The sequence below is a fragment of the Myodes glareolus genome, chromosome 14 (genome assembly GCF_982192425.1).
Source record: "Myodes glareolus chromosome 14, mMyoGla1.1, whole genome shotgun sequence".
In the NCBI taxonomy this organism is placed as follows: Eukaryota; Metazoa; Chordata; class Mammalia; order Rodentia; family Cricetidae; genus Myodes; species Myodes glareolus.
This window is the reverse complement of record NC_142039.1, coordinates 3,841,236-3,913,324: the sequence shown is the minus strand read 5'-3', so window position 1 is coordinate 3,913,324 and position 72,089 is coordinate 3,841,236. Positions and strand designations below refer to the sequence as shown.

Here is a 72,089-nt window from a genome sequence, read left to right as displayed (position 1 = left end):
GTTTTGGCAGAACATAGGACAAAGTTAAGTTTAGGAAAAAGATTAGGACCAGGGAATTGAGAGGGATGTATCTGACCTGTTTAAGGTGGGTCCTTTAATTCAGCTCCCTGGAACTCACAAGAATTTTTTGAGTTGGTGAAAACTTAAGTTTTAGACAGCAGCATATCTATATCAGAATGACTGTGACAGATATTTTTGCATAACGAAAAGTATCTTTAAGACTATGAAAGGCAGCGTGAGAGAGAATTTTGTTAACTTGTAGCTTATTGAAATATGTTTGGTGAGACTGTCCTTTTAAATGACAAAACCTCTCAGCTGTCTAACTGCATCAGAGATCTTGGAGAAGGACAAAACTTTGCTTGAGTTATTGATTAAAAAAATGACAGAGAACTTACTTGGTTGGTACCTAGAGCTACTCCTCAGGATCCTCCATGGTTGCTGAGGGTCATTTTTTTTTCTTTTGCTGTTTAGCTCAGGGCCTGCCAAGCTCCAGAAGATCCTGTGGGCTAAGAGTAGGCAGACAAGCCTGCCTTGACCTGAGCAGCTAGGCTGTTGATTCTGGTGATTCTGTTCACTGTCTGGAGATCTTCAGTTTAGATGAAAGGCAGTTTTTCCCAGTGGTCAGTGCTTGGAAGTTGAAATGAACTACAGATGGATGTTGTTTTGTGCCCATTTGTCTTCTGTCTTGTTTAGAGGAAATAGAGTGCTGCTGCTAGGAGCCAACCTGTCTCTTTTTGTATGAAGAGCTTTTTAATAATTAAATATTTAAATGCCATATTACCCAGATCCCTGAGCAGTTGAGGGCTGTTTACCTGGTATAGATAAGTTATGTCTACAACATAGACTCTGCCTGGAGAGCTGGTCCCGAGCTTCACTGTACTGGATCTCAACTTAACAGCGAAGATTTATACTTGTAAAAGATAGAAAGAAGAAAAACACTGCTTGCAACAGAAGGTTAATGGCATAACTGACAATTCCAGATAACAGCTTAATATATTTTAAAACATGGTTGGATTAAATATAAAATATATTTGTAAGAGACTTAAAAGTACATACAAGTTTAAAACATGAGACTTATTGCTTTGTTAGTCTGGAATGAGATATAATGGTCAGACAATTGTAGCATTTAACAGTAAACATAGGTGTATTTAAGTTACAGACCTCAGTGGGTCACTGTTCCCGTGAGGAGCCACAGTGGGTAAGAGACAGAGATGGATAGAACACCATGCAGAGTGAGGCTGGCTGTTTATTTAGTGAGTTATGAAGGGGAAAGGGAAGAGGAAAAGGAGAGAAGAGGGAAGAGCAGGGAGGGAGGCAGAGAGTAAGAGAAAGAGAATAGAGAGGGGGAAAGAGAGGAGAAGAGAAGCTACCTCTTTGGGAGAGAGATGAAAAAGAAGGGGCTCAGGCTGAACGTGGAAGGAAGATCTGCTTGCCTAGGTGGATGGGGGGGGAGGGAATAGGTGGGGCTTGTCTCTTAAAGGGACAGGACAGACCATATATAGTAGGGATTTGGAGTCCAAATTTTATTATAATGCAACTATAAATTCCTCCCAAAAAAGCTTTTTCCTTAGTCCCAGTACAGTAACCTTTGCTTGGTGGGAGGGGGGACAGGCAAGCATCAAGACAGGGATTCATGTAGTACAGGATGTAATGGTTTAGATAAAATGCTGCAGCTCCTTGAGGGGTGTAGCAGGCTGTAAAGGGCCCCTGGGTCCCACAAGGAGCTGTGGCAGGTAAGAGAGTGAGATGTCAAGCAGAGAAAGTGGGTATAGCTTATTTAGTGGGTTATGAAAGGGAAAGGGAAAAGAGAGAGAGAGATAAACACACAGAAAGAAACAGAGAGAGACAAAGGAAGGGAAGGAGGGAGAGGTGAGGAGGCCACAGCCACCTCTTTTGAAGAGAGATGGGCAGAGAGAGAGCTCACAGTCTGGAAGAGGGAGCTTCTTCCAGTCTGCTTGCCTTGGCATAAGGGGGAAGTGCGTGGGGGTTTTTCTCTTAAAGAAAACAGACCATTACATTCCTATCTCTTTTTTATAATAAAAAAGCAGAAGGTTAGGCACAACAGGTTAAAGGAATTGGGACAGAGGATTCTCAAGACTGCTTTCTGCTTGTTGTGGGCATTGTCTTGAGGGATGGAACCTGAGATTCTGGTTACATTCTGTAGTAGCTGGTCTCTTTGCTTCTGTCTGGTGTTTGTGGTATGGACATATCCAGTGTCTCTCAAACCTGTTTAAGGTATTGGCAGGACAGAGGACAAAGTTAAGTTTAGGAAAAAAGTTTTTTGTACCAGGAAATTGAGAAGGTTGTATCTGACCTGATATATCTGACCTGCATAGAATCTGCCTGGAGAGCTGGGTCCGTGCTTGACTGTGCCAACTCTCAACTTAACAGGTAAGATTTGTATTTGTAAAAGACAGAAAGAAGAAAAAACTGCTTGCAATAGAAGGTTAACAGCAGAACTGACAATAGTAGAGAACAGCTTTATATATATTTTAAAGCAGGGTTGGATTAAATATATATTATTTTTGTAAGAGGCTTAAAAGTACACACCAATTTAAAACATGAGACTTTTTGCTTTGTTAGTCTGCAATGAGATATAATGGGCAGACAATTATAACATTTAACAATAAACATAGATGTATTTAAATTACATGTATGTATATATATACACAGTGAACAGGAATTGGGCAAAATGGATGCTTTTGGTGGACCCTACCAAAGGCATGCCACTTCACAAAACACACATGTAACAGAGTCAGCACTGGGGGACCAGACAGGGAATTCCTCAGTAAAGATGGTAGGACTTAGTAACCTGACCTGGTCCTCAGTTAAGATGGTGATGGTCACATGTTGTATGGAGAAGCCACATTTTTTGAGCCATAGGAGTTTTAAATTCAGCAACAAGAGAGACCTAGAGGCATGATCTGCCCCATCACCATACCACCACGGCTTGCAGGGAGCAAAGGCTGGACCTGAAAACAGCTGACACATGGATCCAATTAATCTTGTTGGTTACTGTGGCACCAGCAGTAATGGTGGCAGGGGTAGAATAGAAGGAATGGGAGGAAGAGGAAAAGAGTGTTTTCAGACAGGTGGGGAGGGGGCTGCCTAGTGAAAGGAAAAGTAGAGCCAGCGGGACACCAGCAGAGTGCTTACATGTGGGTGGCAGGGATAATTTGAGGAAAAGCGGAGCTGGCAGGACATCAACAGGACATTTACAGACAGGTGGCTGATAGTTTGAGGGTTTATATTCCATAGCTGAAAATGTGAAAACCTGCAAAAACAGCAAATGAACATTGCAAGGCCTGAAGAAGAACGTCCTCTCTCTACAGGTGGGGTGTTAATGAAGCTGACTGGCCCTGGTCTGGGTGACTCAGAAGTGAGAGGCTAGAGGCCATCCTGGATGGGTCTCTCACAGCAGGGACCACTTACGAGTGGTCCAAAAGAAAAGAGAAAGAAAAAACACAACCGAGGGGGACTGGGTCCCAAAGTGAATGCAACACTCAGTGTGTGTAGTGTTAGCGTGGGAGGACCAATCAGGTTAATCCGGTCATGTTTTTAGCTATGGGAAGCAACCAGAGATGAATGTCAGAGAAGAGCTCAACTGTAGCCATGAAGGCTGTCGTTGGGGGCTCCCCCCCATTTCTATGAACACCAGATGATTGCTGCGAGCTAAGTGGTCAATTCCTTGGGTTTGGAGAGATGGTTGAGCTGACTGGAAGGGAAAACTCACCACTGAAGCTGCTGGTATGCATGGGGGTCAGATTTCAGGCAGATAGAATATGAGGCTATTGTGAAGAAACCTGGTTCCTGAGCCCAGGGTTCCACATGTCCTCAGTGGTCCACTCGCAGGTGGGAGGGAACATGGAGAGAGCCTGGCTGAGTCACAGAGCACCAATGTAGTGGTTTAGATAAATACCCAAAAGTGGTATTGCTAGGTCTTGGGGAAGGTTGTTTCCTAATTTTCTGAGAAATCATCACACTGACATCCAAAGAAGCTGTACCTGCTTGCATTCCCACCAGCAATGCAGAAATGTTCCCTTTACTCCACAACCTCTCCAGCATAAGTTGTCATCAGTGTTTTGATCTTGGCCATTCTTACAGGTATAAGATGGAATCTCAAAGTTGTTTTGATTAACATTTCTCTGATGACTAAGGTTGTTGAAAATTTCCTTAAAAAGGTAAAATCTTTAAAGAGACAGAGTACAGACAATCATAGATGAGAGGAGTAATGAAAAGTCACAGAAAGATGGACTATACACAGAGAGTCTGGATTATGTATATTATTGTATTTTCTTTGAATTTTTTGACTGTCAAGGTGCTAAGTACAGAGAGACATTTCATTGTATGGGCTGCTAAGCTAAACCAATGTTTATATTTTAAAAGTATCTTGACTTCAAAATGTTGCTTTGGAGAAGAAGTCTTGCTTCTGTTTCTACAGAGGATGAGAACCTGTGGATTCATCCCAGACTGATGTGGTTTGATGGTACAAGATCCTCAAAAGATTGCTGTGAACATCTCCCAAAATACTTTGACCAACAAAAAGCAGGAAACAATTTGGAGAAAACTACGCCCAAATTTCCAAATATTGTTTATAAATGTTTGTTTACATTTAAAATGGGATCTACTGTAGAGATTTGCATTGGTATGGATCTTGGTTTGCTGATACAAATTTAAGGTCAGATTTGTTATGTGTATATTTCTGCTCTTGATTAAGAGCTTTGTGTTTATGCAGCTCATTTAAAAATGTGATGTATAATTAAGAATATAAGTTAAAAGATAATCATTTATAATACTCAAGCTCATAGTCATGTTAGTTAGGTTTTATAGATATATAGAGATATATTTCAGTTAGGTAGATAATCTTCAAACCTTTCAAAGACCTACGGAATATGGCATTTAAAATGTTTATGTTATTAACTTAAGGCTTTTCATGACAATGAGACACATCCACGCCTGGCAGCACCAGTCTACTTCAAGAATGATCGGCATTGAAGAGGCTCCTTAAGGAGTTTATTAGCCATTTGGACAAGAAACTGTTCTTATTTGGACTGCTTGATGTTTTTTCTGTATGAACTGGACATGCATGACCCACATAAAAATGACAGGTGAACTTGCCTAAAGGTGAGACAATCCTTTGGGGTTCCTGCTTCATGAAAGAGTCTGCCAGACAGTCTGCAGGACACAAAGAGAGTGACTGTCAAACTGACAATATAGACAGAACTGTCTTTGAAATTTTCTGCTTCATGGAAAAGTCTCCCAGATACTATGCACCTGTAGGCTGAAGATGGATGCTCCAATGATACGGAAGAACTTTGGGTGACTGTATGGGCAGTGAGATGTCAATTCTAGAGTTTTGGAAGTTGCTTACAATGCACTTACTGTTTACTTAGATAATATTTTATCCTTCTGGAGTCTTTGATGAAGTTGAAGAATAGATAGTTTTCCTTAGTTATGATAAAAGATAAAGTAGATATAAATATTGTAATTGTAATTCTTGCTTGATACCTGTTTTGTTATGTTTAATTTTACTATGTTAAAGTTAAAACCTTCCTTTTTATCTAAAGAAAAAAGGGGAAATGGTGTGGGAAGTTCTTTTGTATATGTGTTGCTTTTATTGGTTAATGAATAAATAAGCTGTTTTTGGCTAATGGATTAACAGAATATAGCCAAACTGGAAAACATATATAGAGAGAGTAAGAGGAGTCAGGGAGAAGCCATATAGCTGTTTTCAGAGACAGATGCCTCTGCTGGAGGCCATCAAAAACTTTGCCGATAGGCCACAACTTCATGGTGATGCACAGATTAATGGAGATGGATTAGTTTAGGATATAAGAGGTAGCTAAAAATATGCTTAGCTATTGGCCAAATAGTATTGCAAATAATATGGTTTCTGAGTGATTATTTCAAGTCTGGGCAGCTGAGAATGAATGAGTGGCTCCCCCAACAGTTGGGTTTCCAAATCTTTACACAAAAACATAGAAATCTACATTTTACTTTTGTTGTTCCTGGCAATTGTTCGATATGAATAGATAATGCTTGTATGGCTTCCTTAATTCTAGTGCTAACTGGAGTCCAGCTGTCAACAGGTTGCATAGCATAGTGGCCTTGGATGAAGGTCAAAAAGGGAACTCTGAATATAACACACATGATACTGACAATTTATAAAAAAAGAAGGAAAAAACCATGACAGGCAGACTCATCTGATTTTATTCTGTAGACAGAAGTCTATCCAAAGTGGTTGTTGGTCTTGGGAAGGGCACCTAGACAGTTTGTAACCTGTTTGTTTGCTGAGAGATGCAAATGTGTTCATTTAGTGTTCAGTGAGAAACTACCAGAAAATCGGTTCTATTTTATGTGGTGGTTTGAATGAGAAATGCCCCCTACAGACTCCAGTATTTGAACACTTTCTTCTCAGTGGGTGTCACTATTTGGGAAGGTTTAGGAGGCTGGCTTGCTGGTGGAAGAGTGCTGATGGGGGCAGGTGTTTGAAGTTTATAGCCTTGCCCTACTTCCAGATTACTCTCTCTGCTTTGTGTTTGATAATAATGATGTGATCTCTCAGCTTCTTGTTCCTGTCATCATGCCCGCCATGGCTGCCGTGCCTCCCCACCATGATGGACTTTATCCCTTTGGAGCCTTTGGCTCAATCAAACGCTTCCTTCCATATGTGCAGGAGAAAGCCCGTGTGCTGATGACTGGTATTTACTATTTTGAAATAGTGATCTTCCATGTCCTCTGTGCTAGAGAAGTACTAATAGTTAGACAACTGCGTTTATCTAATTTTCTTCTTTCTATTCCATGTGGATGTTTTCCCCAGACTAGTCTGGACCAGCAAAGGACAGACAGCATGAGCTAGCTCAAACTCGAACAGCACAGCAAATTGCTCCCACTCTGTCAGGGGTGCAGTAGCTCACTGGAAAAGGAGTGGAAGGAAGTTTTAAAAACAGTTTTAGAAAGAAAATGGAGATCTCTAGACCACTTGTTCATTGAATCCAATAAACTCCAAAGATGGACACGTATTTGTACTAATTCTAGTTCAGCAGGCCTGGAATTGGAGTAGATCAAACTTGGGAGAGGGATGCTCAGACGTAGTACCAGCAAACTTTCCACAACTCATTGTTGGAATATATCATATAGTTATAATATTGCCAAGGGCTGAGGGGCCTCCAGAAACATTCTGGTGATGGTGTAACAGGTCCCCAGAACTTGGCACAACTGACACCATGATGGACAAACCACTCAGCCTTAAAACACCTGCCAAAACAAGAGCATCCATCACATCACAGTTCTGGGTAAGCCCCTAAATGTTCTAACCTTGCTTTTAGGCTTCTGGAGTTCTACTTCTGGCTAACTGTTCTTCTTAACTGAGGTGTATCAATCCAGGATGTGATTTTTGTGCTTAGAAGCCATTGCTGAGAAAAGCTTGAGACTGCACTGGGGTCCCGGACACTCAGTGCAGTCTCCAGCTGGCTAATAAAACAGTTCCTATTGGCTTAAACCCATGTCCTCATAGTCTTCTCTGGTGGATACCCCACAACAGCCCAAGCAGAAGCTCCTGACTGAATTTATTTTAGACTCACACACAGCTCCATGGGATTTTCTGGCCTTGGTTAGCATAGCAAAGCCATTGATGCTTAGAATTGCTCTGTCCTGTCCTGAGCACACAGCTGGCCTTCCTGTCCCAGACTTCCTGTCAGAGGCCCACGTCACCGGGGGCTTATGAATGGAATGTGAGCAGTGTGCATGCCCCACTTCCAGGTCTGGTCTATAAAAATTTCACATGCATGCTCGGATACACTCATTTCCTCTCCTGTGCAGCCTGGGGGATGCATGCTGAAGGCAGCAGAGCCACCATGAGTCTGGTTTTCCTATGACTGTGTGGCTGGAGCACAGCCATCTACCTGAATGTCAGCACGCTGCTGCAGTGCCCAGCCATTGCACATCTAGGTTATTCTGGTAACACTGTCATGCTCCAGAACTAATGAAGGGTGCATGAAGGACAGGCAGGGTATTAGCAGCCCCATGAGACACAGAGTGACCCAGATACAGTTGTTTTTCCTGGTTCAACTTTGAACACACATCTGCATCGTCTCTGGCTGCCACCCAGGGCCTGGGATCATTGTTGTCTCTCTCGGTCCTCCATAGCAGCCCCAGAGCCAGGCAGCATTTGTCTAAATGCTTTCAGCGGTGCTGGATACCTGGTTATTCAAATCCAGCACAGCTGAACCAGGCTATGTCTTCCCATGTCATGCCTTCCTGAAACATTGGATTCGATTTGCAGAAGAAAGGACAATATTTTCATAATAAAATCAATATTAATGGGCAGAGTACAAAACTGGATGAATTTCAAAGCCCAGGCTTGCCACTTCAAAGAGATTCCAGCCCGCATTTGCAGTTCTGGAGGAAGGCCGCGGACTCCTGTGGGCTGCTTGCTGGCTGTGCAGAACCCTCAGCGCTCTGTTTATTCATTGCTTCTCTAAGGGTTTTAGGTCTGAATCCAGTAGATAAATGTTTTCTCCCAATACAGTGCGGACACCCAATCCAAGGCTGTGAAATACTGCTGCAGCACCGGATTATTTGTTGCTGGTCTCTCTTCTCTTTCCAAGGTCTCCCCTCCTCTGGGGGAGCGGAAAGGAGAGCAATAGAGAAGCTTGCCACCCACAGATATCAGCTTGTCGGTAGATTGTGGTAGATTTTGAATGAGTCTTGTGCATGATTCTGGTGAGGAAAGAGACCCCCTTTCTACCTATGGCCTTTAGGGCCCTTCCCACCACACAGATTTCCCTAGCCACCCACATCCCTCTCCCTCCAGGCCTTCATTCTCAAACCCCAGTGAGTCCTGTCCACATGGTCTGCCCATTGTGGATGGAACGGGAGCTTCTGCCCTGAGCAGCCTTGTGGCTTTGTGTCTAACAACCACACTGGGCATTTCCCTTCCCCCTTTAGCAGTCTATGACTTGCTGAGAGTCTTAGATTCTATTGCTGTGATAAATACCATGACCAGAAGCAACTTGGAGAAGACGGGGCTCACCTCACTGTACAGCTCACAGCCTTTCAGGAAGGAACTCGAGATAGGAATTCAGGCAGGAACTGAAGCAGAGACTGTGGGGGAACACTGCTTACTGGCTTGCTTCCCTGGCTTTTTCAGTTTTCTAATACAAGTTGGGTCTTAAGAGACCAACCGCCCATGCATGGCACCACTCAGTGGGCTGGGCCCTCCTGTGGTCAATCATTAAGAAAATGCCTTACAGACTTGTCTCTACATGGACTGATGGAGGCGTTTTCTCAGTGGAGGTTCCTCTGCCAAGGTAACTCTAGCCGTGACACACTGACAAAACAAAACCAACAATAAAACAACCAGGACACCGGGTAAAGTGGTGTGCATCTGCAGTCCTGGTATTCATGAGGAGCAGGAGGCAGGAGGATTGCAAGGCCAAGGCCAACATGGACTAAACAGTAAGACTCCCTCCCTCCCTCCCTCCCTCCCTCCCTCCCTCCCTCCCTCCCCTTCTTCCCTCTTTCCCTCCCTCATTCTCTCCCTCCTCCTCTCTCTCTCTCTCTCTCTCTCTCTCTCTCTCTCTCTCTCTCACACACACACACACACACACACACACACACACACACACACAGAGCCCATGTCTCCTACAGCTGGCAACTGGTCCAAATTGGCAAAGACTTTCAGATTTTCATATTTTCTGGGCACAGGAGCTCTGCCAGCAGTGCAGTGTGGGCTCATGACCTGTATTCCTTTGCTTTACCTGCGGTTCTGCCTCCCGAGGTCCTCCTGAGTTGTTAGCTGTGCTTTTATTCATCTCAGAGCCACAGCCTTCTGAGATTGGTGGAGTGAGGGGTAAGCCCAGGGTGAGACAAACATAGGAAATGGGGGAAGGAGCAGCACCAAGGAGAGTCATGGAGGTTGCACCTGACCTGGCATCTGCGGAGGACAGTGGGGGCTGGGGGGTCACCTGTGCCTGATATCATGGGAGTGGGGGCAGGAATCTATTAAGCTAGGTCGTGCATAGTGAGTGTTCTGCTTAGGAGAGAAAAGCTGGAGGGCAGGAGAGGGGGTCAGCAGAGAACTCAGGGGACACGGGTCTGAGAGGACAATCCCTGGGAGGATGGCAGAGTCCTGCAGGGCCAGGTCATGGGAGTCCTGGGGGCAGAGCGCCTGCATTTGCAAAGGACAGCTGCCTGATTTGGGAAGTTCTGATTTTGCATCTGTAGCTGATTTTTGTTTGCTTACTCTATGGTTCTGGGTATGAAATAAGGGTCTTGTGCATGCTAACAAGTGTTCTACCACTGAACTATATCCCAGTCCTGAAAAATACTGATGCTGAATAGGTAGAGTATATCGGAAATGACTTCTCTGCCAAGTGAACAGAGGGCCTGTTTGACTTTATCCTGACGTCAGTTCTTCTCTCGTTTCCCACTTAAGTGTGTGTGCACACAATAACAGCATCCATTTGTGCTACTGTCTGTTTCTATTTCACAAGTGGATCGTTGAACAAAACTTTTGGTTCCTATGCTCCTGGCTTTGAGTAGTACAAAATACGTATTAGAGTATTAGGAATTCACATGAAGTGGTCTCAGTGAGTTCCCTGGGGTTGTAGGGATGTGTTCAAGACTCCATGCAGAACAAAGCTGCCTGTGCTTTTCTTGGCCTTGAGCCACAGTCCTCTGGGTGCACACAATGATCTCTGTGCCAAGTCACTCACTGAGAGGTCAGGAGCAAAGTGGGAGGCAGGACCTCACCTAGTCGGTATCAGAAGAGCTAGGATCAGATTCTCCAGCGTGATTACTGGGTGGGCCCTCTCTTTGTTATGTTTCCGGGTAGGGCAAGTTCTTTGTGGCCCAACGTAGTTCTAGGAAGATGGGAGTCTGCCTCCCAAGTGCTGAGATTAAAGGAGTGTGCCACTACCACCTGGCTGGCCTAGGTTTTCAATCAACTTAAGAATGACTAAGTCAGCCATTTGGAATTCAAGGAGCTGCTTTTGGAATTACCTAAGTCCCCTTTCCATGTTAACTGTTTCTAGTGTCTTTGGGGCACAAACCGGTAATTTCTCTATGCAGCTCAGTGAAGTCAGTCACCTCATCAGGACTGCACAAGAACGATTTCAACTGCACTGCTCATTGCCAGTTCTGGGTCTGTTGACAATCAGAACTTCTAAAATGATATCTGTGCTGTGCTATGGATGAGTCCACAGATTAGAGGTTTGGGGAGCCTCTGGTTTAACATGCCCATGTCCTGTAGGACCATGAGTTTGACTGAGGGAAGAATTAGCCTCAGGTTCCCAATGGCAACCTGATCGTGGAATTATACATTGAGGTGGCCCATCAATATAGTTATACCAGTGAGCTCTTGTCGTAGGTGATGCATCCCTCACCAGAGCCTGCACCATCTTTGGTGGATATGATCTCCCCAAAGATCATATGATCAAAGGAAACCTCATTTATCTATAAAGTCTAAAAATAAGGAGCCATGTTGATGTGGGATTCTCCTCTGTATACTGTGAATATGTTTTATTACCATTGGTTAATAAAGAAGCTGCTTTGGGCCTATGGCAGCGCAGAATAGAGAAGTGCAGGAATTCCAACAGAGATAGAGAAGAAAAGAAGGTGGAGTCAGGAAGATGCCACATAGCTGCTGAAGGAGACAGATGCTGGATCAAACCTTACCAGTAGGCCAAAGGCACATGGCGATACACAGATTAGTAAAAATGGGTTAATTTAAGATGTAAGAGTTAGTTAATAAGAAGCCTGACCTAATAGGCTGAGCAGTTTTTTTAATTAATACACTTTCTGTGTGATTATTTCGGGTCTGGGCGGCTGGGGAAACTAATGAGCAGTCTCTGCCTACACCACACCATTATTAAATGTGAACATGGTCCTCTAACAAGACATTGGGAGTCAGCGTTATGACTAGAGTTTTACCACTGTGTGGCCTTACTTATGTCATGTGTGAAATCAATCTCATGAGAACTTTTTGAGTTTGGAACAAGAAATCTGAAGTGAAGCATCTAAATAAAGATTGGTTACCCAAGTGAGAAGTGAGAGGAAGGAGGGTATGACTTGCTCCTTCCGAAACAAAAATATCCAATAGGATGAGAGGGCCAGACTTTTATAATAAACATGTACTTCACTGGGTTGTAAATATATATGAAACTATATTTTTGCTTATTTTTTGCAGTGCTAGGGATTGAAGAAAGATGAAAATTCCTGGCAAGTGCTCTGCCTCTGAGACATTCCCTAGGCCATGAATGTACTTTTTTAAACTTTGAAGAACTGCCTACTTGAGGATTTTATTTTATTATTGTCATTGTCACAGTATTGGCCCAAATTATATTTTCATTCTTGAAGAGAGATTCATCCTATAACCATCTAACCATCTGCCAATCCATCCATCCATCATCCATCCATCCATCCATCCGTCATCTACCCATCCATCCATAGATCCATGCACCTATGTATCCGCACATCCATACTTCCACACATCCATATATATGTATATATACATACACATCTATCTATATTTATTATGAATGCATGCATGTACGCATCTACTACCCCACATGCATATACCTACCTCTCCATTTCTAGATCATCTGTGCTATGGTGGGCCTTATTTAGATATGAGAGTGACTTGTGCAAATGTAACTCTGGTCTTCACACAGCTGAGTCTCCAGGGAGACTGATGACAAATTTGCCAATGTAAGTTAAAAAATCACAAGGCAAGACAGGACTCCACAGCAGTTGCTACATGTCATCTAAGAACCTTCTCAGAAATGATGACTTTACTAAATTAGAAATACCTGAAAACCGAGGCCAATGAGGTGATCTGGGGAAGAAACTGTTCCAGTGTTGAGGGCCCAGCCTGTGCCAAGGGTTGGTGATAGAAAAGAACAGGACCAGAGGAGCCAAGAAACCTCTGTCAGTCGTATCAGATCAGAATTAACTAAGCAGGGCTCATAGGGGCCCATAGAGACTGAAGTGACAATCAGGGAGCCTGTATGGATCTGAGCTAAGTCATCTGCGTATATGTTATTATTGTGTAGCTGGGTATTCTTGTGGGACTCCTGATAGTAGAAGTGGGGATTATCTTTGACTCTTTTGCCTGTTCATGGGATCCTTTACATCCTACTGGGCTGCTTTATCCAACCTTGATATCAAGATATGTACCTAGTTTTAGTGTAACTTGTTAGGCTATGTTAGGTTGATAACCCTAGGAGGTCTGCTCTTTTTTGAAGGGAAATGAAGGAGGAGTGAGTCTGGAGGAGAGAAAAAACATGGTGGGGGACTTGGAGCAGGGGAGGGAAGGGAAACTGTACTTGGGATGTAATATATAAGAGAAGAATAAATAAGTAAATAAATACAAAGAAAAGGGGTAAAGGTCACAAGGATGCAAAAGGAGCCCACACGCCTGGTGTAGGGCACAGGGCTTTGATCACAGGTGGGCAACTGCGGTGTTTGAATAGGTATGGCCTCATGTTTGAATGGGCCATAGTGAGTGGCACTGTTAGGACGTGTGGTCTTGTTGGAGGAAGTGTGTCACTCTGGGGGCAGGCTTTGAGGTCTCATATGCTCAGGCTATGCTCAATGTGGCTCAGTCTCCTTCTGCTGCCTACAGGTCAAGATGTAGAATTCTCAACTCCTTCTCCAGCACCAGGTGTGCCTGCGTGCTGCCATGACCTAATGTGTTGATAATGGACTAAACCGCTAAAACTGTAAACCAACCCCAATTAAATGTTTTCCTTTATAAGAGTTGCTATGGTCATGGTGTCTCTTCACAGTAATGAAGCCTTAACTAAGGAAGCATCTGATGTAACTCTGAAGCTCTAAGCAGCCAGGCTAAAGGGAAAACAGATTCAGCCAGCTTGTGCTGTCTTTCAGCAAACACTCAGCCACGCCCCAGTATAAAAGGAGCATAAAGCCTCTTAGGCTGCACTAATCTCGCTCCCTTTCCTAGAATCATCATGCCCTCTGAGCCCTTCTGGATAAAGGACTTCCTGGATTATAGAAAAGCAATGATCTTGTCCCCAAACTCAATGACATTTATAATCAGACCACAAGAAAGGTCATTTCTTTTTTTTTTTTGTTTTTGTTTTTTTTTTGAAAGTAATTTTATTAAATTATAAAGAGTTTCCATTTACGCCCCTCCTCCCAACGCCCTCCCACTCCCCCCTCCCTCTTCTCCTCCCTCTTTGTCCCCTTTTTTGTTTTTTTTTTTTTGAAAGTAATTTTATTAAATTATAAAAAGTTTCCATTTACGCCCCTCCTCCCAACGCCCTCCCACTCCCCCCCTCCCTCTCCTCCTCCCTCTTTGTCCCCAAGGGCAGTCAGGGTCTCCTGCCCTGTGGGAAGTCCAAGTTCTGAGAAGCCACGACTGACCTTTGTGGGAAGGAATGAAGCATTAGGGTGCCCTGGCCCAGGCCTTCTGTCTCTAGGTGATTTTCTCCGGTGAACTGCCTGACTGGCATCAGCTCACCTCCACACACACTTCCTACCCATCCCAGAGCACAGACATGTGAACGCCGGCATTCCTGCCTTGAGGGGAGGGGCAGCATGTGTACAGCTCTTAACTCATCTAGTTTTGATCATGTAATTTCAAAAGATTGTTGAGCCATTTTCTTGTAATAAGTTAAAGGACAATCTGACAGAAAACTTAAAAAAGGTGAGCTTTAGTTGATACTACAAAATTACCATTATGAGAGAGGTCTTGGAGGTAACAAGTGATCAAGATAGATGAAGGAACCAAAATGGAGTGAGAGGTCACAGAAGGTCCTTTACCAATAGTCAAGGTCCCAGTGAGGAGCTGCACAACAGAGCTGGTACATGCAGAATGAAGCACAGGATCCTCCAGGTGTGTGCTCCCTGGAGCGTCTTTACTGGCTCTGCTCTACTCTCTCCCCATGGGGTGACTGACATTTGCACTCCACCCTTCAAAGCCAAGGGAAGAGAAGATTCTCGAGCTCAATCACCCTGGAAGACTTGGCCATTGTGGGAACTAGTGTGATGGTCATCCGGGTGAGCTCAGGTGGAGTCTTGTGGCACACAGGGGTGCACACCTGTCATCACAGAACGTGGGAGACGGAGGCAGGAGCGTTAGGAGTCCAAAGCTATATTCAGAAACAGCAAGTTCAGTGCCAGCCCACAATACAAGAGAGTCTGTCCCAGTTGTTTTTTCAATAACTCATTCCAACAATTCAGTAGGATCTTTTCTAAAAAGGGTTCTGAAATATTAGCATCATCATATAGCAGATAACAGTGACACACACAACACTCGGAAAGATGCAGCAGCAGGATGCTAGGAGGGAGACCAACCTGTACCACAGGATGAATGCAAGGACAGCTGAGAAACTGCTTCTTAAAGTAGAGGTGGGCAGTGTGAGACGTCTAAGTTCAAATCCCAGCCTCCCTCTTCCCCCGCCCCGTTTAAGATCCAGGCCACCTTCTTACTGTCTCTAAGCCGGAGTCCCCTGGTCTGTGAGTAAGGAAGGGACATCTTTCTCACTGAAACAGCATTAGGGTCAAGTGAGAATATGGATAATGTGACCAGAGCAGCCCTAGTTTTCAGTGCGCCCTCATCGCCGCCACCTTCTCCTGGACAGCTGCTGAAGTACAACTTCCCAAGTGTAGGTCCCTGGCAGTTTCCACACACGGGATTGTCCAGATACAGAATCCTTCATCTCAGATGAGAGTGCTCACCTTTGACACCCAGCACTAGGGAATCGGAGACAGGCCGACCTCTGTGAGTTTGAAGGTGGCTTAATTTACATATTAGTCCTAGACTAACCAGGGCCACAGAGTTGAGGCCTTGTCTCTTAATTGAAACAAAAACCCTTTATCTATGTTCTTCCCCCTCACCCGCCTGCTCCTTGGAGTAAGTTAACTGTGGTTCATTTTCAAGGAAAAATGTCAAGGTCAGACGCTGTGGATTCTGTTGGAACTGTTAGCACCCTGTGAAAGCTTTTCCCACTGAGTCCCAGGAGCTAAGTGATATTAACACGCTTACAAAGCAGTGTTGAGCTATCTTGGGAGCGACGGGAACGCAGGCCCTTTCCTGACTTGGAACTTGCCTTATGAATGGTTGAACAGTACCTGCCTAGGGTCTCGCTAAAGACAGAATAGTAATAAACCAAAGGTCAGAGCGGCAAAAGTCCAGCTTCAGGGTGCCCAGGGCTTAGACTAAGGCATCTGCCTTTGCTTCGCTCTGCAGTTGCAGCCAGGGAACCTGGACAATAAGCCTTCCCACGAAGCTGCGTTGGGAAGTGCAGGGAAGATAAGTCAGCACTGAGGAGCTGCAGCAGCCCCGGCTCACCCTGAGATTTTCTCATGACGTCTGACCCGTTCCTCCGTAACCATCTACCCTGTTCTCTCCCTAGGCGCAGTGCCCTTTTCTTCAGCTGGCTTGGTCACAGCCCTGCTGCTTTTCATTTTGCCCTGCAGCCTCCTCAAAAGTGCTGTGCTCGCGCCTTTGCAATCAGTTTCTTATGGGCGCCCGGATTTACTGCTCGATCAGGATGATCTTCCAGGCGCTGAAGGCGCTGATTGCTTCTCATGGAGTCTTCAAGCATCACCATGGCGTCCCCTTTTCTTCCTTTGTCTGGTCACTGTACTGTTTTCTTTCTTCTTGGTCCAGTTCTCCTCCTCCAAGTAGGGTTATGTAAACATAAAGGCCATTTGTCAAGAGTCTCTTTTTCTTTTTCTCTTGCTAAGTTCCCTGATCCTTGGTGGTACCATTCTCTCTCATGTCCAGATCTGAGCCAAGTCCGCGAATCTAGAGTTCATCTCTGGAGATTTGAGGCTTTATTTTCAGCTGTCCATGTGGATGTTGTTTCTAGAGTGTAAAAGGACAGCATTTGCTAAAGCCACCTACCTACCCCCTTGAGGTCAATTACAAGCTTGTCCAAGACCTAAAACTCTGCCTCCCCCTGAGGGCAGTTGGTGGTGAACCACAGTGTCTTCAGCTTTTCCGTTCAACTACTACAGTCTGCTGTCTATCTTGGACAAATCCAGCAATCTCTCGAGCACCTCCAGTGACCTCTCCTATACACCTTCTCTGGTCTCCTCTCACCTCCCCTCTTCTCTGGTCTTCTCCCCTCCCTCTGGCCTCCCCTCCCCTCCCCACTGTTTCCCTCTCCCCTCGCCAGCAAGGAATGCAACACCTCTTCTAACTGCTGTTTATTCAGGAACCTTGAACAATCTTCTGACCTCTCGCCCCGGGGAAAGCCAGCCCACAGCTTAAATAACGTCTGGGTAGCCAACCCCAGAAAGCCACGTGGGAAATGCAGATAGGTACAGAAATGCGGAAGCAAGCCAGATCCTTAGCGTTAGCCATATATGGAGTTGTTCACGACTGAGAGCACTCGCCATCGGGAAGGTGGAAGGCGGAAGCCAGCGCCATCTTTAAGGCGTGGCATTACGCAGCTCTCTACACATCTCAAATTACAATGTTTTTGTTTATATTTTGAGATGCAGGAGTCCTGTATTGCCCACCCCAGACTGGCTTTGAACTCACTATGTAATCAGAGACTGACCTTGGATTCTTGATCTTCCCACTTCCACCTTCTAAGTGCTAGGATCACAGATGTGCACCACTGTGCCCAGTGAAAATAAAGTGTTAGTTTTATTAACAACCATATTATAAAAGAACATAAGTCTTGTCACACAGTTACCATTTCTATTGCTCGTCATTGTTTTCTGAAGTTCCAGCTTTCTCTCCCTGATGGTTGTTAGTGTTGCCTGTCAATTTGACAGACTCTAGAATCACCAGGCATCTGTGGGGATTATCATGATGGTGACAACCGGCAACCCCATATTTCCTATCGGCAGGTGTAGATGGCTACTGTGCTCCCACTCAAGCAGAGGAGATCCTGGACTGGATACAGTGGAGAGGTATGTTGTGTACTGGGGGAATTCATTGCTCTCTGCTTTCCAAATGTGAATGCCGTGACCAGTTGCTTTGAGCACCTGCTACTGTGACTTCAACAGGATGGACTGTACCTCTCTTAAGTTGCTTTTGTTGTAGCAACAGCAAAGAAATTGACATGAGGTGTTCCTGTTATCCTGCATCCTGAAGAACGTTGTTTAGTTAGCATTGACTATAGCCAACATATCCTTGTGCTCTGACTTTAGCTTCTGTTTTTCTGAAACTGCCTTTATTTTGCTTTCATTTTTAAACTATAATTAAACTTAATGAAACATTTGATATTGACAAACTTTTTTAAGTATCCTGTTTTTCTTCACTCCATAACTCTATGTTGAGAACCCTGTGGTAGTTTGAATATGAATATATTTATTTGCATTCTTAGCCCCCAGTTAATGAACTGTTTGGAAAAGACTAGGAAATGTGTCACTAAGAATGAACTTTGAGTTTTAAAAACCCACACCAGGCTCAGTCTCTGTCTTTGTCGCTCTCTCTCTCTCTGCCTTATACCTCTTGGCTATTACTACAGTGCCATGCTTGTCTGCTTCCTGCCATAATGATCATGGACCAACCTAAACTGTAAGCAAGTCCCTCATTAAAAACTTTTCCTTTTTAAGAGTTGCCTTAGTCATGGTGTCTCTTTATAGCAATAAACGGTAACTGAAACAGCAGTTGGTACCAGGAAGTGGTGTATTGCTTCGACTGGCCCAAATATACTTTTTGTTAGTGAAATTTGGAAGACTTTGGATTAGACAAGGGCATAGAAGTCTTTGTGCTCACAGACATCCACTAGGGGAACCTGGAATATGTTAACCATGCAGGGTTGTTCCTTCAAGGAACTGAATGCGAAACCTGTTTTCTGCCCAGAAGGCTGGGGAGGATGTGTTTTCTAGCTTCAGACAGTCTGTATGGCCGAAGACTTTTCAACACCAGATCTTCCTCTAGATCCTTCTCTCAAATTCATTTCACTCATTCAATCTGTGGAATCTATCTTTAAGGAAAGTGTCATATATACTTTGCAAAGAATCTGGTGTAGTCACATTTGATCTGTTTACTTTGATCCTCAAACATTTAGGCATGTTTTGTTGAACATGAAGGATGGAGTTAATCATCCAAGAATATTTTCACCAGATTTTGTTGTGTTTAAATATACCTAAAATGAGCAGCTAAGGGTTAGACCCCTGAAGTTTGAGCCAACACTAGCTACTGAGTTGCATTGTTTCAGACTACCTTCTTGTCTCTCATGGCTTGTTACTCTGCTCTCTGTGAAGGTCATAGACCCTCCCCTGCTGAAAAAAGCAATTGAATACTTTGAGTGGGACTTACTGGGTTATCCTGGTAGAAATATGGAAGACAGTGCTGAGGACTGTGTGCTGTGGGGACTCAGTTTAAGAGGTTTCAGAAGGAAAATCCTTTTAGTAAGTATTCTAGACCATTTATGATATTTTGGCAAAGAATGTGGCTGTCTTTTGTACTTGTCCTAAAAATCTGCCAGAGGCTAAATTGAAGAGTTTTGTATTAATGGCATTAGCAGAGAACATTTCAAAACATTTCAAGACAGCCTCGCACTGACTGTGCCATGTAGGTATTAGTCTTATACAAATTAGTTATCACTCTTATACAAATTAGAATAAAAAAGGAGCAAGCTTGTTATATGATCTGCTGGCCTGGCCCCTGTCCCTTTAAAAGGCAAGCCCTGACCACTCCCAACTCCTCCTTCTGCCGAGGTAAGCCGACATCCTGCCTCCTCCAGCCTGTGCTCTTTCACTTCCAGTCCCTCTCCTGAAGAGGTAATCTCTCTCTCTCTCTCTCTCTCTCTCTCTCTCTCTCTCTCTCTTTCTTCCTCTCCCTCTCTCTACTCTCCTCTCTCTCCTTCCCCCTTTTCCATCCCCCTTCCTTTTCCCCTCCATAACCCACTAAATAAAACTCTATGCCCAAACTCTCTTTGCATGGCATATCTGTATTTGTCTGTTTCTCACCCACCGCGGTCTCCCACCTGCCAAGGGTACCTGCTGAGGCCCAGGGTGACCCACGGCAGCCCATTGTGGGACGGGCTGCCCCTCGTGGGACTGATCTTCCCCCTACCATTTCTGTATAAAGAATAAAAAGCTGGACATAGAAGAATATAAAATATACAGTTTGAGGAGAAAATGTATTTTTGGAGCCAAGTTCTATGCTCAAGGAGATAAAAGGCTTAGAGAAAGGCCTGATGCTAAAAGAAGTAAAGGGAGTGATGCCCTCAGAGCAAGACTGCACTTAGCTAAGCTTCCAACTTGCAAAAAAGAGTTCAAGAAAAGTTTAAGCAGTAAAGGAAACCATCAACAACAGAAAGCTCTGTAAAGATAATTCAAAGAGGGGACCAGGCTCCAGCCCCAGCAAGCAAATGTTCTCTTTAAAGAGAACTTTTAGCTTTAAAGTCAAGATATACAGAAAGCGGTTAGGGAATTGGCCTCTGCCATTGAGGAAAGCCACTGCGTTCATGCAGGTGGCAATGGTGTCCCTGCATGGAGGCCTGGAGAAACCATGACATGAATTGTGTTGGAGACCCCAAGATATTAGAGATGCCAGAACTGTGGGACACTTGCTGAGCAGAGCTGCTAACAGGATGTGGAACCAACCCAAGAAAGAGTGTATTGTAGAAAACAAAGCGGAAAGGAGGTGGAGATCTGAAGAGTGCTTTGACATCAGACATGAAGATGCAGAGTTTGGAGTTTGCCCTGCTGAGTTTTGGTCTTGCTTTGGTCCAGTATTTCCTCACTATGCTCACTTTCCCCAATTTTGGAATGGTGATGTAGATTCTGTGCCATTGGAAGTGTGTGCTCTCTTTCTGTTTTGATTTTACAGGGGATTGCAGTTAGATTGCCATGAGGCTCAGAAGAAACTTTGGATTTTGGACTTTTAAACACTGGCTGAGACTACTATAGATGCTGGGGACTTTTGAAATTGAACTAAATAGATTTTGCATTATGATATTATAAGCCTGGCAGGGGCAGGGAGTAGAATGCAGTAGTTTGAATGAAAATGGCCCCATTGGCTCATAGGAAGTGGCACTATTGGAGGTATGGCTTTGTTGGAATAGGTGTGGCTTCGTTGGAGGTAGCTTGTCACTGGGGGGTGGGCTTTAAGATCTCATGTAACGTGAAGGCGGCTTGCTAATTGCGGTTTCCGTTTTGCCCAGTTCCCCACAGCTGGCAAGCCCCAAAGAAAATCACACAGAGATCTCCATAAGTTATAAAACTGATTGACTCATTAGATCAGGCTACTTATTAGCTCTTGTAGCTTATATTAACCCATTTTTCTTATCTATATTAGCTACATGGCTTGGTAACTTTCTTAGTGGGGCAGCTCACATCTTGCTTCTTCAGTGATCTGGGCAGAACTGCAGAGGGAGCTTTCTGCTTCCCAGAATACTCCTGTTCTCTTCGCCCTGCCTCTACTTCCTGTCTGATTGACCCACCTATACTTCCTGCCTGGCCAATCAGAGTTTATTTAAAACATGATTGACAGAATACAGACAATTCTCCCGCACCAATCTCAGATGCTCAAGCCAGGTTCAGTGTGGCACTCTTTTCCTGCTGTCTGCCAATCTGGATGTAGAACTCTCAGCTACCTCTTCAGTGCCTGCCATGTCTGCCTGAGTGCAGCCTTGCTTTCCACCATTATGACAATGGACTAAACTTCAGAACCGTAAGGCAGTTTTTTTTTTTAATAAGAATTGCCATGGTCATGGTGTCTTTTCACAGCAATAGAAACCCTAAGACAATGGGTAAAGGTATCTGCTGTCAGACCTGATAACCTGAGTTTAATCCTTCTAGCCCACATCAAGGAAGAAGAACACCAACTCCTCAAGTTGTCCCGTGGCCTCCACATGCACACACACACATGCACACATGGAATGGAGAAACTGAAAGCTGTTTAAAATGTAAGTATTGTTTCTATGTGAAAAACTGTAACATACAGAAATAAGTAAACTTATCAAAACGTTAATCATGCTTATGAATATAACCATTTAATAGCACTTAATATCAAAAGCATGAGTGGATGGAGACATGGTCCGTTCTTTTATATGGGAAGTTTTCATATGAAAAACCTATGAGTCATTCTAAGTTACTTTAAGGCAATTTCGATGGGCTTCCAGTTTTCTTAGAGCTAAATATAACATTACATGACTTATGTAGAAAAGCAAAGATTTAAAAGTCAGTGAACAAAAATGGAGCTTGAAATTAGATTGTGGATATCCGGAAATTCAAGACATCATACTAGCGGTGACCCACAACAGCTCAGAAAAGGTAGCGTGTTTGATAACCAGTGATGGCCAGATGCTCTCTGCATAGAGGAAAACAAATCTGGAATTTCATTTATAGTACATTTTAAAAAAGTCCAGACTGATTAAGATACAGAAAGTTATATAACAGAAATTCCAGAAGAAAATTTGCACTACTATTTGTATCATTTTAGGAGTAACTTCTTAGGTAGCGCTCACCTGTAATCACAACTCTCGGGGTAGACATGGGAAAACCAGGAGTTCAAGGCCAACCTCAGCTACACAGCAAGTTCCAGCTTGAACTTAGTGAGATCTTGTTTCAAAAATACAAAACAAAACACAAAATCAATAAATGAAAGAAAAAATCTATACTACACTAGAAATATATATATATAAATTTATGTATTTGTGTGTATATATTTGTATGTATGCCTATGTATGCAAGTGTGTATGTATACACATATTTACCTGAACAAAAATTTAAACTGTTCAGCAAAAGATACTAACTAGAATCTAATCATGAATAATACACAGAAACACAAATGTAATGCATACAAATGTCAATCCTTTGTGTATACAGAGAAATTTTGTTCATAGGACAAGAAAAGAAAAGAAATCCCACGGGAAAATAAGACAAAGGACAGTGGCAGAGGTGGCTATGCATTCTCATGCCACCTTCAGAGAGTGCTTATCCAACCAGGAATCACCTAGTGTGACCATGTCACTCCCAGAGCTGGGGAGGCTATGGGGACTGTGTCGCCTTCCCACTCATCTTTCTGAAGCACAGAGAAGAGCCCAAGATGGGCAGAGCCATGCGCCCAAGTCATCTCCTGCCTACCATACATCTTCATTATACTGTGGCAAGGATGAAAAAGAAACTGCTATTATTTTACCCCAGAGAACATGAGCTTAATTTTTAAATTGAATTATATGCACCAAATACAGAAGACAAAACTACAGTTCACAGGAATGAGCAACCCTCCAGTTAATGAACTTCCTCAGCAGTCAAGAAAGCACAACAAGGGCAAACCACTGAAAAGAAGACAATCGAATTGGCAACACTTGAAGGAGCCCGAAGCATAGAGCAGCTGCGAGACCAGCACTGTGGGTCTAACTGCCCTGTCGTGCGGCTGGGGCACACACCCAGCACCAGGGTGGAAGCAGAGACTGGCCGTGCCCTCAGCTCGCGTGCAGCCCATCGTGTTGTTCTTGACGGAGTGAGTGCCTGGAAGACCAACAAGCCTCTAGATTTAAATTACAGCTTCAGACACATTGAATCGAAGTGGGGGAGTTAAACAGTATGGGTGGAATAATCAGAGAGCTCCATGGTGTCATATATTCTAGAAGGTACCGTGACTAGACATGTTAAACACTAATGTCATTAAAAGCAAAATCTTGGATAGACTTTTCATTTCCACAGGAAACAGAGAACAATAGATATAAAAATCAAATGTAGTACATTAATCTAGCTTGAATCCAGGCCAGAACAAAAGTTCTAATGGATAGTTGGGGAAATTTGAAAATGTGTTAAGTATCAGTGATCTTATAAAATACTTGACATTATTTTCGGTATGGCAGAGGTTTTGTGCCATTTAGCAGTCATGTTGAACTGTGCAGAAGTAACGGCTGCGATAGTTAGAAGTGAGCTGCCAAGCAGCATAAATTGCCTGTGCTCCTAGATAGAGAGGAAGCAAATTAATACATTTTGCCTCTCAGCTTCATGGGTGCGAACCTACCACATAATAAAAGTTCTAATGCATAAAAATAAATGTGCATAGAATTTTTTGCCTCATTGTTGTTGGGACAAATAGCAAGAAGCAGCCAGACTATCCACTGATAGAAGGTGAAGAAGTTATGGTACATCCATGACTTTGAATACTACATGTCAACTAAAACAAATGAAATTAAATTTGTTTGCATTGACCTGAGGGATAAACACATAGCATATTAAATAAGAAAGGGGTTATAGAATAATAGTGTACCCATAAACCTGCTTGTACAAGACAATATTCATAAAAATCTTATTTTCTAAGTATCTATCAACCATCTATCTACCTACCTGTCATCTATTCACATCTGTTTATCATTTATATAAATATACATATACACACACAACACACACCCACATGAGTGGCATCAGTCTATGAACAATGCTAGCCTAGAAGACTAAAAAGCAGTTAACCTGTTTCTTCACTATCTTTGCATCATTTCACCTCTTAGAATTAGGTGAACTATAATAAAATTTCTCAAAAACCTCACAAAATAAAGTTTGCTTGAGATACCCTCTCTAACGCAGCTACGGATATTGGATGATTTCCTTTAAAATGCTATTTCTCTTTTATTTTGAGATTTATTTTTAATTATCTGTGTGTATTTGTGTGTTGGTGTGTGCACATGTGTACAGGTAATCCTAGAGGTCAGAAGAAAGTGTCAGAGTTCCCAGAAGCTGGAGTTACACTCTGGTAAGAGCTGCCCAACATAGGTGCTGGGAACCAAACCTGGTCCCTCTGCGAAAGCAGCAAGCACTCTTAATTTCTGAGCCATCTCTCCATCCATAAAATACTATTTCTTTATCACTGTAATGGGACTTTGGGGGGGGCAGGTAAGTTACAGCCTGCTTGCTCTATCTCTCTTTCAGTGTTCCCCCCCCCCCAATGACTATACTGTCCAGTGCCTCTGTCTGCACCCACCCAGTTTCTTACAGTGAGCCATCCTAGGTGAGTCTTGGGAACCAAACTCAGGTTCTGCAAGGGCAGCAAGAGCCCTTACCCACTGAGTGATCTCAGCCTCCTTCATCATCGTAAAAGAAATGTATTTGGTGGAACAACATTTTCAGTAACTTGATAGCTCCTAACTCTTTGTTGGCAATCCACCTGAAGATTTTGCATGGGCCTGTTTTCTAGTTGACACCCGCTGCCTTGATGTTAAGTTACAGGGGCAGATTGCAACAGCAGTGGGATGGACGGGCACAAGCTCATCCCATCCATACCTCAAATCTCCCCCAGCGCCCGGGGCAAGGAGCAGGTACAGAACATGCTGATGGTTAACCTGGGTTAGCTAAGTGGAGCCGCCCTCCTTCAAGCGTAAAGAGGTCCCCTGTTGAGGGTGACCCAAGAAAGCACACCCCTGGGGTTGCTAATGGAATATGTCAAGGGAGGGAGAGGAGACAGCAGGCCGAGCACAGAGATTTCTTTTTAAGTCACTGAGAGCCATTGTTTCCATTACAGATCTGGAAGGCACCACTGGGCATCCTGGTGTCCTTCAGTCTGACTGTTTCCCAGGTCGAGACAGGAGTTCTTTTCCATAATGCCCAAGATGGAGAGGCCTTCACTTCTACAGAAATTGTCATTGACATAAATTTGTGTTTTCTCTGCTCAGTGGCTCAGTGGCTCAGTGGTCGCAAAGGAACCTGGAGTGGCCTGCAAGCTCTACAGCATGGCACCGCCATCTGCCGGGCTGAAGGGGCCTGACCGCCTGACCCCAATGTGCCCTGAAACAAACAAGTTAAAAGAAAATTACAGCCACGAAAGAACTCAGGTAATGCAGTGATGGAGAGCCCTGCTGTCCCTCTTATGGGACACTCCCAAGAGTGCTCAATCCTGCCCTGCTCCCCAAATTGTGCCCAGTAACCAAGGAGCTACCCCTCCATTTGGGCTGCGGATTCTGAGCCTCACATTCTGTCATTGTGCCTTCCTGGACCCTTTGGATTTCCTGTCTTTATCCCAACTTTCTCCAAGGATATCAAATCTGAATCTTTTCTTAACCCTTTCTCTAGCATGGTGGTTCTCAATCTGTGAGTCACAACCATTACAGGGGTCGAAAGACCCTTTCACAGGGGTTGCATATCAGATATCCTGCATATCAGATATTTACATTTCTATTCATAACAGTAGCAAAATTATAATTATGATGTAGAAATGAAAATAATTTTATGGTGAGGGGTCACCACAACACGAGGGCCTGTATCAAAGGGTCGCAGCATCAGGAGGGTTGAGGGCCACGGCCCTAGCACCTACGATCTGATTCATATTCAGAGATCGGAGCTGCATGGCTGTCTGGCCCGGCGGGTGGCAATAAGCCTGTCTGCCATGCACATGTTCCAGGACTTTCCCCTTCACTCGTGATTTTATCTGAATGGAATGTGCAGCCCGGATGACATATTTCAGGGCAGACAAACCTCGTTTGCAGCTTCTCAACACAGATCGGTTGTCTCAGCAACACCTCATGTTAAAATAGCATCCGGGGTGCTCTGCGCATTTGTGCAGGTATTGGCCCAGTTTACATTTCAATTAGGCTAGGCTGGTTGGATAGGGACCCCCCAGGTCTCCCCTTGTCTCCACCTCCTCGGTGCTGGGATTACTGTCTTTGGGTTTTTTTTTTTTATACATTTATTTTGTTTGTTTCATTCTGGTTTTTTTGGAGTCCGGGCACGTGTGGAGGTCAGGGGATAATTTTGAGGATTCAGTTCTCCCTTTCTGCCATGTGGGTTCTGAGGACTAAACTCACTCTGTCGGGTTTGGTGCCAGTCACCTTCACCCATTAAGTGACCTCATCTCCCTACACTCAGTTCTGTGGGGTTTTCCCTCCTGGGCTTGGAGAGCAGACTCAGGCCCTCACACTTGCACGGCCAGCACTTTACTGGCTGACCTACTTTGCTAGCCCAGAACTACCTTTAATGGCCAATGATGCTACCCACCATTTTAAATTAAACAAGAAAGGCCAAGTTGCCTCTTGGGGCTTGTCAGTCTCAGAACCATGTGGACTTGGCTTCTGCTTCATCTCCACTGTCTCCCTGCTGTCTCTGCTCCAGGTCCCTTCCCTGCTTGAGGCTGAAGAAACCTCTGAGATTCCCTTCTTAGGCTCCCTTGACAGCTGGCACTTAAAGGGGCAGGGTGGGCTGCCTTCCTGCTTTCCAATGCCAATCAGCAGCCATGGAAGAACTCCCAGCTGCCCCCTTAACTAGGCTCCCTCAGGCTACGCTGTGCTTGTATAACGATTGCTTGTATAGTGATAGCAAGTTGTGATGGAGTCCCATTGTGATGCTACAGCCAACCATGGTCTCTCCTCTTTCTTACCCCAAGAGATTTCTGTACACCTTAACGTCCCCCTTCAGTGATCTGTCTACACTCTAGGCTGAATTACTAACCACAAAATATAAGTCGTGGGCAGGCCTCCTTGTCAAAAGAACAGAAGCCCAGCAAGCTGAAGTCCCAACTCTGCACACCAGGCTCAGCCTTTAAGACCCGGGCAGTCGCAGAGCAAAGCTGCCCACATGAGATCTGCTCCACTGACAGTTCCTGGCCATCAGCAGCTGAGCATGAGCTGACTGGATCCACCGCCATCACCAACATCTGAATGGAACACCTCCTCCGGCTCCAAGACCTTTCCCACACTCCGCTGTCTGTCGAGAGCCCCAGCTATGGCCCTCCCTGCCTGCTAGGAAACCTAAGTTTCCCGAGCCTCAGCCTTCTGTTTACTCAGCTCCCCATGCCTGCTGCGCTGATTCTGGGCTTGGTGTGCCTGGCACGCTTTCTGTTTTCTTGACTAGAACATGACTCATGCCCTCCCCGCTGTCACAGCCTGTGCTTTAACAAATAGGGTTAGGTCACCCTTGATAAGCTAATTTAAAAAGCCAAAGTAACCGTGATAAGCAGAAAAGGGAGATTTATTCAGTGTGGACCTACTGGAAAGAGACAGGGAGATTCAATGACTCCCCATTCATCTTTGAGCCCTGAAGTGAAGGTGACATTTAAATAGAAAGTCAAGGTTATGCATATTTAAGCAGTCCCCAGTCAAGGCGTGGTCCTGCCCACCACTTACCTGCCATCGCCCATCTGTAAGGTGGCCTGTCAAGTGTTCAGTCTCTTTCTTGGCTGGCCCAGGCTTTAGGCTTTCTCTCCTCCCAGCACAATGTTCCTGGGGAGGAATATCCCGATTATTGGGGTCCATAGTGAGTTACACGTGTGTCTCTTCAGAATATCTTCAGCCCTGCCGAGTCTGTTTCATCAGGGTGTTAGAAATGGAGCATGTCTCAGGAAGAAATACAGTGTCGACGTGTCTGTCACTAAGTTAAAATGAATTCTAAGACCCAGATAAAATTCTGTCTTTTGTCAAGTGTGGCCTGCAAGGGCATCATAACCACTCACTATCTGTGCCGGCTTGCAGCAAAGTGCTTGTGTTGGTCAAATGGGGGCTTCTGACCCACGAGAGAACTTACAAATGGAAAATGACAAGCTCTGGCCTTTCAAGCCACAACTCGGCTTATGGGTGGACTAACTCACCCCACACAGGATCTATAGATATGTAGACTCTATAGATATTCCTGATAGTGGGAGGGACAAGATGCAGCAACTTCCTTTTCACTTTGGAAATGAAATCCTGGCATTTTCTACATCTCTGGAGGCCCTGGAAACTGGTGAGGTGCTGTGGAGGTGGGTGTCTCAGAGAGGGCTCTGGGTATGAAGATATTTCCGCCCTAGGAGATTATTCACTCGGTGACATTTCCAGTAAGCTCTCAATACTCAGATGAATAGAGGATGTGTTCTGCTTGTGGATACAGCTGCCTCTCCACCCTCTCTGCTGCTGACTCAATGGCCCGTGTGCAATATATCCATTTCAGCAGCCCATGCCTTGCTCCGTATATGGCCTTTTCTTCACCAAGGTAAAGTGAGTTGTAGCATCATAGAATGCCAAATCTGTCGACAGCAGAGATACACACTGAGTACTAATTGTGAGGGCCACCTGCAGTCAGGGTAACTTCACTGGACCCCTTTATGGAAGGGCTGAAGTTGTTAGTCCTGTCGAAATGGACTCTAACTCTAGGTGGGAATTGCCTCTTCCCTGCAATGCCCTGGCAGCATTACTCTCCATGGATGTCTGGAACAACTTGGCCATGCTCATGAGTTCTGGTCATAGACTATTTCATAGCAAAGGGGATGCATCTGGTTCACCAGGATGCTGGAATGACCGATGAACCAGTTTTCCAGAAGCTCTGTTGTTGCTATCTAACCCTATAACTCCATCTCTGGCTTACAGAAGCACGGTGGCCTCAGGAGAAAAGTTAGAGAAAAATTCCCAGCACTCTAACATGGGGACAGAACCATGGGGACTCTGTTCCTCACCTGTTTGGAATGCCTTCATGTTTAGCAAAGATTCTTATGTCTCGAAATGGAAACAAGTTGTTACTGCTGTGTGAAATGTCAAGGAAGAATAGATTGGACATGGCGAAAGAGCTTGTTTCTTACGCACCGTTTTGAGAAAGAGCATAGAGTGCAGCCTCTCTTCTGCTCTGTGATCCTGGGACTGAGACTGGAACATTTCTCAGTCTCCATTTCCAGCTTTCTGATGTGTTAATCAAAAGTCCTAAAGGAGAATTGGACAGTGGGATACAAACCTTTTAGAAACTTCACTCCCATTCTGATTCCTCAGTGCTTCAGCACGTGCAACTCCAACTGCCACATCTCTGACGTTAGCAGGCTAATCTTTCCTCCAATGGTCAAGGGACAGTGCTGGGGGCTGCTCATTCCAGCCTGGGCTTTGATAACACCCTGCCTTCCAGGAACAGAATCTTGTGCACACATACACACTAGACAAATGTTCTACTACTGAGCACGCTCAAGCCTACACAGTTCCTCCGCTTCAATGTTTTTAATTTTTGAGTTGCTCAAGAATCTATGTTTTGTCTTTTCAGATTTCTAACACCTGTGCAAGCAGTTCCCTGTGTGATTAAACCCTCTTTGTTTGGAATGCCTCACGTGACTTTTCCACACTTTTCCAGGCAACCCAAGTTTGATTCCTAGCACTCACACCAGGTGGATCACAACCATCTGTCACTTGAGCTCCAAGGGATCTGATGCTTTCTCCTGGTCTCCATGGACACTTAAATTTGCACACGCACACACACACACACACACACACTTAAATGAAAACAAAGTTGTTTTTCTTTTCTTAAAAAACTATCCCAATCTAATCAGCAAGGACAGCAAGAAAGATGACCCTCCTATCAGTGTTCTTGAAAGGCACAGAGACGGTTTGCTGCGGGTCCTAAAAGCTGGTGTGTGTCTTTTCTTCATTTCTCCTTCCTTCTTTATTCCTTCCACCCTAACCTCCAGAATATTGTCTCATCCTTTCCAACCTGCTGACAATACACTTCTAAATTTGATAAGGGATAGAGAAAAAAATCTATAAGTTACCTGTTTTGGAATGATTAATACTTTAAAAAATATTCCTGAGGTTACCAAATTTTTCATGCAACAAAAGAGCACTGAGGTGTGGCTAGTGGATGACATGTGCACCCATAGGAAGGCTTCACTGTCCTCCTCTGACCACGGGACTGTGGGTCCCATCATAGTTTCTCAGAGTTCTGAGACGTTTATCACCTCACAGAGGGCACTACAAAAGTTAAACAAAATAAATGACTCTGGAGAGTTCTGATGTACATTATCTCTCTTTAGTAACATCAAGGACAGAGAGGCCTTCCACTGGCAACTGTGTATGTATGTGTAGACATCAAGGCATTTAACATTATTTAATATTCTAGTGAAGCTTTTTCAACTTCACATAAGTTAGGCTTATCTGGGAAGAGAGAGCCTCAGTTGAAAACAATGACTCTATTTATTGACCTGTGGGAAAGCCTCAAGGGCATTGTCTTCATTTATGTGGGGGCTCCACTCAACTTCAGCTCCTATCTTCAGGTTCCTGCTTTGTGCTTCTGCCCTGACTTCCCTGGATGATAAGCTGTAAGCCCAGGTAGAATAAGCCCTTTCCTCTTCAAGGTGCTTTGGCCATGGTGCTTTTTCACAGCAATCATAAAGCAAACTAAGACATTTAGGTATGTATCATAATGTTTTCAGTTGTAGGTAACAGACTTTCCAATTAATAATTACCCAATAATCCAGAAATTCCACTTTGAGCTATTTACCTCAGAGATCTGAAAAATATGACCATGCAAAACCTTAACATGATATTCATAATATAATTATTGATGACAACCAAATATTTAGGGACTAATGAACAAATGAGCATGGTGTAGACACATGGTGGAACATCTTTCATCTTTAAAAAGGAGTGAAGAACTGATGCATACTATAATACAAATGAACCTCAAAACTAGGAAATAAGCTAGAAAAGACCAGTGCATTCTGATTCCATTTTGAAATATGGACAATTCCATGAAGAGAGAAATGTGTGGGTTTCAGGCCAGAGTGAATAGGAGGATGTATGTTATGGCTTCAGTACAACATGTCACTCATAAGCTCATGTGTTGGAACACTTGGTTGGTCTCTAGCTGGCACACTGTGTTGGAAGGCTGTGGAACCTTTAGGGTGGAGCCTTGTGGAAGAGGTCAACTATCTGATATGGGATATCTTTCTGTATATGTGTTGTTTTTATTGGTTGATCAATAAAGCTGTTTGGCCAATGGCTTAGCAGAGTACAGTCAGGCAGGAAATCCGAACAGAAATATATAGAGAGAGTAGGCAGAGTCAAGGAGACACCATGTAGCTGCTAAAAGATGCCAGAACCTAACCAGTAGGCCAAATTCCCAACCAGTGTCGTGGTGATACACAGATTAATAGAAATGAATTAATTTAATATGTAAGAGCTAGTTAGGAATATGCCTAAGCTACAGGCCAAACTGTGTTGAAATTAATATAGTTTTGTGTGATTATTTGGGTCTGGGTGACTAGGAAGCATATGAGCAGTCTGTCTACGTATATGGCACCCAACATGGGGCATGAATCCACATAAGACTAAAAAACCTTAAGAAAGAAAAGGGCTTCTAGACCCACAAAAGTGGGAGTCAAGTACAAGTGCTGGGTAGCCACATTTTTTTTTAGATAGGCTCTGTTTGCTGGTGGTGAGCAGAGGCATGCCTCCTTTAAGAGAAGACTTCCTGACTTAGCATTAGCAACAAAAACTGTGTGGCTTCTTTAAGAAAGGGCTTCCTGGTTCATGATAGTGACACAGATGGCTCTGGCTCATTTGGAGCATGCTACAAGTTTCTTGGTGGTAGCATGGGCCAACTGCTTCCCAGAGTTGAGGGTGAGTGTGGCTCCCACCCCATAGTCCTAGAGCCGGTGGAGAACTATGTCCATGTTGTTAAAAGACTGAGAGAGGTGGAGCCACCACAACCACACTGCTTGCCATTTTAAAAATGCTCCTTTTCAGAAAAGGATTTCAGATACACAATAAGACAGATTCAGATGAAAAAGACCCCTGAATGGGTCACAATGTTGGATAAATGTACACGGGCTTTAAAGAGTGAGAGAAGACAGTCATAGATTAAAGGAGTAAAGATAATAAAATAAATCTTAAAAAGTAATAGAGTTAAAAAATAAGCCATGCGAAGATGGAAAATACACAGAGAGTCTGGATTATGCATATTATTGTGTTTTCTTTGAATTCTTGACTACAGAGAGACATTTGATTCTGGGGCCTGCGAAGCTAAACCAGCATATATATTTTACTTCAAAATTTGCATCTAAGAATATGCTATTTTGGAAAAAGATGTTCTGCTTTAGTTTCCACTAGAGATGAGAACCTGTGGATTCCTTCCAAGCTAATGTTCCCTGAAAGGTCTCTGTGAACCCTAAAAATACTTCACCTAAGAAATAACAAGAAGCAGTTTGGAGAAAATAATGCCCAAATTCCCAAAATGATTGTTTATAAATGTTTATTTTCATTTTAAAAAGGTTGGTTATAATTGATTAATGGTCACAGTCAATTTTTTTAAGAAAGAAAAGGGGGATGTTCAGATAGGCTCAATACTTTGCATTGGTCTGGACTTGGGTCTATTGATACAAATTTAAGAACAATGAACAATTTTGTTACACTGTCTATTTATTTCTGCTTTTGATTAAGGCATTGTGTTTGTGCAGCTCATTTAAAAATGTAATGTATAATTTAAAATTACAGATTAATAGTCATTTATAATAGTTAAACTTGTAGTCATGTTAGTTAGGTTTTTTTTAGATATATAGAAATATATTTCATCTAGATAAATAATCTTTAACACTTCAAAATCTACAGAATATAACATTTAAAATGTTTTAAGAACTTAGACTTTTCTCGACAGTGAAACATGTTTGCTCCTGGCAGCACCTATTACTTTAGAGAGGAAGATGGGCATCAAAAAGGTTTCTTATGGAGTTTGTTAGCCATTTGGACAAGAAACTGCTCTTGTCTGGACTGCTTGAAAGTATGCTGTATAAACTGGACATGCAAGACCCACAGAAAAATGACTGATGAACTTGCCAAAAGAAGGTGAGAGACAGTTCTTTGGGGTTTCTGTTTTGCCAGACATTCTGCAGGACACAAAAAAAGTGACTGACAAACTGCCAATATGGCAAAACAGTCTTTCAAATTTCCTGCTTCATCGAAAAGTCTGCCAGATACTATGGGCCTGTAGGCAGAAGATGGGTGCCCCAACATTACAGAAGAACTTTGGGTGACTGTCCAGGCAGCAAGATGTCTCTGTCAATTCTAGATCTTTGGAAGCTGCTTACAATGCACTTCCTGTTTACTTAGGTAATGTTATATCCTTCTGGGGTCTTTGATGGAGTTGAAGACTGGATAGTTATCATTATCGTTTTCCTTAGTTATAATAAAAGATAAATTAGATATGAAACTTTAAACTCACAATGATAGGATAGATGACAGGATATTTTCCTTAATTTGCCAAATGTAAATGGACAACTGTTTTGTATATGTAATTTTGCTATGTTAGAGTTAAAACCTTCCTTTGTAATTTTGCTATGTTAGAGTTAAAACTTTCCTTTTCATTTAGATAGAAAAGGGTAGATGATGTGTGATTGGATTCCCCTTTGTGTGCTGTGAATATGTTATCACCATTGGCTAATAAACAAGCTGCTTTGACCTATGGAGGGCAGAATAGAGGTAGGTGGGGAAAACTAAGCTGAATGCAGGGAGACTCCATGTAGCTGCCAAAGGAGAAGGACATCATATTCTTACTAGTATACCATAGATTAATAGAAATGGGTTAATTCAAGATGTAAGTGCTAGGTTGGAATATGCCTAAGCTATTGGCCAAACAGTGTTGTAATTAATATGGTTTCTGTGTGATTACTCAGGTCTGGGTGGCTGGGAAACCAATGCAGTCTCCATTTGCAGCTTTGCTGAGGTCTTACGGCTTAGCTCCCCTCCCACCACTCTCTACGCCATAGACACAGTGACCAGCTGCCATGCTCCTGCTGCTTCTGTGCTCCGTGGGCTGTACCCCTTGCTGGACCCAAAGCAAACCCTTCCTTCTTCAGGCTGCCTTGTCGGATGTTCTGTTGCAGTAATGAGAAGAGTAACTAATCCAGGCCTGTGAGCTAAAGGGTTTCTTTGCAGGTGACAGAAATGCTTAAAGTCCATTTGTGGGTATAATAGCACAATTCTGAAAACAGTCTAAAAGTTACTGCATGGCTTACTCTGAATGAGTGAATTATGGAGTAAATGATTATTTTATAATTAAGCTATTCCCCAAACCCCTTACTTGAATAATAAGAGAAATTGTTTCTGAAGTTCCAGTAAGTGTGGAATGAGTGGGTTAGCAATGGAGGAATTCAGTGGTTCAACATGTCGTCATGTGCTAGCCCATCTCCTTCAGCTTCTTCATTCTCAGCAGCTGCCCTCTTGCTTGTACCACACCAGCATCATCGTTAGAAGCCCTGAAGAGCGATAAGGGAGAGTCCTTTTTGGTCCACTTTGATTGCTGTATTGAGGCAAGGCCCAGGCTACTCCCAAAGTTATAGTCCTTGTGCTTCAGCCTCATGAGTGCTGTGCTTCCGGACATCATGTATCACCACGACCAACACCATGACCAATAAGAGATATTTTTTTTAAAACAGGGTTTCTCTGTGTAGCTCTGGCTGTCCGGGAACTGACTTTGTAGACCAGCTTGGCCTCGAACGTAGAGAGATCCACCTGCTTCTGTCTCCTGAGTGCTGGGATTAAAGGCATGTACTACCACACCCATCTTAGAGTTCCTTTTTTAAGGGCTGCCACCATCCCCAATTTAAGAAAAAAACTTTCCAGATAGTTGCCAAGCTAATCTCTTGTGTTACTGATGAATCATGGTCTTTCACAAAACATTTGGCCAACATTGACAAGGGTCTGGAACACCATAACTTGTTCAAAGATCCAGGATTAAACAAGGTATCTCAGGCAGAGAGGCAGGATACTGTAGTTGAACTCAGACTCTGTCGGAGTGACGGACACTGGCCAAGGCTTCCAGGTGGGCAGCCTCCATAGCCCCAGAGGATAAAGAGTTCTCTTAGTGGAGTCAGTCTTGATGTTGTTTACCTTATCTACTTATGCACCTACTTATTATTGAGGCTCTTGTGCTCGGTAGCCAAGCCTCTCGTGAACTTATGATCTTCCCGTGTCTACTTCTTGCATCAGGGATCACTGGAGTGCACTACCAAGCGTTTCTTTTTAATTTGCTCATCTATCTCAGGTTGAGTTTGAAATTATACTTATCTGTCCTCATTTATCTACCAACCAGACTTCCTGTCTATCTCTGTGTAGACATTGTACATATAAGTGAACATGCACACACATGTATGCATGCACACAAACACAGATTCTAGATGCTTATACTTTCAGCTTCTTTTAAAAATAATTTATTTGTTATTTTTACCTAATATACATTTGTGTGTTGCCTGCATGTACATTTGTGTGACAGTGTTGTATTTCCTAAAACTGGATTTATAGTTAGTTAGAGACTGCCATGTGGGGGCTGGGAATAGAACCCAGGTCCTCTGGAAGAGCAGCCAGTGCTCTAAATCGCTGAGCCATCTTTCCAGTTTCTTGTAACTAAGCAATATAAAACTTTTCTTTTAGATTATTTTATTTTAATTTAATTGAACTCATTTGTATTTGTTTGTTTGGGGACTTTTGAGATGAAATTATGTAGCCTGGGCTACATGACTCACTTTGTAATTAAGAATGGCCTGAACTCCTGATCTTCCCAACTGTGTTATTTGGAGATGCCATCATATCAGTTCCATTTTTAATTGCATTATTTTTAATTTTTAAATTAAATTAAATTTATTCAGTGTGTGTAAGGTGTGTGTGTGTGTGTGCGCGCACACACACACAGATGTTGGCAGAGGCTGCTAGTTTGTTTGCTGACTGCCCTGACTCAAAATAATCACACAGAAACTGTATTATTTGCAATACTGTTTGGCCAATAGCTTAAGCATATTTTTAGCTAACTGTTATATCCTAAACTAACCCATCTCCATTAATCTCCACGAGGTTGTCTGTCTCCTGTGGGTTCTATATGGTATCTCCTGTCTCCTATATGGTTCTCCCTGACTCTGCCTAATCTCTCTCTATCTCTTTCAGCCTGGCTTTACTCTGTTAAGCCATTGTTTGAAAGCAGCTTCTTTATTAACCAATGGCAATAAAACATATTCACAGCATACCTCACCTCCCACATTGCACAGGTATGCCACAGCTCACGTGTAGAGGTCCGAGGACAACTTTCAGGAGTTGGTTTCCTCCCAGGACAGGTTTCAGGGATTGGACTCAGGCTGTCAGGACTGCATGGCAAACCCTTCTCCTGCTGTGCAGTCAGCCAGCTCTGTTTCGTTTTACTTTTTATTGCAAAGATTTGCACTGGCATCAATGTGTCCATCAGTAAGACACTGAAGAGTGTTGCTGGGTGGAATGAGGACCCTGGCTGTTCCTACAACTCTGCTCTGGTGAAAGTGTCTGACAGGAATGGGCCAGCAGGCACGAGACTCTGGCGGGAGTCTTGGAGTGGGGCACACCCTTAATCTTGGCTTCACCTATGTCTCTGGTTTCCAGTGCTGCTCTTGCTTAGCAGACGTTGGCAGCTGGTACATACGAATCGCCCCGGTCACATGTGGTTGTGTTTAACGCTACAGAACTTTGAACCAACGTCAAGCTGCGCCAGTGGGGAGATCAAAGTCAATGCTCAAATGTATTTTATAAATGGTGAGCTTCGGTGAAGAAACAAAACTCATTTAAACTGAAGCCAAGGGGCGTGTTATGTTTTGACTGATACTGAAAACAAAGAAAGGAGGTTGTTTCCCCTGCGTGTTGTTTGGACTCTTTTTAAAAAGAGACTGTTTATTAAAGTCTGTACTTTCAAATAAACACAGAGAACTCTCGTGTTCTCTCTGTAAACATGTTTGAGTCCTTTGAAGCCAAGAATAATGAGTGAGATAGAAAAGACAGTTTAACTTCTGAGCTCTGTGCTGTCTTAACTGGCTCTCGCTGTCTTGAAAACTTACTCTGCAGAGAGGTGTTTGGAACTGACTCCACTAGGTGGAGAGAGAGGGGAAACACTCAGGTGGTGGCCTCTGTATTCAAACAAGCCAAGGAGTACCTTTCTTTAGAGCGCTAAGTAGCAGGAGCCACAGACTGCAGCCATCCTCCTGCTGGCAAGCACCTGCCTTCCTGGCTTCGGGCCAGTGCTGTGTTGATGCCTGTTGGACGTTTACCTCTGGGGCAGAGGAGAGGCACATGCTCACATCTAGGGCATCACCTGCCTATCATGCTCAGCATCACGCTTCCCACCACCCACCGTGGACACAGCAAAAGAGTGAGCCAGACCACCGGGCACCTGGACTCCATCTGACCCTCCAGAGCCAGCCCACCCTGCACCAGGGCTCCATCTGCCCCTCCAGAGCCGTTCCTTCCTGGGCCTGGCTGTTAACGACAGCTTCTCAGCAGTCAACATTCACAAGCAGCAGTTTCCCCTCCCTGGGAAAACTCCGTTTGCTTTTTAAAATGTGCTCTGGCCCCCTGTGGTAGAGATATGGGCTTCCATGTTCTCAGTCCCCAGCAGGCAGTGGTCCACTGGGCTATTTTGGTCACTTCCTTTGAGCAGTTCCTTCCTTGAATTGTTCTCATGGCATTGTATGATTTCCAGAGCCAACTTCCTTTCCCCTCTTGGGCAGCTGGGAAAATCAGGCTCCGGTTATGTTTTCCTTTGTTCACGGCACCTGGGTGGGCAGGGCTGGCTGAGCTGGGTCTCAGTGTCCAGCCCTCCCGGTTAGTACAGCTGCTCCTTAGCAGAATGAAGAAAACTAGATAGAGGCTGGACGGCTCTGTGGGGGAAACCTAGCTCTACAGGGGCTGCCTGGGTTTGGGGATCGCGGTGGGTACACACGAGACCAGCTCTGTCATAACCTGTAAGCCAGTACCTGTACCAATGGAGTATGGAGTTTGAAGAGATGGTTCGAGAGACAGACACTCAAGCCTTGCCATGCAAAGGGTCTGGACACTAAGCAGGTGATCTGTCAAGGCTCACGGAGGTGCCAGAAAGTACCAGGGTACAGCTCCATGTAGGTCGCCTGACACTCACAAGGTCTCTTCAGGAGTGACTCGTTAGAATTGAGAAAGCAGCCTTGGAAATAGAGCAGCTTGGCTTCTTCATGTTTGTTTGGAATAGACATCCATAGGGGCTCTTCTTGCTGAGGCAAAAGGCAAAGCAGGGAGTAGAGAGAATTTCAGTCCCCACAACCTACATAGTAGAAGGAAAGAACAGACTCCCAGAAGTTCTGTGACTTTCACGTGCATGCTTTGGAACTGGGCCTGGCCAAGCTAGAGGCGTAGAGGAGAAACAGAACCTTAGTTCCAGGGCCCCTCCAGGGTTAATGGTTTTCAGTGACAGCCAGCTTGCAAGGCTGAATTGCCTCTGCAGATTGTTATAGCTCTGCCTGCTCTTTGGGTTCCTGGCTTTCAAACCCCTCCCTCATGCTCACATTTTTATCACCCAATTCTTCCTTTTGGTACAGATAAACCAGCCAGCTAGTCAGCCTGTTGTACATCGGCCCTTGGGCTGGACTCAGAGCTCAAGCTCCTGCCTGAGGTCTCACACACCAGATTCCAGAAAGCCCGTCCCTCCTTTTGTCATGGCTCATGGTCCTAGGTGGATCACTGCTGCAGAGGGAGAACTCAGAGAGGTAATTCCTTAGACAGGCGTAGACCCAGGCTGCACATTCTCTCTGGGTTTCCTGGTTTCCCAGGGTTCTCCCTGATCCAGTTTCGCAGTGAATCCTCCTCAGGGTGGCAGCACACATCCAGCCAAGGGGAATCAGCTCCACAAATTGATCAGAGTCCATTAATAAACAAGGTGGGCAATTCCGGAAGTTGAGCACAGGACAGGACCTTGCACCTCGGGGTCTGTAGGTGATCCCACTAAGCGACCATGGCTTGAGGAAAGCGGCTCACCTCTCTGCGTCCCAGTCCCAGTTTTCTTATGTATACAATGGAGGTAATAATAGTACTTCTTACCACATCCTTTTGTTTGGAGGATGGAGTCAGTGAACATAAAGGTCGTGCTTAGAATAATGCTCGGTGCAGGGTGACCTCTAGCCAACTGTGAGCCATTTCTATTACTGTACATAACTTACTAAATCTTTCTTCTGCACTGGATGGCCAGGTCACTGAAATGAAACAACTATCCCTGCCTTGTTACTGTAGCCGTATGAATGATCCATAGGACCCACAGGACGGGCACAAGGCTCACTTAGCTCCTGTTGACCTTCAACCATAGAAATCAGAGTTGTCAAACTGTTTAAGCATCTGGATGATCTAATTATACCTCCAAAGACAAAAACTATCTTTTGGCAAAAAGATAGCACAGTATTTTAAACCCCTAAATTTTCCTATCAGCTTTGGACAATCTCAGTTTGTTCGTCAGATAATCTAATGAGAACATAGCATCTTCAACAAACTCTACTGGGATGTATGCTACAAATGAGAAAGAGAGGCTAGAGAGATGGCTCAGCAGATAAGGGCCCTGGTTCCTCTTCCAGAGGACTCTGGTTTATTTCTAGGACCCACATAGTGACCCCAAACTGTCTGCAATTCTACTTTGGAGGAATCCATGCCTTTTTCTAGTGTCTGAGGGTGCCAGGCATGCAAGTAGTGTAGGCATACATGTAAGCAAAGCACCAACACACAAATATAAACAAATACATATAAATAAAAAGCTAGTGATGCTCTTGCAGCGGCCCTGAGTTCGGTTCTCAACACCCATGTTGGGTAGCTCATAACCTCCCATAACGTCGGCTCCATGGGAATCTAATACCTTCTGCCCCTGCAGATACGGGCACTCATATACACACACCCATCATTTAAAATGAGAGATTATTGTCCATGTTTAATATGCTCTAAACAACAAAATAACAGTAAATGTTAAAACAAATGCTCTGTATGGAGATGAAGAGGGAGTGTGTGTGGCAGGTAACTGCTTAGCTTCCCTGATATATCAAGTCAGATAGGATTCTGAGGCTCTGCGGTGACCTGTCAGGGCCGACTCATTGGCTCGCAATGTCCCCTGCTTTTGCTGGACTGACTACAGACCTGTTATAGCACAGGGATCCTCAGAGCCCTGGCTCTGCACAAGGTTCACACTGTGTCTCCAGGGACAGGAAGATCTGGGTGGCATAGAGTGCCCTGTTCCCTGCACCTACAAACCAGGCTCTGCTTCCTGTATGCTCTCACCCCACAGCGCAGAGTGGATCTCCGGGAAGCTTGGCCCACACCTTACCCCCTGTCCTAGCTAGGGTTCCTATTGCTGTGATGAACCACCATGACCAACGCAACATGGGGAGAAAAGGACTTGTTTGGCCTACACCTCAACATCACTGCTCATCATCAGAGGAAGCTGGGAAAGGAACTCAAGGCAGGAACCTGGAGGCAGAAGCTGGTGCAGAGACTTTGGAGGAGTGCCGGCTACTGGCGTGCTCATCACGACTTGCTCATCCTGCTTTCTTATGGAACCCGGGACCACCAGTCAAGGAACGGCACTGCCTACAATGGGCTGCATCTCCTCCATCAGTCACTAGTGAGAAAATGCCCTCCAGGCTTGCCTACAGCCCAGTCTTACAGAGGCATCTTTTCAATCGAGGCTCCCTCTGCTCAAATGACTTCAGCTTGTGTCAAGTTGACATAGAACATATCTACCCCCAACACTCCTACTTCCCTCATTTCCCCACCCACATTGCCAAAGGAGAGAACAAGCCATCCTTCCCTGTGTTGCGGTGGGTGAGTGGCACCCTCTCAGCCATGGGCATCCTCAATCAGCCTAAGAATAACAGGAGATCCGCACTGTAACACAGCACACACTGCGCTAGCGTGTGCCTGCGCCAAGGCCTGGCTGCTTTCTGAGGGCCATCTTCTAGTCTGTGTTCTCAGTCACATCTATGTTCTGGGAAGTGGTGACAAAAGACAGGTATGTGGGTATTGCATGGTCATGGAAGAATCCTGAGGAATGGACAGCAGGGATGGGCACCCTCATGTGACACCTCACTTGTGGCAACAAGTGTCTCTGTGGTGGTGAGGACCTATGAAAAGTCACACAGAAACATGCTAGAACAGTTAGCAGGGAAATGTTCCAGACACATTGAAATGCCCATGACTGGGAGGTGTGGTACTGGTGAATAGGGTGTTACTGTGATTTGAGAATGTTCCCCCCGAGCATAAGTTAATAGTACTTGAAGGTGAGGACTTTGGGGGAAAATATGGGGCTACATGAGGTCATGAGGCCAGGTCCCATGACGTCATTGGTGGCTTCATCAGAAGAGAGGGATGTGAACAAGCGCAGCACACTTGCTCTCCCCCTATATATATGATTACCATGCATCAAGGTCTTCATCAGAAGCCAAGCAAATACTAGCATTAGTCTCCAGGACCCGGTCCCACTAATTCTGTCTGTTATAAACTACGCCGTCTCAGGTGTTTTGTTATAGTCCCAGGAATGAAGCAAACAGAGTAGGAAGCAGGGCCTATTACAAGAAATCCAAGCTTGGAAACCCAGCTGTCTAACAATGGAGGGCACTCCTCGAATAGACGTTGCAGGGGGTTTGGGGCCACTTTCTCCTGTGCTCACTCCCTGCCCTGTTCCCTAACTGCACAAAGAGTAGTGTGAGAAACACTTACTATTAGTCTTTCTGTCAAACACTGTGTGGCTTCTGCGTACCGCCAAGGATCTCAGATCCTTTTGTTTTCCCCACCCAGTGAACGGTATGCAAATGTTTTACCACTCACCCAAATCGTTCTTCACAAAGGACGGCCTGTGGTGTTCCTGGACCTTCCTGCTTTCCTTCATTTCCTTTGTGCTGATCCTTTTAGCCAATGGGGAAAGGACACAGTCTCACGTGCATTAGAATAAAACAAAGTGCACTTCCTGCCTGGGTGTGCTGGCTCTCCCACTTCTGTGAGCCACACACCCTCTGAATGATGAGCAAAGTGTTACCTCATTGAGACACTGCAGTTGGAGTGGTGGTCTCAATCCTGTGGCCCCCAAACTTATCTCTAGCACTACGAACCCCATGTGAGTCGTCAAGCAAACCGTGCAGCTGACCGAGCCCTCTTCTAAGCACCTTTCTGCTTCAAGGTGCTTCAGGGCCAAATCAGTATTTGGGGTTCTGGCTGCCACCCCATTAACACCTCCACCAAAGAAGAGGCTGGAATGCTGAGAACTGGTCTCCCTGACAGTTTGGCTTCCTGATGAAGCAGAAAACCTGAGTCTCTGCGGTGAGAGGATCTCAAGAGTAGGAAAAGAAAGGACTAAGGACTAGGTATAGAATCTCAGGCATTCGTGGGCTAGGAGAGGGAAGTGAGGTTTCCACACACACGCATGCGCACATCTCATGACCTGCAGTCCTGTGCTCACACAGCATATTTGCAAATGCACACTACTCTCTGGGAAGGGCAGGATGCACTTTTTCCTGGGGGAGGATGGAACCAAGGACGCTGTGGGATCTCCTTTTACACTCTGTCTTTGCTATGTGCTCAGGGCATATGGACAGCCCCCCCCCTCTCTTTTATTTTCTTTTAAGAATGTAGTGTGTGTGTGTGTGTGTGTGTGTGTGTGTGTGTGTGTGTGTGTGAGAGAGAGAGAGAGAGAGAGAGAGAGAGAGAGAGAGAGAGAGAGAGAAACAGCTTGCAGGACTCTGTTCTCTCTGTTCTCTCCTTTTACTGTGTGGGTCCCAGGGATCAAACTCAGCAAATGCCTTGACCTGCTGAGGTAAAGAGACACTTCCTTTTCTCTGGTCAGAACAGAGTTCTCAAAGCTTCCGTTTCTTGCTTGCTAAAGCATAGACTTAGAGAGCTTCTGTTCACTTACCATCCTCAGTGTTTGGGTGAAAGGGACTGAAGGAAAGATCACCATAGTCTTCAGGACGACGGGGAATGGGGCTTCTCTGAAGACGAGCGCTCATGGGCTACAGGGCCTGCCGACCAGGCCCCTGGTCAGAGCTGCGGCCCCTCCAGTGTTTTCTGCCTTGGCTTCCACTCCTGCTTGGCTGAGTTCTGGGTCTTGCCTCTGTAATTCAGCCCACCGCCCCAGCTCTGGGGCCAGCAAACCCACATTCTTGAGTCAGAGAGAAACCAGGCTGGTGTCAGATTCCACAGCCTTGGCTGTAGGACTGGTCTGCTTGCTCTGTTAAGGGACTCTGCTCAACTCTGGGTGAGTCAAAGCATTCCAGTTTTCCTCCCCTCTCCTCCATCCTGCCCCGCCAGAATTTCTGTCTGAATTCTTCTTCATTAATAGTGATGGGCTCCACTCCCGGAAGTTCCCCAGCGCTCATTTCAGGGGATAATGATTGTTTTTGCAGGAGGGACCCCGATGGTTTTTCCGTTTTTGTTTCCATATTATGTACTGAAATCCACACTTCATTGAAAGCAGATGGCAAAAGTGTCCTTCTATGTGCAAGGAGAGGCGCCTGGGCTGGAATGCCTCTGAGTTGTTGGCCTTCTGGACAACTGGGCACAGAGGAGGCCAGGGTCCCGGGCCCTGAAGGTGAGGGCAGGAACTGGATGTCCAGGGTGATGGAAAATAGAAATAATGAGCTAAGGTAGCTTCAAAGAAAAGGAGAGGAAAACACCAAGTCAACGGAAGAGATGAAGACTTCTCCAAGCCTCTGCTTCCCAGGTCCCAATCTTGCAGTGTCTGATTCTTGGGAAAGCAGCTTGTACAAGGGAGACAGCTGCCTGCAAAGGAGATGGTGCTGAAGCATCAGCTCCGCAGACCGGAGCTTGACCCTTCTCCTCGTCTGCCTCCGAGGACATAATGAAAAGCATATTCTCCACCGTATTTTTCCCAAGAATACAAACTCAATCACTCCATCTCCAAAAAAGGCAGAAGAGAGCTCAGTTTCCCAGGCTGCCCAGCAAGCAACTGTCCCCCCAGGGTCTGGCGTGGGAGGCAGAAACCATGCCTGACTCCCTGGACTCTCCACAGCGGCCCTGCAGTAGGAGACTATCTCATGCAGGGGTCCAGTGAGTCCACAGCCAGAACCCTCAAAATGTGGCCTGGGTTTCACGGCTGCTGCAAGCTACTATCTGTGTTCCCACAGCAGAGGCTACTATATCTGTGGATGTGCCATTGGCAAAGAACGGATGGAACTGGGACTCACCATGTGAAGCAGAATATGTCAGACTCAGAAGGGCAAATATATTCTCTCATATGCAGAATCTAGATAGAAATATATTAAATTATACACACACACATATGCCATACACATACATATGACATGAAAAGGGAAAAGCTATTTGGAATAAGGAAGGTGATGAATGAGAGGTGGGGTAAACACAAAGGGTGACAGGGTGTGTATATGAGCAGAGCACATGATATTCATGTATGAAGATGCAATGAGACCTATCCTTTTGTATAACTGATAGACAGTTACAAGGAAATAACGGAGGACTGATCCACAAAAGAGAGTCCATATCTGACACTGTCCACCTGCCTGACAGTCCATGGGGGTGGGGGCCACAGGCCCTAGAGGACACTGACATAGCTCTTACTGCCTCTAAGGAGATATATATACTTCTACCCAGAGCCAACTGCCACCTCAGCCTTAGTTGGAGAAGCTCTCCTTCAGGGAGTGTAGTGAATGTAGAGACTCACAGATGCACAAGGTGCTGAAAATAAGCAAGGGCTGAGAGCTCAGCTCAGCTCCACATTTATACCATCTCCTCCAAGACCCAGGAAATGCTGTGGAGGAGGCGCAGAAAGGGGCTCAGAACCAGAGACAGGGAGAAGGGCTATAAAATGTCATCTTCGGGATATAATACGAATGCAATCATGAACTCTCAATAACAGGCTGACTGCCCTTGGTCTGCATAAAAATAGGCTCATCAACAGCCAGACATGGATGGGGGAGGGAGCCCTGGCCTTCACTGATGAGCTGTTTCCTCCTGATGTATTCAGGGAAAGGGGGAGTCCTTGCCTTCAGTTGTGTACCCGCTGGTGACCCTCCTGGCTCCAATGGGTAGTCCCAACTTAATGGTCACACAGGTGGACCTGGTTAAACTAAATGGGCCACAAAACAAAACCAAATGTCGTGACTCTGGGGAGGATACAGGTCAGGAGGAGGGGGTTTGATAGAGGTGGGAGGGGCACAGCAGAGGGTTTGGGGTAAGTGCATCGTCTATGTGTATGGGATTGTCAGGATCTGGGGAGAGGGCACAGAGGATGATGTACTTGTGCGAGTGTGAGGACAACTGGTAAGGCACACCCTGCAATGCCAGCCTTGGGAGATCCCTGGGGCAAACTGGGTAGCTAGACTAGCCGAAGCTGCAAGCTCTGGCTCTGTCAGGAGATCCTGCCTCAATGAATGGACATCAAAGGAGACACCTGACATCACCTTCTGGTCTCCACCCCTGTATATATGCATGCATGTGTACTCACTCAAATGCAAGCATGTACTCACACATGCATGAATACTACACACATGTACATGTGATAGATAAGCAAACAAAAAATAAATAAGCCTGCAGAGATGACTCAGCAGTAAGAGAGCAAGCTGCTCTTTCAAGGGACCTCTGAGTCCAATTCCCAGCACCTATGCTGGACGACTCACAACCACCTCACCACACACACACACACACACACACACACACACACACACACACACACACAGAGACACAGACACACACACGCACACACAGACACAGACACACACACACAGACACGCACACACACAGACACACACACACAGACGCACACACACACAGACACACACACACAAATTTGTCTTGGAAGGAAATACACTTAAAGGAGCAAAAGAGTTCAAAGCGACTGCTTTGACTCAATGACATCAGCCAAGGGAGGCCATGGTGCTGTTTGCTAGTGGGAGCAGGGCAGGAGGCAGAGATGGGGTGGAGTAACCACTCTCAAGTGCTTGGTAGCTCCCAGAAGGAAAACATCAATGCTTTGGAGCTGCTGCTCCGGGCAGGTGGGCAAGGGAACTTAGGAAGAGTTTTGAGAGCCTCTGGACGGTGTTAGATGAAAAGGCCTCCAGGGCCCCCACTGCCAATGCTGCCCCGTGGCAGCGGAGAGGCCACTATGTAATCTCTAGCTCTTCAGGGCGTCTTGGAGCTCATTTCCACCCCACCATATGCTGTTAGGATTGAGTTACTAATCGAGTTTCCTCACTTCTCCTTCAGGAAATCCAATCAGCTGGCAGACACTCGGCCCTGTAGGGGGTTTGCTATGAGCGAAGATCAGACACCTGGGAATCTTGAGCTTCACAGAGACCCAGAAAGGAGGTTTCTCTGGAAGGCTAGGCTGAAGATCATATTTGGGAAGCAAACAGGGAAAGGGAGAAATGACGTGTGGGAGAAGGCTTTGTGGCAGAAATATCCCAAATCCACTGGTGCTGAAAGGCCCAGAGGCCTAATATCCCTTCCGAACCATGGTCTCCATGCCCACCTGGTCCTTTGAGGTTTCCTTCTTCTAAACGTGCCATTTGAACCTCTATATGGCTTGGTGTTTCCTGTTCTCTCCACGGAGCTCACAGGGCTTCAGAGGGTGTGGTAGAGAGTGCTGGGCATTCCAGGTACAAGCTCAGAGAGAAAGCATCACTGTCTGGCACACTGACTGCTGGGCAGGTGCTGAAGACTGCCTCCAAGGTGGCTTCCCAAAGAGTACCCTTATTCTATGCCCTCTGGCTTCCTGCTGGCCTCTGAGAGGCTGGACTGGGGGGATGGGAGATTGCAAGCCTACAAGCTTTGTTCCTGAAAGCTGGGAAGAGGCCTCTCTGATCTTGAGCTTGCAACATAGGACATGAGGACCAGAGTCCAGTGTTCTCCTTTCCCTCAGAGTGGCCTTGATTTTAAGCTCTGGAAATGAGTGATTATTTTTTTTTCTTAAAGCACAACTAAAATCATACACACCACTGACCACTTGCTGTGTTAGACTCTAGGAGTGTGTACTTGGGTGTAGTCACTATCTGGTCTAGGATTGACCCAAGTCATCCACGCTTAGGAATGACCCAAGCTGGTCACCTCCATGCATGCTCCTTGCTGTTCTGCCCCTCAGCTCCATGTGGCCCTGACTGTGCCCTGCTGAACTTCCCTGACAATCCCGGGGCTCTGTCTGTGGGAGATGCCCTGTGGGTAACAACACCTACACCCTGGGAGTGCTGCTGTACTTATGTGTAAACCTTGCATTCTGCTCTTCCGTTCATCCCGCCCAGGAAATCCTGTTTTCATGGTTGGTAGTGCCAAAGGCTCCTGGTATGCTGCCCAAACTGAATCCTGCTAGTGCTTTTGCTAGAAACCCACCTTCTTCTTGGGGAACAAACTGCGCGTTCCCTGCTAAGCAGCAGTGTGCAGTGCAAAGGCCTGGCCAGGGGCCAAGAGGCTGTGTCCACCACAGAATGTCTGTCTGAGGACCTCAAGCAGCTTGCTTAACACCCGGGGCTCAATTCCTCTATAAAGAAGGGGCTCGCCTCAGTGGCTAACGTGTTTGCTGCATGAGTCTGAAGATTCAAGTTTAATTCTCAAAACCCATGTTATGATAGAAACAAAGACCTGATTCCACAAAGTTGTCTCCTGACCTCCATGTGGGAGACAGCCTAGCTGGAGGAAGTAGGTTTCTGGGGTTGTACCTCCAAAGGAGACCTGGCCTCCTGTCCCTTCCTTTTTACCTTCTTGTCCACCATAAGGTGAGCAGCCTCTGCCTTATGTGCCCATCATCTGTCCTTTTTCCACCTCTCCACAGTTGCAGAATCCGAGGACTCAAGGACGGAGGACCAAAACTGCTGAAACGGTGTACTGAAAAGGAATACTTCCTTCCGTAAGTTGCTTTGCTCAGGAGTTTCCTCTGTGCTGCTGGTCGATTTCTTCTGCTATAGAATTTCTTCAAACTAAACCTCGTTTGAGGGCCTTAAGGTCACTGCCCCCCTTGCCCCAACACCGTGTCCAGGTATCAGACAGAAGTTTGCTCCAATTTGCTTGTAGGAAGCAGTCTTCCTCACAGAGAGGCCACAGCCTGGCTGTGGCAGGTATTTCCCTCTTTGCTTTCTCAGTAGTACATGCTTGGGCTTCCTCCACAGCTCTGGCATGCTGCTCCCAAGATGCTTCTTCTTTTATTTTTCTTTTTGTTAATTATTGAGCTCTACATTTGTCTCTGCTCCCCTCCCTACCTCTCTCCTCCCCTTCAACCCTCTCCCAAGGTCCCCATGCTCACAATTTACTCAGGAGATCTTGTCTTTTTCTACTTTCTACTTTCCATGTAGATTAGATCTATGTAAGTCTCTCTTAGGGTCCTCATTGTTGTCTAGGTTCTCTGGGATTGTGGTTTGTGGGCTGGTTTTCTTTGCTTTATGTTTAAAAGCCACTTATGTGTGAGTACATGTGACATGTGTCTTTCTGTGTCTGGGTTACCTCACTCAAAATGATGTTTTCTAGTTCCATCCATTTTCCTGCAAAATTAGAGATGTCGTTATTTTTTTCTGCTGTGTAGTAATCCACTGTGTAAATGTACCACATTTTCCTTATCCATTCTTTGGTTGAGGGCATTTAGGTTGTTTCTAGTTTTTGGCTATGACAAACAATGCTACTATGAACATATAGTAGGACATATGAGCACATGTCCTTGTGGCACGATTGAGCATCCTTTGGATATATACCCAAAAGTGGTACTGCTGGTCCTTGAGGAAGGTTGTTTCCTAATGTTTAGAGAAATCACCACGCTGACATCCAAAGGGGTTGTACCAGCTTGTATTTCCACCAGCAATGCAGAAGTGTCCCCTTTCCCCACAACCTCTCCAGCATAAGTTGTCATCAGTGTTTTTGATCTTGGCCATTCTTACAGGTGTAAGATGGAATCTCAGAGTTGTTTTGATTTGCATTTCTCTGATGACTAAGAATGTTGAACATTTGCTTAAGTGTCTTTCAGCCATTTTAGATTCCTCTGTTGAGAGTCCTCTGTTTAGGTCTATACTATATTTTTTATTGAATTATTTGTGGAGATCAGACCTCTGTCTGATGTGGTGTTGGTGAAAATCTTTGTTACATTCTGTGTCTGTGCTGCTGGGGTTATATTTAGGAAGTGATCTCCTGTGCTAATGCGTTCAAGTGCACTTCCCACTCTCACTTCTATAAGGTTCAGTGTGGCTGGCTTTATGTTGAGGTCTTTGATCCACTTGGACTTGACTTTTGTGCATAGTGATAGATATGGGTCTATTTTCACTCTTCTACATGTTGATATCCAGTTATGCCAGCACCATTTGTTAAATATGCTTTCTTTTTTCCATTTGACATTTTTTGCTTCTTTGCCAAAAATCAGGTGTTCGAAGTGTGTGGATTAATATCTGGGGCTTCTATTCGGTTCCATTGGTCCTCCTGTCTATTTTTATGCCAATACCAGGCTGTTTTCAGTACTGTAGCCCTGTAGTAGAGTTTAAAGTCAGGGATTGTGATGCCTTCAGAAGTTCTTTTATTGTGCAGGATTGTTTTGACTATCTTGCGTTTTTTGCTTTTTCATATGAAGTTGAGAACCATTCTTTCGAAGTCTGTGAAGAATTTTGCTGGGATTTTAATAGGCATTGCATTGAACTTGTAGATTGCTTTTGGTAAGATTGCCATTTTTACTATCTTAATTCTACCTACCCAAGAGCATGGGGAGATCTTTACACTTTCTTGTGTCTTCTTCAATTTCTTTCTTCAAAGATTTAACGTCCTTGTCATACAAGTCTTTCATTTGTTTTATTAGAGTTACTCCAAGATATTCTATGCTATTTGTGGCTATTGTGAAGGGTGATGTTTCTCTGATTTCTTTCTCAGTCCTTTTATCATCTGAGTACAGGAGGGTTACTGAATTTTTTTTGAGTTAATCTTGTATCCTGCTACATTACTGAAAGTGTTTATGAGTTGTAGAAGTTCCTTGATAGAATTTTTGGGGTGGCTTGTTTAAACCATCATATCATCAGCAAATAGTGAGAATTTGAATTCTTTTCTGATTTGTATCGCCTTGATCTCCTTTTGGTGACTCATTGCTCTAGCTAAGACCTCAAGAGTTACATTGAATATATATGGAGAGAGTGGACAACCTTGTCTTGCTCCTGATTCCAGTGGGATTGCTGGGATTTTTCCCTCCATTTAGTTTGTTTTTGGCTGTTGGCTTGCTGTATATTGCCTTTATCATGTTTAGGTATGTTCCTTATATCCCTGCTCTCTCCAAGACCTTTATCATGAAGGGATGTTGTATATTGTCGAGAAGCTTTTTTGACATCTAATGAGATGATCATATGGTTTTTATTTTTCAGTTTGTTTATACGGTGGATTACATTGACAGATTTTTGCGTGTTGAACCTCCCTGCATTTCTGGGATGAAGCTGACTTGGTCATGGTGGATGATGGTTCTGATGTGTTCTTGGATCTGATTTGCCAGTATTTTATTGAGTATTTTTGCATCAATGTCCATGAGTGAGAATGGTCTGTAATTCTCTTTATTAGTAATGTCCTTCTGTGGTTTGGGTATCAGGGTAATTGTAGTCTCATAAAAAGAGTTTGGCAATGTTACCTCTGTTTATATTGTGTGGAATAATTTCAGGAGTATTGGTATTAGTTCTTCTTTGAAAATCTTGTAGAAGTCTGAGCTGAAACCATCTGGGCCTGGGCTTCTTTTGGTTGGGAGACTTTTGATGACTGTTTCTATTTCTTTAGCAGTTATAGGTCTGTTTAATTTGCTTATCTGGTCTTGATTTAATTTTGGTAAGTGATATTAATCCAGAAAGTTGTCCATTTCCTTTAAGTTTTCAAATTTTATGGAGTACAGGTTTTCAAAATATAACCTGTTGATTCTCTGTATTTCCTTCATATCTGTTGTTATGTCTCCCTTTTCATTTCTGATTTTGTTATTTTGCATATTCTCTCTTTGCCTTTTGGTTAGTTTGGATAAAGGTTTGTCTATCTTGAGACAATGAGACAATGTCTCATTGATTCTTTGTATTGTTTCCTTTGTTTCTATTTGGTTGATTTCAGCTCTCAATTTGATTATTTCCTGCCATCTAGTTCTCCTGGGGGAGTTTGTTTCTTTTTGTCCTAGCATTTTCAAATGTTCTGTTACTTCACTAGTATGGATTTTTCCAGCTTCTTTATGTAGGCATTTAGTGCTATGAACTTTCCTCTTAACACTGTTTTCATTGTGTCCCATCAATTTGGGTATGTTGTGTGGTCACTTTCATTGAATTTTAGGAAGTCTTTAATTTCTCCCTTTATTTCTTCCTTGACCCATTGATGATTCAGGTGAGCATCGTTTAATTTTCATGTGTTTGTAGGCTTTCTGGAATTAATATTGTTGAATTTTAGTTAAGCCATGGTGATCTGATAAGATGTATGGGGTTATTCCAGGGGTTTTTTTGGTATCTGTTGAAGTTTGTTTTGTTATTGAGAATGTGGTCAGTTTTTGAGAAGGTTTCATGAGGTGCTGAGAAGAAGGTATATTCTTTTCTATTTGGATGGAATATTCTACAGATGACTGTTAAGTCCATTTGAGTCATAACATCTGTTAGTTCCTTTATTTCTTTGTTAATTTTTTATCTGACTGACCTATCCAGTAGTGAGAGTGGAGTGTTGAAGTCTCCCACTATTAGTGTATGGGGTTTAATGTGTGATTTAAGCTTTAGAAGTGTTTCTTTTACACATGTGAGGGGCCTTGTATTGGGGGGCGTAGATGTTCAGTATTGAGATGTCCTCTTGATGGATTATCTCTGTGACTAATATGAAATGTCTTTCTTTGTCTCTTTTGATTGATTTTAGTTTGACATCTATTTTATTAGATATTAGGATAGCTATACCCGCTTGTTTCTTAGGTCCATTTGATTGGAATATTTTTTTCCCAACCCTTTACTCTGAGACTGTGTCTGTCTTTGAGGTTGAGATGTATTTCTTGTATGTAGAAGGTTGAGATGTATTTCTTGTATGCAGAAGAAGTATTTCTTGTATGTAGAAGAAGGATGGATTCTGTTTTCGTATCCAATCTGTTAGCTTATGCCCTTTTATAGGTGAGTTGAGTTCATTTATATTAAGAAATATTAATGACCAGTGATTGCTATCTCCTGTTAATTTAGTTTTCATTGTTGGTGATGATAATTTGTGTGTTTTTCCCTTCTTTGGGATTTGCTGCTATGAGACCACCAATTGTCTGTGTTTTTGTTGATGTAGCCAACTTCCTTGGGTTAGAGTTTTCCTTCTAGTACTTTGTGTAGTGGTGGGTTTGTGGCTAGGTATTGATTAAATGTGGTTTTGTCATGAAATATCTTGTTTTGTTCTTCTATGGTGATTAAAAGTTTTGCTGGGTATAGTAGTCTGGGCTGTATCCGTGGGCTCTTAAGTTCTGCATAACCCTTGATCAGGACCTTCTGGCTTTCATGTTTCCATTGAGAAGTCAGGTGTAGTTTTGATAGGTCTGCCTTTATATGGTACTTGGCCTTTTTCCTTTGCAGCTCTTAATATTATTTATTTACTCTGTATGTTTAGTGTTTTGATTATTATATGGCAAGAGCACTTTTTTTTTGATCCAGTCTATTTGGTATTCTGCAAGGTTCTAGTATTTTCAAAGGCATGTCTTTCTTTAGGTTGGGAAAGTTTTCTTCTATGATTTTGTTAAATATATTTTCTGTGCTTTGGAGTTGAACTTCTATTTCTTCTATGCCCATTATTCTTAGGTTTGGCCTTTTCATGGTGTCTCATATTTTCTGGATATTTTGGGTTAAGCATTTGTTAGATTTAATGTTTTCTTTGACTGATGAGTCTATTTCCTCTATTGTATCTTCAGCACTTGAGATTCTCTCTTCTATCTCTTATATTCTGCTGTTCATGATTGAGTTTGTGGTTCCTGATTGTTTTCTCATGATTTCTGTTTCTATAATTCCCTCAGTTTGCATTTTCTTTATTGTCTCTATTTCAGTTTTCAAGTCCTGAATAGTATCTTTCCTATGCTTGATTTCCTTTTCTTGGTTTTCTTTAAGGTATTTGCTGGTGTCTTCCAATGTTTTGTTTGTCTTTTCCTCTATTTCTTTGAGGGAATTTCTCATTTCCTCTTTCAAACATTCTCCTGAAATTATTTTTAGGTCATTTTCTTCTGCTTCATCTATATTTGGTTGTTCAAGTCTTGTTGTTGTAGGGTCTTTAGGTTTTACTGGTGTCTTGTTGCTCTTTGTGGTGTTACATGTATTCTTACCTTTTCTATTCATCTTTTCCTCTGATAGGTGTTTTGGGGACTGTTGGTGATTCTGTTGATTAATCTTCTAGGTGCCAGTGAATCCACAGCTCAGATGGTTGCTCCTTGTGGTACAGTTAGTGTCACAGTACTAGTTACTGTTTTTTGTCACTCTGTGTTCCTGGAGGTCACTCAGCACCCCAGGGTTTTGCTCCACTCCCTTGAAGTTTGCTGTCTCAGGCCTACTCTAGCCCAGGTTGTTGGCTTTGATCTTTCTGTAAATCCTGGTTTAGATCTGCTCCTGCAGAGGTTGCTGGCTTGGAGTTGGTCCTGCAAAGGTCTCTGGCTCCAGTCTATTCCCTAGGAGATCCCAGGCTCAGGTACACCCAGACCCACAGAGAATCTGGCTCAGGCTTACTCCCTCATAGGTCCCAGGCTCACACCTTGCCCTGCAGAGATCTCTAATTCTTGCCTACTCCCTTGGAGGTCCCAGATTCATGCCCAGACCTGCAGGGGACCTGGCTCAAGCCTAATTCCTCAGCAGTCCTAGGCTCATGCCCAGACCCGCAGGGGTCCTGGCTTAGGTCTACTTCCTTGAAAGTCCCAGATTCATGTCTAGACCCTCAGCAGGTCTCTGGCTCTGGCTCACTTGCTCAGCAGTTGCTCCCCTGTACCTGTTTCTGTGGAGTTTCCTGTCTCAGGTCTGCTCTGGCCCAGGTCACTTGCTCAGTCCTGGTCCACCAAAGTCTGAAGAGGATCTGCTCCCTCTCTCGTGGAGCTTGTTTCCTCAGGCCCACTCTGGCTTAGGTAGCTGGTTCAGTCACACTCCTATGGAATTTGTTGCCTCAGGTCCACTCCAGCCAAGGTGCAGCTCATTGCTTGGGCCTAATTTGGCCTAATTACCAGCTTTTACCTGTTTCTGTAAATCCTGGTCTAGATCCACTCCTACAGAGGTTTCTGGCTTAAAGTTGGTCCTGTAAAGGTCTCTGGCTCTGGTCTACTCCCTCAGAAGTCCCAGGCTCAGGTGCACCCAGAACCACAGAGGATCTGACTCAGGCTTACTCCCTCATAGGTCCCAGACTCACGCTTGGACCCACAGAGGTTTCTGGTTCCTGCCTATTCCCTTTGATGTCCCAGACTAATGCCTGGACCCACAGAGCTCCTGGCTCAAGCCTACTCCCTCTGAGGTCCCAGACTCATGCCTGGCCCTGCAGAGATCTCTGGTTCCAAGATTCTTCTTATAGAACAAAATTTTGTGGCTACGTAGACATTTCAAGGGTTTCCAAATTCAAAACTATAAGAGGGTGGAATGTCACAATCCCCTGTGCCCCTGGAGGCACCCATTTTCCAGCTAGGCATCGTCAGTTCCTAGTGTTTCTTCCACGGATGTGTTTGTATGTGTTTAGGAGGGAGTATGTGAGTTTATGTGTTAATATGCATGTGAGTGCATGTATATAAACATGTGTATGAACACATATGCATCCATGTGTATATATGTCCCTTTTGTCTTCTCAAGTATTGTATCACACACATACTTTGCCCCTCCCCTCCACTTCCTGTCATCTCACAAACACTTTAGATTTGTGATTGACTGGTGAGTTTGCTTGTTTGAAGCTCCAGGAATGGAATACCATCTTTGTGCACGTGACGCTCAGCATGCTTCGCTCAGGTCTACCCCAGCCAGAGCTTAAGGACCATTTCATACACAGAGATTTCTCAGGCTTTGAAAATCCACAGCTGTTTGACTCTTTTTCAAATTAAGAGAATAAATTTTATGAAGCATATCATATATAACAACATAAAACATTTATGCATAATTAGAAGAAGAAAACTAGGCTAGGGAAAGCAGCAGGGAAGAGGGATGGGAAGGTCTGGCAAGTGGATACCAGGTTACAAGGAAGTGGAGTAATGGGTTCTGCGATGCTTCTGAGAGCAGAGTGGCCACAGATGACAGTGAATATTTCACAATGGATACATGTAGTGAACTAGCACAAGGCAATATAAATATGTAACCTTTAGAAGCTGGATACAAAAAAGAAGAGGTTCTGGAGGAGGAGGTGAGCAGGAAGAGCAGGAGGAGGACCTTATTTTTTTTAAATAGAGAATAAATTTAAAAATTATATATAGGGCCTGAGTCATTGGCCAAAGGGATCCCATGGAACTGCCTAAGAATCACGGGCTATTGCTGAGGTTATTGGTTGCTCTCCACAATCTGATGGTAAAGTCCTATTGCTAAAGACATTTACTTGTGTAATTGAACATGGAGAAGTTGAGCTGGTGCCTACCCAGAAGCTTCTCTCCTATTGACTATTGTTCATGGTACTGGAAAGTACTCTGTATGCTACCAGAGGAGAAAGATGATGATCAACATCAACAGGCTACAAAGCCTGTGCTCTACAGTGGCAACCTTCCTGCAAGATATGCTGGGGCAACAGTGGCCCAAATGCTGTGGGAATAACCAATCACCTTTTAAAAATGCATGAAAGCCCACTCCATGGATGAAACCCATACCAGACACTGTTAAAGTGCACATAAATCTGAAACTAAATAGGTCAGAGGCTAGAGGAAAACCTAATGATAAACTCTGCTAAAAGATCATAGAAATAAAATTGCTGTGGAAAAATGGTCTACAGTGTAAAGATTTGCCATTTGTATTGCGTTAATAAAATTCTGATTGGCCAGTAGCCAGACAGGAAGTATAAGTGGGGCAACCAGGCAGGAAGTATAGGCGGGGCAAGTAGAAGAGGAGAATTCTAGAAAGAGGAAAGGCTCAGTCTGCAGTCATCACCCAGACCAAGAGGAAGCAAGATGAGAATGCCTCACTGATAAAAAGGTACCAAGCCACATGGCCAGCAAAGACAAGAATTATGGGATAATTTAAGATATAAGAATTAGTTAATAAGAAAGCCTGAGCTAATAGGCCAACCAGTTTATAATTAAAGTAAGCCTCTGTGTGTTTCTTTGGGACAAACTGCTTTGGAACCTGGTAGGAAAGAAACCTCTGTCAACATAAAATGACTCCCAATGGTATATTGCTATACTTGTGGTTTGCTGCCTCACTCAACCCACATCAGAGAAGTTTCTTCTTATAGCTGATGGGAATCAGACAGAGACCCATCACTGGACGATGTGCAGAGAATAGGGGGATGTGGAGCACTCAGCCCTAAATGGAATTGTTCGTCGAACCTCTTCTGTCAGGGCTCAGGGATCTAAGCAGAAGAAAGGGAGGCAGAAAGACTCCAAGAGCCCGAGGTGATGAATAGCCCCAAGTAAAACGTGTCTTCCAGACACCTCAGGACTGATGCGCACATGGACTCAAAGGGACTGTGGCAGCATCACAAGACCTACACAGGCTTAAGTCAGATGGGGTTCCTGCACCTAGAGGGAGAAGCAGACTTGGACTTGGGTTCTCACCTGTAACCAAGAAGTGATTTGTGATTGAGACTTGGTGGCAAAGGGAAATCAGGGCTTTTCAGTGGGTATCACTGGATACACTGGTCACAACCCAGGCCAGGCCCCATGCATAGCAGTAACTGGCTAGCTTTTTGTTTTAGCACTTTGTGTGTGTGTGTGTGTGTGTGTGTGTGTGTGTGTGTGTGTGTATGTATGAGTGTGTATGTGTGTGTGTGTGTCTTATTTGGTCTTTATATTGATTTTTATTTTTATGGAGCTTTTTATTTCTCATTTGTTTTTGTTTTAAGAAAGAGAAATAATATAAAGTTGGGTGAGTAGGGAGGTGAGGAGGCTCTTGGATGAGTTGGGGAAATATGATCAAAATATATTGTATGAGAAAATTTAATTAAAAATAAAATAGATATGTATAGGGGAAAAGTCCTACTCATGAACCTCTCTGGATTCTGCTTTGTGTGGTCATTGTGGACCCTCTCCCAAGGGCACTTTTGTTTCTCCCCGTGTGCTGGTTTTCCAGCATATTCTGCACTTCTTCCTTCTTCACTTGCTCTCTCATTTTGATCATTAGCCTCTTAAGAACATTTACTCAGAAGATAAAATTGTTGAGGTCTTAACGGGTCTTGAAGCATCCTTATTTCAGCCTGCCACTCAATTGGTATTACTGCTGGATATAGAGCAATAGTTCAGGCCTCATGTTTTCTTATCTTCTTGCTTAGAGTTCTCTTAGGAAATCCAATGCCCAGAATGTTGATCCTAGTGTGACCCATTTTTCACTTGCAGGGAACTTGTGGGACTTTGAAGAGGTCTTCATGGTTTGTTGCTACACAGGAGTTCTTTGGGGTCAGTGGACACTCCTGTCTTCCAGGACTGAGGAATTTACCGAGTCATGTCACTACTAACTTCTTCACACATCTTCTTTCTGAAACTCTGTGTTGAGCCACCTGGACTGGCCCTTGATTTATCATCTTCACTTTGTGCATTTTAATCTTCCTAGATTTCAATGTAGAGGAGACTTCTTTACATTGTTCTACTGAGTTTTTTTTTTTAATTTTTTTTGCTCTTTTGTTGTTGTTTCTGTGACCTTATTTTGGATTTCTAAGATCTTTTGTCTATTCTCTGAATGCCTATATGTTTACTTTCTAAAAAATAAGCCATGCCCTGCAAAATGGCTCAGCAGATAAATGCGCTTGCTGTCAAGACTTGAATTCAGTCTCAATGCACATGGTGGGAGGAGACAGTTGATTCCTAAAATTTATCTTCTGACTGCCACATGCGCACCATACCCATCCCTAAAAATTTTTTAAAGTAATAAAACTTAAAATTATTCCATATTTTTGTCATGGTACGAAGATTTTTCATGTCACTGGGGATGTATATGCTTGTATTTGTATATGCATATATAGTCTTCATTATTAAAGTGCTATTATGTATGCATTAATGATAAGACATATCTACATGCCGTATTTTTTTGTTAAATGTTTCAGTATATATGACTCTCTATTTTTCTCTATTATCTTAAACCTGACTTGGGTTTTCCCCACCTTCTCTGCCTTCTGATAGTGCTTGGCTCTCATGGTTTAGGAATCAGTTATTCAAGGCTGCCTGGTGGTTCTGAGTTTGTGATGGAGACTTTCTCATTTTCACACTGTCCTGTGGTGTAGGTGAATGTTTGCTGGGGACATCTAACACCAGGATCTTGAGCGTTCCCTCTTAGATTCTCCTAATCTTTTTGCTGAAGAGGAAGGTCTGGCCACCAGCGTTTGAGGAGGCAGGTGGGAGAAACGGCCTAGCTCCTCTCCATGAACAGATCTGCACACTGTACGTGTGCCTGACACTCTCCGTCCACTGTGTGACCTTCTGCTTTTCCCTCTCCAGAAAGAGATGGTAGTCCTGCAGGCTTGGACCAGGGAGAATGGGGAGGTTACAAATCTTTGCTTCTTCAATGGTTCCCATTCAATGCTCCTTTTTTATCCCTTTATGTCATATTTGTCCAACTGTTTTTTGAGACAAGGTCTCATGTTGCCCAGATGGACCATTCTGTGTAGCCTAAGATGCCCTTGAATGCCCAATCCTCCCGTCTCTCCCTCCCCAGCACTGAGCGTACACCACCACCTGTTCTGGCTTTACCCCAGCTTTGACTAAGTCGCTTTCAGAATATTTTAGTTACTCATATTTCTTTTTCAATTCTGCTTTCAAACTGGAAACTCCTTTTAGAACGTTCAAGTTCTTTTTAGTCCTTTGTATATAATCAATAGATGTAGTGTTTATTCCAGACTTTTGTTTTTAATTAGTGTCTTAGTTTTTTTTTCTTTTCTCCTGTGATGAGACACCATGGCCATGGCAACCCTTACTAAGGGCTGGCTTATGGTGTGGGAGAATTGTCTGTATTCTGTCAATCATATTTTAATAAAACGCTGATTGGCCAGGCAGGAAGTATAGGCGGGAAAACCAGACAGGAAGTAGAGGCGGGGTGATGAGAACAGGAGTATTCCAGGAAGGAGGAGCTCTCTCAGTCACTCCTGCGCAGGCCACCGGAGAAGAAACATGTAAGCTGCCCAGCTGGAAAAGGTACTGAGCCATTATGTGCTAATGTAGATAAGGATAATGGGGTAACATAAGTTATAAGAGCTAATAAGTAGCCTGACCTAATGGGCCAATCAGCTTTATAATCTTATGGAGTCCTGTGTGTGATTTTCCTTGGGAGTTGCCGGCTGTGGGGTACCGAGCAGGACAAAAACCCCAACAAGCCGGCCCTCATGTTACAGGCTTACAGTTCAGATATTTAGTCCATTATCATCATGGTGGGAAGCATGGCGGCATGCTGGCACACACGGTGTTGGAGAGGTAGCTGAACGTTCTACACGTGGATCCACAGGCAGCAAGGAGAAAGAGACACACTGGGCCTGAGTTGAGTGTCTGAAACCTCAAAGCCCACCCCTGTGACACACTGCAACAAGGCCACACCTCCTAATAGTGCTCCCTATGAACTGATGGGGACCATTTTCATTCAAACCACCACAATCAGCATCACCCTCATGGAATCAGCATCCACAAACGTCAACTTAAGTGAAATCATAACACACTGCGATATGGCCTCTAACACCACAGTGCCTTACAATATCAAGAGCTGGTTTAGTATTTTATTTTTATTTTATGTGTATGTGTGTGCCTGCTTGTCTGTGTGTGCACTGAGTACATGTAAGTGCACCAAGAGGCCAAAAGCAGAATCGGAGATGCTGGAACTAGAGTTAGTGCGTGTGATTGTGAGTGACAAAATGTGGGTGCTAGGAATCAGACCAGGGCTCCCAACCACTTAACAATCCCTCTCACCTGTTCTGCAGGTTTCATTCTGTAACACAGACCGAAAAACAGCTCTTACTCTGACATCAGAGAGAATAAGACAATTGCTGAGCCATGCAGTGACCCAAAGGGAGTCACTTGCTGTGCAGAACCCAGATGGATAATGACGTCCCTGCCAGTGAGGCGGAGCTGCAGAGAGAGGCCTTGGAATGTAGGCAGAACCAGCAAGTGTTTGGAATAAACAATACTGCCTACTATGCAGCTTTAAAACAAAACAAAGCTTCATGGGGCTGGAGAGATGGTTCAGTGGTTAATAGCATTTGCTACTCTAGGCCAGGCATGGTATTGCATGACTTTAGCCTCAGTACTTGGGTGGCAGAGACAGGTGAGTCTCTATGAGTTAGATGCCAGCCTGGTCTACATAATGAGTTTCATGTTAGTAATAGCTACACAATGAGACTCTGTCAAAAAAAACTGTGTGTGGTAGGGGACATTTGCTGCTCTTGCAGATAACCTAAGTTGCATTTCCGGCATCCACATGGCGTGGCTCACAACTAACTGTAACCCCAGTCTAGGGAATCTAATGTCCTCTTCTGGCCTCTGTGGATACCTGTACTATAAGCAAACACACAGACACACACACAGACACACACACATACACCTTTAATAAAAAAATGTAAACTTTATATTGACCAATCCAAGCCAGATATTCATCTTTTTCATGCCTCATTCTGTTAAGGTAAGAACTTATTCAACATCTGTCCTTACAGTTCTGATTTTTCCAGTGAACACATCACCTGGGTGCCCCAAAGACAGTCAAGCCTTTATTAGCTCCCTCCCCATTGCCCATCACGAACTGTCAGCATCTCACCTCAGGATACCATGGAAATCCCCACTGCTGCACACACCACTAGGCACACGCACTGTTTCTTAAACCCCACTGTTCCCCTGGGCTCTGTGTGGACAGCTTCACTCCTGCACCCTGGGGACGCCATGTATGGCCTTTCTTTCCCATGGCTGCCTGGGTGCTTATTGTCATCCATGCTCAGGTTCCCACCAGGTCCCTACTTCTCTTCTTCCTCAGCACAGACCCTCAGCTACCTGAAGCCACTGGACAGATATTATATTCTATCAAGTAGAAAAGCTGTGCCCCTAACCTATTAACACTCTGTGACTGTGCATAGGTCAGGTGCTGGGTTCCTCGTGTTCTCTGTCTGCTGGGCATATATGAATTCAGTTTGTATTTTTAGGAGCCATAAATAATTCATGATTCATGCTAAAGAAAATGTTCCTATCACTTATGCTCCATAAGGATTTGTTTTAATTTTCTCATTGTTTATATTAAAAGTTTTAAGATCCATTGACTCTGCAAAACCTGAAAAGACTCACTATGTCAACAACCCACACCTTTCAATTGGTCTCTAGGATACAGACTGTTTATTTTTCTGTACAAAGGACCAAAATTAAATTATGCATCTTTTCTACATGTTGCACCCCACAAAAGCTAAACTAACCCTGGGGTGATTGTGTCATCTTGTCTCCTATAGTGCCTGGAGAAAAAGGATTTCTGCACCAAAGGCTGACACATGGAAGGCCACAGGTCATGACTGAGGAAGCAGTGAATCTCTCTGAGCATCTGACCCATTCGGTCTCAAGTCAGGTACAGAGTCTAAGCAGAGAGGGATGTGAGCTTACTTACGTGAGTGTTACTTGCCTTATAGTGCATTAAGCGTGTGGTAGGGAAAGCACTCATGGAAAGGAGGCCTTCACTTTGATGTCAGTCAAAAAGGACGGCTCACACACATTCCCCTCTTTCTCATGGACATCCCTGATATTGTAAGTCCTCCTTCGACCCCTGCCACACACACTCCTGGAGCTCGGGAGGTCATAGGACTTGCTTTGCCCAATGAATTGTGAGTGGAAGTCCGCATGTGGCTGGTTATACAGTTCACCACAATGCCTTTTCCTGGCACGCTGTTGGAAGCTAATCTCTATGACAAGGGGACGTTGGATCTCGAGCCCACTAAGGAAAGTAGACTCAGCAGGTCTGACCTGGACACAGTCTGTGAATAAGAAACTGGCTTTTTGTGCAAACAGGCATTTCGGGAGTTATTTACTGCTATAAATACTGCTATAGATTAACTTCAGCCTTTACCAGTGACATAACCTGTTAACTAGAAATGTGAGCTTCTTCTAATTTCTGACATAAAACTCTTAGAGGCCGAAATTGTATGAATTGGGCTAGATCTTTTTCTTTTTGTGGTTTTAATGTCTTACTGGGTAACCTTGGATAGGCTGAAACTCTTGTGAAAACCAGATTGACCTTGAGCTTGCAGTCATTCTCCTGTCTCAGTCCTCCAGGTAATAGCATAGTAAGCATGTGCCAACCATGCTCTGCTTCATAAATTTGACTACATTTTGAGGCCTGCCAGATGGCTCAGTGGGTTACAGCATTCACCACCAAACCTGAGTCCCACTCAGTGACAATGAAAGAGCAACTTTTAAAAGTTGTCCCTGACTTCAGATGGTAATGTTTGTCTCTCCAGCTGCACACTGAATTAGACTACACACTTGAAAAAACAGAAGTGTGTAAGTGAACAGATGTCACCATTCATTCACAGAGTCATAGGGCAAAGATTATTGGGGGAAGTACATTGGATTTGTTGGCAAAGAGCTCATTCACCTAGTGTGTCCTCTCGTGTCTATAGTCGAGACCGAAGGCGGCTCACAGGAAATGCAGAGACATCAGTGTGCAGAAGACAGAGTCAAATGTGTTCTGAAGACTTAAAATCTTTACCCTTGGCTAAACAGGACGAAGGATCCACCAAACACTTTTTCCACTTAACATGTCAGACAGCCTCACCCCTCTTTTGGTGAGAGAGCACGGAACCCAGGCTCCCCCAAGGGCTGCTGGGAGTGGAAGTGGGTGTAACTTAATTGGACTGGAATTGTATCTACCTATCAAGATTATAAGTGTTCTACCCTCCAAACTGGCAATTGACTGTCAGGAACTTGCTTACCAAACAGAATCTGCTCTTTCATGGGAAATGTTATATTTTCCATAAAGCTGGCCCAGGGAGACACCCACTAAAACACAAAGCTCACAAAGCAGCGCACTCTTTGCTTGTTTGTCATGTTTATTGTTTATTCCTGAGCTTTAGAACAATGATGGCCCTCAATAACTATTTGTGAGTGGATCAATGACACAAAGTACAAAATAAATGTTGTGCTGTTTATGTACTAAGGGTTTTGTTTTTCCAAAATACAGACTGTTGAAAATGCTATAGGATTAACAGATTGATTTCTTCAACAAATAAATTCAAAAGTATATGCATGTTTGTGTGTATGTGGCAACGTGGGGGGGCGTAGAGAGAGAACCCATAGATAAACGAGATTTAATCTCTGTCAATGATTATAGTGACCTTCCTAAAATTAGGACTCAGATAAACACACTGGCCAAGCATAGCAGCTTATGCTTGTAATTGTAGCTCTGGGGAGGCTAAGGTACCCAGACTGAGGCCAGTTTGGGCTATATAATAAGACTAAGTTAAGTAAGAAAAAAAAAAGAAAGAAAGGAGGAAGGAGAGAGGGAGGGAGGGGAGGAGGGAAGGAGAAGGGAGAGAGGGAGAAAGGGAGAGAGAGAGAGAGAGAGAGAGAGAGAGAGAGAGAGAGAGAGAGAGAGATATTTGGGGTGGCTGGAAATTTATACAGTGACTGAATATTTGATGGGATTTGGGAAAATTATGAATTTTCAAGGGCAATTATTGATTTTGGTAATGTTTCACCTTTTCAATACACACAGAAACCCTTACAAATGAGTCACATATCTGTGAGGGGTAGTGATGTGACATCCAGAAGGGGCACTGGGGTTTAATGAGGTTAGACTGTTCTTTTTAAAGCTTTATGTGGGGAGGTTAGGGTCATATCCCATTGGCTATGTTGCCTAGCACATGTATGGTCTAAGTTCAATTCTCAGCATTGACAGGCATCTCATATCTATATAATTTAAAGATTTATCTTTAATTACATTCATGGATGTGGGTCTCTGTGTGGGTGTGTGCATTTGAATGCAGGTGCCCCCAGAGACAGAGACTTCATGTCTTCTAGAGCTGTAGTTATAGGCACTAGGGAACTCTGAGCTGTGGGTGGTCCTCAACCAGATGCTGAAACCATGCTGGGGTCCTCTGAAGGAACAGTATGGGCTTATACTGCTAAACCATCTTTCCAGCCCCATAAAAAGTTTTAAAGTGTCTGGGAAGTGGTGGCACCTGCCTTTAATCCCAGCACATGGGAGGCAGAGGCAGGTGGATCTCTGTGAGTTCAAGACCAGCCTGGTCTACAAGAGCTAGTTCCAGGACAGGCTCCAAAGCCACAGAGAAATCATATCTTGAAAACAACCAAAAAATAGTTTTAAATTGCATTATTTATTTATTTGTATATTGGGGCTGTTGTGGGTGTCATGATGCTCATGTGGAGGTCAGAGAACAACTTGGGGAACACTATGCTGGACTCGTTCTCTCCTTTCACCTGTGGGTCCTTGAGATTGAGCCCAGGCCATCAGGCACAGCAGTAGACATGTTTACCTGCTGAGCCACCTCGCCAGCCCAAGGTTGTTCTTGACTTTATTACATGAGAACATGAGGCTACAGGTCTAGGATTCTCCCTCCCTCTTTCCCTCCTTTCTCCATTCAGCCCTCTCTCTCTCCCTCCCTCCCTCTCTCCTTCCCTCCCTCTCTCCCTCTCTCTTTCCCTCCTTCTCTTGCATCTTTCATCCTCTCTTTCTGCTTTTTCCTTTCTTCCTTCCTCCCTCCATCCCCTTTCTCTCTCTCTCTCTCTCTCTCTCTCTCTCTCTCTCTCTCTCTCTCTCTTTCTTTCTTTCTTTCTTGTGACATTGTTCTTTTATTTATTGGACAGTCTGATGCCAAAGTCTGCTTTCCTGGGAAGGAGGCCTGGATGGCTAAGATGGGGCTGTCTTATCTCAAGTTCCTTCCTGCTGTCTCACTTTTGTCCCATCTGTAAATATTACTTAGTCCAAAAAAATGAATAAAATGTAAATTTAAAGCTGTGGTTGGTTGGGGCCTGGGCAGCAAGCGTTCATCTGCTGAGAGGCAGAGTAAAGAAAGGCGGGAAGACTGCGCGAATTTTCACACACCTCTCGTCTACTGTGTTCTCCACTTCCTTCCAGAGACTTCTTTCAAGACTCAGAATGTGCTCAGTCTAGGGACAGTACTAAATCTGGGGAGGAAAAGGGAAGAGTTGTAATTTGTTTTTCTTTTATTATTTCATGTCATGCATATTCTGCATATAATTTTAAAAAGATTTATCTTATTTTTATGTTTTATGTATAGTTATTTTGCCTGCATATATGTATGTGCACCATGTGAATGATTGGTGCCCATAGAGACCAGAAGAAGGTATAGGACCCCCTGAAACTGGAATTATAGATAGTTGTGAGATGCCCTGTGGGTGCTAGCAATCAAACCCAGGTTCTCTGGATGAACAGCAATGTTCCTAGCTGCCGAGCTATCTTTCTAGGCCCCAAATACAGTTTTTAAATTCATTCTATAAATTAGACTTATCATTAAATTCTAATGCTAGAGAGATGGCTCAAGAGTTAAGAGCACTTTTTGCTCTTGCAGAGGACCAGGTTCAGTTCCCAACATCCACATAGTGACTCACAAGCTTCTGTAGCTCCAGTTTCAGGGAATTTGTGCTCTTTCAGTGGCCTCTGTGGGTCCAGGCACACAGATGGTGCACAAACTTAAACAAACTTAAAAAATATTTTTTGATTATGTTAAGGGCCAATAAGATGGCTCAGTGATTAAAATAACTCAATACCCCCCACTATCACTCACACACACACATACACACACAAATACACACACACACACACACACACACACACACACACACTATAATTAAAAAAAATTAAGATCCCAGCATAATGGCACATACCTATAATCATAGCACTTGGGATGTATGAGAGAAACAAGAAGTTCAGGAGTCCAAAACCATCTTTTCTTCTTTTGTGTTTGTGTGTGTGTGTGTGTGGGAGTGTGTGTGTGGGAGTGTGTGTGTGTGAGTGTGTGTGAGTGTGTGTGTGTGAGTGTGTGTGTGAGTGTGTGTGTGTGTGTGTGTGAGAGAGAGAGAGAGAGAGAGAGAGAGAGAGAGAGAGAGAGATGGAGAGAGAGAGAGATGCATGTGAGAATGTGGATATGAAGACTTACATGTGCATAGGTGAAGACCAGAGAAGAATGCCAGGTGTCCTCTCTGGCTCTCTGCCCTGTTGCCCTGATACAGGGTCTCTCCTTGAACTGGAAGTTTGCAGTTTTGGCTAGGCTGGCTGACCATCAAACTCGTCTCCACCCTGCAATGTCGGGGTTTTCAGACATGTGCAACCATACCTAGATTTTTACATGGACCTTGGGGATTTGAACTTAGATCCTCATGCTTGCATAACAAATGCTGTTACCCACCAAGACATCTCTCCAGTCCCCAAATCATGTCTTTTAATTCAGGGTTTGGCAACAGACAACCTAAAAACCACACCCATACTTTGCTAATATTAGCCATGTGACCCCAAGAAAACCATCTGATGGTATCAAGTCCAAGTTCCCTCTGTGTAGTGGAGAGAAGAGCGCAGGTGCGAAACACTGGGCAGGGGTGAGCTTTACATATGTGTGACTCTCTGCATGCTTGCCAGCCTAGAGGCTGGAACAGGGCCGGAGCCTGTGGCTCAGAAGGCAGAGCAGCTTGAGTCTGGTGTCAGACGATCGCGCCTTGATTTAGGATCGGCAGCTGTGGAGCAGGCATACTGTGATTCATCTCAGGGAAGATGACTGCTTAGTCCCCTGTCTGATTTTCATACTGATATCTGTGGACATCAGGGTCTGAAGGGGACTGACAGGGGCTTCCAGGCTTCTGTGTCCCTGAGCAAGGAAGTGGACAGGGGCATGTAGCTAATTGCAGAAGGAGGGAGAGTGTGTCAGAAGGACCCTTCCGAGACGAAAGAGGAAGATCAGGGACAAAGTTCGGAGGTTAGCAGTCCTGTGCACAGAAGGCTTTGGCTTTTGGGTCATTTGCAACTTCAGGCATCAGAATGTACCTCCTGCATTTTAAATCACCACCGAGTGTGTGCATTTCAGTATCATAATGTGTCATGGGGCAGCTGCAGACAATCTGGAGTGTGTGGTGCATGATGGAGGCTTGGGCTGTCCCAGTAGCCCAACCTTCCTCTTTGTAAACAGGTTTCCCCGTGTTCCAATTTTGCAGGCTTTATGTAGGGACTAGACACCTTGCTCGCCTCCCTATCCTGCCTCCAGGTGCCTTCAGTTACAACTGCTGTTGAGGCCTGAGGAAGTGGAAACAAAGAGGATTGCTCCACAACCCCAGTACTGTCACCAGGCATTTGTGCCTCCAGGTCCTTCCAGTGTCTCTTCATCCCGTCAGAGAGTGCATGAATGGTCACCATCTAGAATTTTCTGGCTCCAACCTGGGGTGACCCAGTAACTACTTCTTGGTACTTTCCCTAAATATCTGTGTTTTGTTTCTTGGTCCCACTAATCTCCAAAAGGCGGCTTTGAATTCACCACACAATCAACAACAAACAATATGCCAAGCCTATTTTAGGCCCTGAAAATTAGCATCAAGCAAAACATGTATGTTGACTGTTCTCAGGGAGCTTTAATGCTTGGGGGAAAAAAGGAATTAAGAAAAAGAGAGAAATGCACTCCAAATGAATGTCACTGTCTTTTCTCTATGGTCGCTCGATGGGAACACAGTGTAGTCTGTCCTCTCTCTGGAGTGGAGCAGGATGGGGACTACTTAAAAAAAATCCTAAAAAGCTTCTCTAGAGGATTGATTTAAGAAAACACAAACTCCATTTCCACACTAGGTCAATTTAGTAAATACATAAATGCCTGTGTTGATAGCACATGCTAAGAGTATTTGAAAGATAGTATGACAATCTCCAGGGTTGGGAAGTATTGGGAATTGGCTTTTGATTTTTCTTATCTTACCTCTTTTTCTTTTTAAAATTCATGTTCAATGCCCACAGAATCTCTCCTGACATCTCCCTCCCTGATGTCATTCCCTGTCACCCCCTGACATTTCCCTGACGTCATTCCCTGTCACCCCCTGACATCTCCCTGACATCATTCCCTGTCACCCCTGACGTCTCCCTGACGTCATTCCCTGTCACCCCTGACATCATTCCCTGTCACCCCCTGACATCTCCCTGACGTCATTCCGTGTCACCCCCGACATCTCCCTCCCTGACGTCATTCCCTGTCACTTTGTTCTGCCCCAGCACGGCAGTTAGGACAGAGATGCGCACAGGACGAGGGTATGGTAGAACATTCACGAACAAAGTCCTTCCTCCATGAACACGGTCTGCCTCCGTCACTCAGGAGCTGCTTCTGTTAGCTTCAGAATGTAACACGAAGAGCTTTCCACTGATATTTGAGGAGCAACCTTGGAATGGAGTCAGCTATTACCACTTAGTACAGCAAAGATGACCCGGGGTCACACATAGCATCCATCCACCTCTGATCCAGAAACCAGGGCTCAGCTATGACACAGCCCCCCATACTAGCTGCATCTATCGGTGAGTACAGGGCACTCTCTGAGCCAATTGGATTGGCTCATTAAATGTGTGTACAGTGCACAATATTTTCAAGGATCCACAAAAGCCTTGATTTTTTTTTTAGAATCAGAAAAGAAAATGTTTTAGCATACTAAAGCTACGTTTCAGTATATTTAGTTTATGTCAACATATTTATCTTTATACCAACACAACCAGGAAATACAAATATCTCTGCCTGAAGGGAGGACTTAGGAAGCTGAGAGAACTCAGGCCCTGGGTATTGTTCTGAGTGAGTAGCTAGCACAGTAGCAAAGTTAGACATCTATCAGCGAACAGGTGATAGTGATTAGAGGCAGAGCATATTGTTCAAGGTGAGACGAAGTAGATAAAACAAACACAAGGCGAACTGGGAGAAGCCATCAGCGAGGGATGCCTTGCCTCTGGCTTCTTCCCTTTTCCTAATGACCCAGCAAGAGTAAAGGCCCATTAAGAGAAAACTAATTTCTTATACATCTCTGGTCTGGGTAGAGACTTCACATTCCAAGCTGTGAGTTAATCCTGTTACATGAATCAATCACTTGACTATGGTGATTCTAGGACTGGTCCTATCTTAAGACATGCTAAAGAGACGGGTGGAATGACTATCCCTTTAACGAGATAATGTATTTTTTTCTTTCCAGAATTCCCACCCCTTGCCCAGTCCCTAGGAGCCACAATGAGGTTTCGCTGGTGCTTGCCTTTCTGAGTTAGGTTCAGAAAGACATAACTATGTCTTATTCTTCTTTGTCTTTTTTTATCCAGTGCCAGCCAGAGCCTACTGCCTTTTCTAGTACCTTGGACTTCCTGACTCTCTAAGGCTCCTGTCTCTGCCATCTGCTGCCTGCCACCACATGGCTGACTGCCATGCCTGCTTAACTCAGATGCTATGATGTTCTTCTTCCTCTCCTCCACTTTCGTCCTCTGGGCAGTTGCTGAGATTTACAGCATTCCTGCTCTAGAGCTTTCTTTCTAATAATTCCAATAAAACTGTCCCTTTGGAACAAACTTGGGTTTTGTTTGACTTTCAAACCATTCTACTCTTTAATTCTTTCATAGACAATGAAAACGGACCTATTCCTGGGCACTTAGTCTTATCGCTTGCATGCCCCTGCAGGCATCTCCTTCCCTGATGGATGTCACTGCGACTTTGGTCATGCTGCTTATTGAACACCCAGAGGTGGGGAATTGAGGAGATGAGCTGGCCCAGAACCTAACCTTGAGCAACCTAAGATGAAGCGTCCTCTTCCTGTCCTGCTCAGCCCTCTCCATTGCTTTCTCTTCCTTCCTCCTCATCTCCCTCCTTCCTGCTTTCCTGCCTTGGTGAAACAGGAAAATAGGAAACGTTGGAGGAGCAGAATCTAGAGGCTAACATACAGGGGCAGACTTAGGTCAACTTGGGCTACATTCAACCAAGGATGCTTGCTCTGAAAAACCCAAGTTATAGACAACTGGGAGAGATGTGTGCTACATTCATGGCCACTTTCTGGCCACTTCTCAAAGTGTTTATCTCCCAGATTCTTACTGTGTGTGCATGTGTATGAGATTTTGTGTGTGTGCTTGTGTGTGCATGTGAATATGTAAGTGTGTGTAGATGCATATGTATATGCATGTGTACATGTGTATATGTACTTGCATGTATATGTGGGTGTGTGCATGTGTATGCATACATAAGACTGTACTTGCTTTAGTTTCTCAGAAAGTTTTGCTGTAAATTTTGACTGGTAAGTCTGCACAGTGCTTCACTTAGGAATATCCTAAAAATATAGTTCTGTAGCTTGACAGCAAGTTGAGAAACGTGACAGTTGAGGACACTGAATTAATGTAAGTCATAAAAGTTTTACCGCCATGAGATTCACTCTCTAGATCATAAAACTGTAGTCAATGAAAAATAGCAATTGACTGCCTCGTGGGGTAAGTAAATTATCCTCTGCACTTTGCTCCAGTCTTGGCTACAGAGTGGGCTTAAAACTGCTTCTGCTGCAAAACACTGATTTTGTAAATAAACATGATTTAGTCTTTTAAAAAAAGATTTAACACAATATGGGGCAAAGGAAAGCCCTTGAGTGGGGCGTGGTCGTGTCTGCTTCTGACCCCAGTTGGAGCCCGAGGAGGATGGGGAGTTTGAAGCCGACCTTGACCACACAGTGAGACCCTGTCTCAGAAAGGGAGATGTGATGGGCCTGCCACCTACCTCTGCGGTCGCCTTTCCGAACCCTGCAGCCTCCGCCTCCTACCACTGGGCAGAATCAACTGGAGGTCATGCCTTGACGGACTTGCTGTGGGTACCTCAGCACTGTCAAGACCATGCGAGGAAGGCGTATGTAAAGTTGGAGAGCCACCGCAGCGAACAGGAGCAGAAGGGGACCAGACTTGATGTCACAGAATGCTCACGGGTGGGATCCCAAACAGGAGGAGGCCATCAGGTGAAAACAGACTTGTCAGTGTTGGCTTGCGACTTCTGACCAGTGTTCACACCCAGGCCTGCTGGGTGCAGGCATATGGGGCTCTGCGCTATATTTGCGCTGGTTTTTCAGGAAGGCTACTAAAATAACAAGCTTATTTTTAAAAGAAAAAGCAGAATACAGTTTGTCAATTCTCTTTCCAAAATCAGAAATCCATCTGCATGTGCCTTTCCCTTACTGCTGCGAACAGGTCTCTGCCCCAGCCCAGCTCTGGCTGCTCGCCCCATTCCTCTCATAGAGCTGCATAGGATTTCTTCGGCCCTGAGTGACCCTGGACTTGGTTCAGTTATGAATGACCTTTGTTCCATGGATGTTTGAGATGCTCATAGCACACCCTCTTCTGACTGAGTTATTTGTGCTGTGTCCACGGGTGCTCTCCACCCTCCCCTTATCTCATAGTCAAGGCCACTCTGGTGTCATAGCCAGGCAGGGCACATCACCACCTCGTGTGGCCTCCGGTGGCACATGCCTCTTTTAGGACAATGACTTGATTTTTAAAAGTAGGTCGCTATAAACATCTCTTTCTGGGCTGCATGGTGTTTGGATGAGTCTAGTCCTGGGGCAGTCCTGTGGCTGTATCTAGGGTTAGGGTCCATGCTACCCATACCCAGTTGTGATAGAAGTGACAGGGCCATCTTCTGTCCTCCGTGGGCACGAAG

The 72,089-nt window shown here is 44.4% G+C and overlaps 2 long non-coding RNA genes across 3 annotated transcripts; one reads left to right on the top strand and one right to left on the bottom strand.

Annotated features, from left to right (window-relative positions):
* Window positions 1-32,845: 32,845 nt before the first annotated feature.
* On the bottom strand, window positions 32,846-71,680 carry LOC146891896 (uncharacterized). Of its 2 annotated transcripts, none has more exons than XR_015005010.2 (3): window positions 71,160-71,680; window positions 33,960-34,861; window positions 32,846-33,924 (listed from the first exon to the last, which is right to left on the bottom strand). It is a non-coding gene; the product is annotated as an uncharacterized LOC146891896 (long non-coding RNA). The 2 variants fall into 2 exon arrangements; XR_015734799.1 differs by lacking the exon at window positions 71,160-71,680 and adding an exon at window positions 43,306-43,784.
* LOC146891897 (uncharacterized) lies at window positions 47,752-62,462 on the top strand. Its single transcript, XR_015004933.2, has 3 exons — window positions 47,752-48,056; window positions 48,190-48,264; window positions 61,893-62,462. It is a non-coding gene; the product is annotated as an uncharacterized LOC146891897 (long non-coding RNA).
* Window positions 71,681-72,089: the final 409 nt, after the last annotated feature.